At 44.5% G+C, this 60948-nt stretch overlaps 1 protein-coding gene across 3 annotated transcripts; it reads right to left on the reverse strand.

Annotated features, from left to right (window-relative positions):
* Positions 1–26212: 26212 nt before the first annotated feature.
* Anxa5 (annexin A5) lies at positions 26213–57015 on the reverse strand. Of its 3 annotated transcripts, none has more exons than XM_006232268.5 (13): positions 56740–57005; positions 56597–56627; positions 44346–44430; positions 42051–42145; positions 39605–39718; positions 38168–38258; positions 34432–34511; positions 33962–34018; positions 30408–30501; positions 29167–29262; positions 27475–27533; positions 27153–27275; positions 26213–26684 (listed from the first exon to the last, which is right to left on the reverse strand). In XM_006232268.5, the coding sequence occupies exons 2-13, from the start codon at positions 56597–56599 to the stop codon at positions 26622–26624; spliced, it is 960 nt and encodes a 319-aa protein (XP_006232330.1). In that variant the 5' UTR covers positions 56600–56627; positions 56740–57005; the 3' UTR covers positions 26213–26621. The 3 variants fall into 3 exon arrangements, with proteins under 3 accessions (XP_006232330.1, XP_063137445.1, NP_037264.2); NM_013132.2 differs by having other exon boundaries at positions 26231–26684; positions 56597–56630; positions 56740–56776; XM_063281375.1 differs by having other exon boundaries at positions 26213–27275; positions 56597–56630; positions 56740–57015.
* Between the last annotated feature and the right edge of the window lie 3933 nt (positions 57016–60948).

Below are 60948 nucleotides of genomic sequence, written 5' to 3' on the forward strand. Positions count from 1 at the left end.
CCCGGAAGGGGCGCCACAGGTCTTCCTGGTTGCTGCCGCTGCAGAGAGCCCGTGGGCAGCACCCCACGAGCAAACTTGAGCCTCGGGACCACAGGTAAGACCAACTTTTCTGCTGCAAGAAAGCTGCCTGGTGAACTCAAGACACAGGCCCACAGGAACAGCTGAAGACCTGTAGAGAGGAAAAACTACACGCCCGAAAGCAGAACACTCTGTCCCCATAACTGACTGAAAGAGAGGAAAACAGGTCTACAGCGCTCCTGACACACAGGCTTATAGGACAGTCTAGCCACTGTCAGAAATAGCAGAACAAAGTAACACTAGAAATAATCTGATGGCGAGAGGCAAGCGCAGGAACCCAAGCAACAGAAACCAAGACTACTTGGCATCATCGGAGCCCAATTCTCCCACCAAAACAGACATGGAATATGCAAACACACCAGAAAAGCAAGATCTAGTTTCAAAATCATATTTGATCATGATGCTGGAGGACTTCAAGAAAGACGTGAAGAACTCCCTTAGGGAAACACGGGAAAACATTAATAAACAAGTAGAAGCCTACAGAGAGGAATCGAAAAAATCCCTGAAAGAATTCCAGGAAAACACAATCAAACAGTTGAAGGAATTAAAAATGGAAATAGAAGCAATCAAGAAAGAACACATGGAAACAACCCTGGATATAGAAAACCAAAAGAAGAGACAAGGAGCTGTAAATACAAGCTTCACCAACAGAATACAAGAGATGGAAGAGAGAATCTCAGGAGCAGAAGATTCCATAGAAATCATTGACTCAACTGTCAAAGATAATGTAAAGCGGAAAAAGCTACTGGTCCAAAACATACAGGAAATCCAGGACTCAATGAGAAGATCAAACCTAAGGATAATAGGTATAGAAGAGAGTGAAGACTCCCAGCTCAAAGGACCAGTAAATATCTTCAACAAAATCATAGAAGAAAACTTCCCTAATCTAAAAAAAGAGATACCCATAGGCATTCAAGAAGCCTACAGAACTCCAAATAGATTGGACCAGAAAAGAAACACCTCCCGTCACATAATAGTCAAAACACCAAATGCACAAAATAAAGAAAGAATATTAAAAGCAGTAAGGGAAAAAGGTCAAGTAACATATAAAGGGAGACCTATCAGAATCACACCAGACTTCTCGCCAGAAACTATGAAGGCCAGAAGATCCTGGACTGATGTCATACAGACCCTAAGAGAACACAAATGCCAGCCCAGGTTACTGTATCCTGCAAAACTCTCAATTAACATAGATGGAGAAACCAAGATATTCCATGACAAAACCAAATTTACACAATATCTTTCTACAAATCCAGCACTACAAAAGATAATAAATGGTAAAGCCCAACATAAGGAGGCAAGCTATACCCTAGAAGAAGCAAGAAACTAATCGTCTTGGCAACAAAACAAAGAGAAGAAAAGCACACAAACATAACCTCACATCCAAATATGAATATAACAGGAAGCAATAATCACTATTCCTTAATATCTCTCAACATCAATGGCCTCAACTCCCCAATAAAAAGACATAGATTAACAAACTGGATACGCAATGAGGACCCTACATTCTGCTGCCTACAGGAAACACACCTCAGAGACAAAGACACACACTACCTCAGAGTGAAAGACTGGAAAACAACTTTCCAAGCAAACGGTCGGAAGAAACAAGCTGGAGTAGCCATTCTAATATCAAATAAAATCAATTTTCAACTAAAATTCATCAAAAAAGATAAGGAAGGACACTTCATATTCATCAAAGGAAAAATCCACCAAGATGAACTCTCAATCCTAAATATCTATGCCCCAAATACAAGGGCACCTACATACGTAAAAGAAACCTTACTAAAGCACAAAACACACATTGCACCTCACACAATAATAGTAGGAGATTTCAACCCCCCACTCTCATCAATGGACAGATCATGGAAACAGAAATTAAACAAAGACGTAGACAGACTAAGAGAAGTCATGAGCCAAATGGACTTAACAGATATTTATAGAACATTCTATCCTAAAGCGAAAGGATATACCGTCTTCTCAGCTCCTCAAGGTACTTTCTCCAAAATTGACCATATAATTGGTCAAAAAACGGGCCTCAACAGGTACAGAAAGATAGAAATAATCCCATGCGTGCTATCAGACCACCACGGCCTAAAACTGGTCTTCAATAATAATAAGGGAAGAATGCCCACATATATTGAAACAATGCTCTACTCAATGATAACCTGGTCAAGGAAGAAATAAGGAAAGAAATTAAAAACTTTTTAGAATTTAATGAAAATGAAGGTACAACATACCCAAACTTATGGGACACAATGAAAGCTGTGGTAAGAGGAAAACTCATAGCACTGAGTGCCTGCAGAAAGAAACAGGAAAGAGCATATATCAGCAGCTTGACAGCACACCTAAAAGCTCTAGAACAAAAAGAAGCAAATACACCCAGGAGGAGTAGGGGCAGGAAATAATCAAACTCAGAGCTGAAATCAACCAAGTAGAAACAAAAAGGACCATAGAAAGAATCAACAGAACCAAAAGTTGGCTCTTTGAGAAAATCAACAAGATAGATAAACCCTTAGCCAGACTAACGAGAGGACACAGAGAGTGTGTCCAAATTAACAAAATCAGAAATGAAAAGGGAGACATAACTACAGATTCAGAGGAAATTCAAAAAATCATCAGATCTTACTATAAAAACCTATATTCAACAAAACTTGAAAATCTTCAGTAAATGGACAATTTCCTAGACAGATACCAGGTATCGAAGTTAAATCAGGAACAGATAAACCAGTTAAACAACCCCATAACTCCTAAGGAAATAGAAGCAGTCATTAAAGGTCTCCCAACCAAAAAGAGCCCAGGTCCAGACGGGTTTAGTGCAGAATTCTATCAGACCTTCATAGAAGACCTCATACCAATATTATCCAAACTATTCCACAAAATTGAAACAGATGGATCACTACCGAATTCCTTCTATGAAGCCACAATTACTCTTATACCTAAACCACACAAAGACCCAACAAAGAAAGAGAACTTCAGACCAATTTCCCTTATGAATATCGACGCAAAAATACTCAATAAAATTCTGGCAAACCGAATCCAAGAGCACATCAAAACAATCATCCACCATGATCAAGTAGGCTTCATCCCAGGCATGCAGGGATGGTTTAATATACGGAAAACCATCAACGTGATCCATTATATAAACAAACTGAAAGAACAAAACCACATGATCATTTCATTAGATGCTGAGAAAGCATTTGACAAAATTCAACACCCCTTCATGATAAAAGTCCTGGAAAGAATTGGAATTCAAGGCCCATACCTAAACATAGTAAAAGCCATATACAGCAAACCAGTTGCTAACATTAAACTAAATGGAGAGAAACTTGAAGCAATCCTTCTAAAATCAGGGACTAGACAAGGCTGCCCACTCTCTCCCTACTTATTCAATATAGTTCTTGAAGTTCTAGCCAGAGCAGACAACAAAAGGAGGTCAAGGGGATACAGATCGGAAAAGAAGAAGTCAAAATATCACTATTTGCAGATGATATGATAGTATATTTAAGTGATCCCAAGAGTTCCCCCAGAGAACTACTAAAGCTGATAAACAACATCAGCAAAGTGGCTGGGTATAAAATTAACTCAAATAAATCAGTAGCCTTCCTCTACACAAAAGAGAAACAAGCTGAGAAAGAAATTAGGGAAACGACACCCTTCATAATAGACCCAAATAATATAAAGTACCTCGGTGTGACTTTAACCAAGCAAGTAAAAGATTTGTACAATAAGAACTTCAAGACTCTGAAGAAAGAAATTGAAGAAGTCCTCAGAAGATGGAAAGATCTCCCATGCTCATGGATTGGCAGGATTAATATAGTAAAAATGGCCATTTTACCAAAAGCGATCTACAGATTCAGTGCAATCCCCATCAAAATACTAATCCAATTCTTCAAAGAGCTAGACAGAACAATTTGCAAATTCATCTGGAATAACAAAAAACCCAGGATAGCTAAAACTATCCTCAACAATAAAAGGACTTCAGGGGGAATCACTATCCCTGAACTCAAGCAATATTACAGAGCAATAGTGATAAAAACTGCGTGGTATTGGTACAGAGACAGACAGATAGACCAATGGAACAGAATTGAAGACCCAGAAATGAACCCACACACCTATGGGCACTTGATTTTTGACAAAGGAGCCAAAACCATCCAATGGAAAAAAGATAGCATTTTCAGCAAATGGTGCTGGTTCAACTGGAGGTCAACATGTAGAAGAATGCAGATCGATCCATGCTTATCACCCTGTACAAAGCTTAAGTCCAAGTGGATCAAGGACCTCCACATCAAACCAGATACACTCAAACTAATAGAAGAAAAACTAGGGAAGCATCTGGAACACATGGGCATGGAAAAAATTTCCTGAGCAAAACACCAATGGCTTATGCTCTAAGATCAAGAATCGACAAATGGGATCTCATAAAACTGCAAAGCTTCTGTAAGGCAAAGGACTGTGGTTAGGACAAAACGGCAACCAACAGATTGGGAAAAGATCTTTACCAATCCTACAACAGATAGAGGCCTTATATCCAAAATACACAAAGAACTCAAGAAGTTAGACCGCAGGGAGACAAATAACCCTATTAAAAATGGGGTTCAGAGCTAAACAAAGAACTCACAGCTGAGGAATCCCAAATGGCTGAGAAACACCTAAAGAAATGTTCAACATCTTTAGTCATAAGGGAAATGCAAATCAAAACTACCCTGAGATTTCACCTCACACCAGTGAGAATGGCTAAGATCAAAAACTCAGGTGACAGCAGATGCTGGCGAGGATGTGGAGAAAGAGGAACACTCCTCCATTGTTGGTGGGGTTGCAGACTGGTACAACCATTCTGGAAATCAGTCTGTAGGTTCCTCAGAAAATTGGACATTGAACTGCCTGAGGATCCAGCTATACCTCTCTTGGGCATATACCCACAAGATGCCCCAACATATAAAAAAGACACGTGCTCCACTATGTTCATCGCAGCCTTATTTATAATAGCCAGAAGCTGGAAAGAACCCAGATGCCCTTCAACAGAGGAATGGATACAGAAAATGTGGTACATCTACACAATGGAATATTACTCAGCTATCAAAAACAATGACTTTATGAAATTCGTAGGCAAATGGTTGGAACTGGAAAATATCATCCTAAGTGAGGTAACCCAATCACAGAAAAACACACATGGTATGCACTCATTGATAAGTGGCTATTAGCCCAAATGTTTGAATTACCCTAGATGCCTAGAACAAACGAAACTCAAGACGGATGATCAAAATGTGAATGCTTCACTCCTTCTTTAAAAGGGGAATAAGAATACCTGTGGCAGGGAATAGAGAGGCAAAGATTAAAACAGACCCAGAAGGAACACCCATTCAGAGCCTGCCCCACATGTGGCCCACACATATACAGCCATCCAATTAGACAAGATAGATGAAGCAAAGAAGTGCAGGCAGACAGGAGCCGGATGTAGATCGCTCCTGAGAGACACAGCCAGAGTACAGCAAATACAGAGGCGAATGCCAGCAGCAAACCACTGAACTGAGAATAGGACCCCCGTTGAAGGAATCAGAGAAAGAACTGGAAGAGTTTGAAGGGGCTCGAGACCCCATATGTACAATGCCAAGCAACCAGAGTTTCCAGGGACTAAGCCACTACCTAAGGACTATAGATGGACTGACCCTGGACTGTGACCTCATAGGTAGCACTGAATAGCCTAGTAAGAGCACCAGTGGAAGGGGAAGCCCTGGGTCCTGCTAAGACTGAATCCCCAGTGAACTAGATTGTTGCGGGGAGGGCGGCAATGGGGGAAGGATGGGGAGGGGAACACCCATAAAGGAGGGGAGGGGGAGGGATTAGGGAGATGTTTGCCCGGAAACCGAGAAAGGGAATAACACTCGAAATGTATATAAGAAATACTCAAGTTAATAAAAAAAAAGGAAAAAAAAAACAAAAAACAAGTGTTATATTCATATGTGTTCTTGTCTTAGCTAAATTTCTATTGCTGTGAAGAGACATCATGAACATGGCAACTCTTCTTATAAAGAAAACCATTTCCCTGGAGGTGGCTTACAGTTCAGAGGTTTAGTCTGTTATTATCATGGCAGGTAGTATGACTGCATACAGACAGACATGTGCTGGAGAAGGAGCAGAGAGCACTTCTTCTAGATCAGCAAGCAGCAGGAAGAGTGAGCCACTGGGCTTGGCTTCAGCATTTGAAACTTCAAACCCCGCCCCCAGTGGCATGTTTCCTCCAATAAGGCCACAGCTACCTCAATAAGGCCACGCCTCCTTAATGCCAGTCCCTAAGCATTCAAATACGTCTATGGGGGCATTCTTATTCAAACCATCCCATGGATCTTCCTGTCTATCACCCAGCAATGATACTAGGCTCAGATTTTTTTACAGATTCTGAGGATCAAACTCAAGTCCTTGTGCTTCCAGGATGCGTGTATTGTTGTTGCTGCTGCTGCTGCTGCTGCTGCTGCTGCTGCTGCTGCTGCTGCTGCTGCTGCTGCTGCTGCTGTAATACAACATCATGATCTCACAGAAGGAAGGGTTTATTTCGGCCTATTTTTCCCAAGGGGAAGTCCATCATGGCAAGGATGGCACGACAGTGGGAATGGAGCAGAACGCTAGGAGCTCCCACCTTCAACCGCTCACAGAAGGCAGAGAGAGTAAGCTGGAAGTGGGGGAAAGATATGAGCCCTCAAAGCCCACCCTCCAGCAAGGCTCCATAATCTCCCAGAACAGCTCCAGCAACTGGGGGCCAGGAACCAACACGAATAGCAAACACTCTATCAACTTTTAAGGGTCCGTGACTTAATGAAGAATAACCTGGACTCACATAGTATGCAAAAGCGAAGAGCGTTTTATTCTGCAGAAGTCCAGCATGCTGGGCTCTCCCATCTACCAAGACGGAGGCGCCCAGTGAGCTCACAGGCCCAATTTAAGGCACATTAGGGGAATTCTCGGAAAGGGTATGACCTTTTTCTTAATCTGTTGACTCTATCTCTAGGGATATCCCAGAACCATTGCTGGGACATGGGGGACTAGAAACTGTTGCTGGGGAAGTCTGGAAACTGTTGCTGACCCCTTGTTCTTTCCTCTGACCAGGTGACAGGGCAGCTTCTGACTGGCTGCCTGAAGCCTGGGGGCGGGGGCGGTGGTGGTGGTGGTGGTGGTGGTGGTGGTGGTGGTGGTTTTGCTTTTTTTCAGTAACTGGCTTGCATGGACTTGCCTGGATTTTTCCAGTCCTTGGAAACAGATTTAGGCCTAGTTTCCTGAACTACCAACTTGAAACTTGTCATGGAGTCAGCCTGTCTCAAACTGAACTATTTCCCCAGCTTCAGAACTATCATTTTATACCTTTAGAATATTAAGACTGAAAGGAAAATTATACAGATTTAAGGTTTAAAATTATGAAGTTAAAAGAGTAAGTTTCAAAATTCAGACTCAGGGCTAAACACTGTGAAAAGCAAGTCCAGGCAGCCCTGCCCTGCCGCTAGAACTAACAGACCATAAAAGGAAAGGAATGCAGAACAGACCAGGAGTACCGGATCTGACTCACAGGCCACCTGGCAGGAAGAGATAAGCCCCCAGCCCCCGACATCCAGGACGCCCCAAACCTGCCAATGTGTGTAGCTATACCTTATTACCTCATCATGTGAAATAGCCAATCATATGTGAACATGTCTATGTGCCTCGTTTGAATCCACCAATCCCCGTAACTATGCATCTGCTTCTGTATGCCCGCTTCTGCTTCCCCAAAACCCTATAAAAGCCCCATGCTGGAGCTGCTGGGCACACAAGTCCTCCGAAGAGACTGTGTGCCCGCAGGTACCTGTGCTTTCCAATAAACCCTCTTGCTGATTGCATCCGAGTGGACTCGGCTCGGTCATTGGGCGCTTGGGTCTCCTCCTGAGGGAAAGGTCCTCTCCGGGGGTCTTTCAAGACTGGGTGTGGTGGCACACACTGTTGGAAGACCCTGCTTTAAGGTCACAGCCCACTGTGTCCGGATAAGTTCTCTGAGGTTGGCAAAAAATATGGAGACCTTCCTTTCCCAGCCTAGCTGTCTCGTCTCCGCCCGACCTTATCTGGGGAGTCTCTGAGCACAGCTGCCTGACCTTATCTGGAAGACGACCCTGCACAAAGCTTTCTTCAAGCTCTGCATGACTGAGCACATCACCATGTGTTAAGTAGGTGCTGTGTTATGACCAACCAACCCTTCCCACCTGTAACCCCCACCTACCACCCCCCAAAAATCCCTCTGAGACTAGTCTCATAGTCTCCCAATAAGAACCTGCCAGGCAGGTTTTTGGACTTCCTCTTCATGTAAATGAAGCATTCGCAGCTGTCAGCCCTAGCCAATTGAATGTCCACCTTGGAATTCCCCACTCAGTCCCCAAGATCTATCTATATAGCCCTTGTTCACCGTGAACAAAGTTGAGCTGTCTTGCTGAAGCCAAACCCAGAAGTCAATCCATGGGTGTTCAAACCATCCAAAACCTGCACCCCTTTCTGCTACCTTTGTCCTTGGGTGGCTAACAGCCCCACCTCCCAGAGAAGGAAGAGCTACAAATGCCTTTAAGCCTTTAAGCCCAGCACTTAGAAGCCAAGGCAAGTGGAGCTTTGTGAGTTCAAGGCCAGTCTGGTCTATATAGTGAACCAGGGCTACATAGAGAAATGCTTGTCTCAATAGAAAAAAAAAAGGAACATAATTTCTATAATAATTAAATGATTTTTTTTCTCAAAAGTCCTTGGTGTCTTCAAAGACAGGAAAAAAAAAAAGATTAAACAATCACCATGCACTGAAAACCTTGGAAGAACTATCTTGTACATAATCTATAAAATCTGTTCAGGCTAATTTCAAAATAGGAAAAAAAATAGAGCAAAATATTGTGATTTCTGTGAATCACATTGGAAATCCGACAAAATCTATGAAATAATTATGTCCCTATTATAAAGGCTATAGTTGCTCCAGATGGATAAATATAAATTATAAAGTATCATGTACAAATGCCCAGTAATATGGTAACAGCAAATCCATTTTTAAAATAATCATGCAAAACATAATTTTACCCCTTTTCCAGTAGCCTATGCATCTTTGAAAATGAGGCAGATTTTAAAGTCTGCTTGCCAGTCTCAGGCTTTGACTCCCATTTAACCTATCTTCGGGGGAAACCATTTGCTGAAATGTATTCTTGACAATTGGTTGACCTCTACGATTTAATTTTCCAACACAAACACTTGACTAAGTTGTTTACTTAGCATTTGTTGGAGCTCTGATGTCAAGGCTAATAAAATTCTCTCTTTAAAGTAACTTTTTTGAACTTTTAAGCAAATTGTAACCTTTGTAGGAGACCATGTTTTATGGTAAGAATGTATCATTAGAAAATTGAGTCATGGGGTTGGGGATTTAGCTCAGTGGTAGAGCGATTGCTTAGGAAGCCAAGGCCCTGGGTTCGGTCCCCAGCTCCAAAAAAAAGAACCAAAAAAAAAAAAAAAGAAAAGAAAATTGAGTCATTATGGTATCAGAGGGAACAATGTCCCCAACATCCCCTGAGCCCCAGCCCTAGACTTCTCTCTTATTCATAGGTGAGATAGATGACTGACAGGTAGATGACAGAAGGTAGATTATAGATAGATGATTGATAGAACAGAGGATGGAAGATAGATAATAGATGATAGATGATAGATAGATAGATAGATAGATAGATAGATAGATAGATAGATAGAAAGATAGATAGATAGATGATAGATAGGTAGGTAGGTAGGTAGATAGATAGATGATAGATGATATGTAGATGATAGACAGATGATAGGTAGATGATAGGTAGAAGATAGATAAGTAGATACATGTTAGATAGATGATAGAGGATAGATAGATAGATAGATAGATAGATAGATAGATAGATAGATAGATAGATTATTAGGGTTTATAGTGCTGCAATGAAACACTATGATCAATAAGCAGGTTGGGGAGGAAAGGGTTTATTCAACTTCCATTTCCATGACCAAAAGAAGTCAGAACAGGAACTCGAGTAGGTCAGGAACCTGGAGGCAGGAGTTGATGCAGAGGCCATGGAGGGGTGCTGCTTGCTGGTCTATTCATTATAGCTTGGCAACCTACTTTCTTATAGAACCCAGGACCACCAGTCCAGGAATGGCACCACCCACAATGGCCCCTCCTCATAGATATTAGCTGAGAAAATGTCTTAGAGCTAAATCTCATGGAGACATTTCCTCAACTGAAGCTCTTTCCTCTCTGATGATTCCAGCATGTGTTAGGTTGACACACAGCACCAGCCAGTATAGACAAATGATAGATGATAGGTAGATAGATGGATGATGGATAGATAGATAGATAGATAGATAGATAGATAGATAGATAGATAGATAGATAGATAGATAACAGACCCAAAAGCCATAATGGCAATTTTAATAGCCTTTATTTATCTTTGACTGGTTATCTGATAATTAAAAGAAGATGTGTTAAAGAAATTTGGGAAATAGATCAAACAGAGAAAAGAATGAAAGTCAACTATAATTTTACTGTCATCATTTCTTTTACAAGATATTTTATTTCTTTCTGCTGTTTCCAGTATTTTTGCTGTAGCGCCATTTATAACCGCATATAACATATGCACAGAATTTGATAGCTATGCCAGCAAGTCCCTGTGTAAGTGTTCTCCAGGTCAAGACATCTGAGGCTGCCCAGCACCCACCATCGGTCTCCCCCAGTTGTTGTTTTCCTCTTCACTGTGTCATTACCTACCTTACCTTCCTCTCAGCTATCTTCCGGGCTCCTCATCACCTACGTCTGTGTTATTAAAAATATTATTTCAATTTGAAAGATTCATTCTGAGCTCAGAATACCTTGTGGAAGAGGAGGAGGAAGGGTTGTAGGAACCAGAGGGGTCAAGGACACCACAAGAAGAGAGTCCCCAGAATCAGCTAACCAGGGCTCCTAGGAGCCCACCATCAGGAAGCCTGTGTGCATGTGACTCTGATTATATGTTATGGATATGTAGCTTGGTGTTCTTACAGGACCAGGGCTGGGGTGGGGCTGTCTCTGACTCTGCTTTTGGGACACTTTCCTCCTACTGGTTTGCCTCACCGAGCCCTGATATGGTGGTTTGTGTCTAATCTTATTGTATCTTGTTATACCATGTTTGGCTGAGATCCTTGGGAGGCTTGCTCTTTTCTGAAGGGTTACAGGAAAAGTGGGTCTGGGTGTGGGGAAGTGTTGAGAGATGGAAAACTGATCGGAAGTATTGTATAAGAGAAAAATAATTTTTTTAAAAAAAGAAAAGGAAGAAAGATTACTTCACATTATTTGATGGGACAAGAGTTTGTTTTCTTTGTGTAATATTCTACTGTGAAACAGACACATGCTAACCTAGTGTTAGTCTAGGTAGGCGTGTGAACTGGGTCTACTATTTTTATCATTTGCTTTCTGTATGGAGTTACAGTCTCTCTAAAATAGTACATCTGCTTTACCACTTAATATTTTAGCATATTTTTCATGGTACAAAAACTAACTTCGGAATATTTCATCTTTTTACTACATGGCATTTTATTATATATACATGGCATCATTTATCAAACCACTCCCCAAATAATTTTGTTCAGCTTCTTTCCAACTATTATAAATAAAATTATAATGAACATTTTATTGATTAGAAGTTTTATCTGTATTTCAGAGTATTTCCTTAGGTTACTTCTAAGAAAATAGAATTATCATCATGTCAAATAGCATAAATATTTTCAATCAAATTATGCACAAAAAATGGTACTAATGTGATGTATTCTTCTCTTATGGATAGATAAGATTATTTTTGCTTCAGTCTAGCCAGAATTAAGTTAGTCTCTCTCTCTCTCTCTCTCTCTCTCTCTCTCTCTCTCTCTCTCTCTCTCTCCTGTCTCTTCAATGATTTTGATGTGAAATCTGATCTTTACTTGATCAGAAAGTATTAAAAGAAAAAATGGATTTGTTGTATACAAGAAATACTTAGGTAAACCACACCTTCATAAAGAGGCAGCACATCCAGCTACCCTGAGGTCCCTGAAATGTGGCAAGGCCTTTGCTTCAGCAGGGGCACAAGGTCCGGGCTGCTGGGGCATGATCTGGAACAACCCCTTCAAGTGAATCACCCTCAAGTTCCCTACAGCAGGTGCCCAAACCAGGGATCCCCGCTTCCTGTGTCTTCCTGTTCCACAAATGAATCCATGTCCTTCAGGAGTGAACATCTACTGTGTCCAACAGCCACAGACCAGGAGTGCTCTGATCACCATCAAAAGCGGATGTTTTATAATCCTTTAGGTATTTTTTTAGTTGTGTTTTCCTCTGTTTTTGAGACAGTCTTGTCATTTATATGATATTATGTTTATATGATATGATATATTCAATTAATCTATGATGGGCCTACAACTCACTGACTAGCTCTGGCCTCTAATGTCAGGATTATAGATACTCACTACCATTCCAGGACAGATGTGTCCTTTGAAGGGGCAGTTTCAGGACATTCTCCTGCCTCATATCAACTGCTCATCAAAGGCTCTGCCACCTTTCAGGACCACCAGGAAATGACTGAAATTAAAGGCAATGCTTCAAGGAAGGTGTCTCTGTCCTCTCCCTGCTAGGACCTCCTCTTCTCTATCCCCAGCTTGTCTTCCCACAGGGTGGATCCCATGCAGTCCTCCCCTGCCCCACCAGCCTCTGCTGCCCCAAACTCATAGGTGCTTTGCTCAACTTGTCCTCAGAGGAACACAAAGCCAGCCTCTCCTTTCTGGATGGAAATGGGGGAGATGATGTCTTTGTTCCTACAGCAATGGCAAGAAAGAAGGAACAATTATAGACATGGAAATGGAATCCAGCAATAGACTAGTAAACTAAAACAGACAGTTTCCCTAACTGCATTTTATTAAAAAGAGACAGTAAGATCGGTGACCTCTCAGGAGCATCAAAGGCTGGTCATGTTCTCCACGGATCAGTTACAGCGGAGGCAGGCGACATTGCAACCCCGTGCATTTCAGGAATATCTTCTTGATAATTAGCTTGGGATCCTGGCAAGAAGTTCATGCTCACATTTGGCAACTGAAGAAACGGAGAAATGGAGTGAGTGACTCCATTTCATAATTAGCAACTGATGCAGGAGAATATCATGGACAGTCTGACTCCAGACACATGCTTCCACTCAACCCCACTGATGAGTTTTGTGTGCCTGTCTTCATGGTTTGGACCCATATCACAGCCTCTCATGCTGCTAGGGTTTTCCTTTTCCCTGAGGCTCATCTAAAGCAGATACATCCCTGAGTCCAACCAAGATTCTCACCTTCACTACAGATGAGATGGAGACTGTTACGATGACACCCATTTATTGGATAAGTTTTATCCTTGACCTGATAGGTTAGGCAAATACATCGAGAACAATGAGGAACTACGTAGACCCTTTTTGGTTCACTTTACTGTGTCTGCCATGCTTGCTGTGATTTGGCAAGTTGATGGTGATGAATTTAGGGCCACCTGCATGCCAAGTCAGGCACTCTACTCGATCTGAGATCACCCAAGTCAATCACCCCACACAGTGCAAACATTTGATGAGTATCCATACCCAATATGTGTTGAAAATTCAATGTATCTTTTAATGATACAAAACCATCCTGATGAAAAGTCACCAGGAAAGTTTGTTGACATTGTATCCATTTGTCCTCTCTCCTCTCTGCCAGCTTGCTTCCTCTTCGTGAGCAATCCAAGCAAAGATGGAGCTTGGTAAGGTCTTGAGAAGAAGTGGGCAGTAGACAGAAGGACCCTCCTAAACCAAGATTCCTTCTCTCACTGAGGTAAGTCTCACTGCTATTATTATTTGAAACGTTGATGTTCTTGTGATCTCTAAAATCTCTAGATCTTCCCAACAACTTTCAGGTCACTCTCAGAACATGCACATTAGTATATGTAGGTACACACACACACACACACACACACACACACACACTTATACAGAGCTGCATGTCATTGCTTCTTAGCCTTTTGGCTGAGATCAAGTGTAGAGTTGCATGTCAATGTATTTGTACATGCATGTGGAAGGCAAGAAACCATCACAGAATCTGTTCCTCCATGGGCAATCTACCTTGGTTTTTAAGACATGGAGTGAGGCTCACCTAGTATATGCTGACTGGGCAGGGAGCCTTAGGAATCTCTCTATCTCTACCCCCAGCACTGGGATTGCAAGTGTGTGTCTCTACACCAGGCCTTTTCTATTTTAACATGGGTCCCGGGACTCAAACACAGGTCTTCATACTCCCAAGGCAAGCACTTTGGTGATTAAATAATCCTCTCCAGACTTGGATGACTATTTTTGTGATTATTTTTTTCAACAACAACAAAAAAATTAATGAGGCTATCACGACCCATTTTGGTTTTCAAAGTCTTCAAAGTACTAAGTCTGCTCAATGACAAATGTACTCATTATCATAATCAGAATGACAATCTCTCTCTCTCACATATATGGTTTTATCCTCAGTGTTCATTAGAATTGAAAATAATTAAATCAGGGCTGGAGAGATGGCTCAGTGGTTAAGAGCACCGACTGCTCTTCCAGAGATCCTGAGTTCAAATCCCAGCAACCACATGGTGGCTCACAACCATCTGTAATAGGATCCGATGCCCTCTTCTAGTGTGTCTGAAGACAGCTACTCATATACAAAATAAATAAATAAATCTTTCAAAAAAAAGAAAGAAAATAAATCAATCATCAAAATGTTCGGGTTCTACAATTGCACAGACTGTTCTGGGAAGAGACGGATGTGAGGCTCAGTAATAGCTTTGAGGACTTGCCTTCTGCCAGAGGAAAGCTCCAAAAGACTGTGAATCATAAACTCCTGTTGCCTGCAGGGTACAGGTAGGGCGCTCGGAAGCACGGGGCCCTCTTTCAACTGGTGGGAATGGGAACTCTTTAGACACAGAACTGGGGCTGAAATAGACCTTGAAAACTGAGTGAATTTTCATGGGAGAAAGGATGAGGAGGTGCCGACTCATGTCTGCTTCTCCTTCTGGGTAGCTGTGCCCATTGCACACCTAGCCCGACTGGAGGGAGGGACGCTTAGCCAGGCGCGAGCAGTGCGGGATCTCAGTGGGCAGTGTGAAGGCAATGACCCACCTAGGGACAGCTTCAGAAAACGGATTCATTTATTAGGGGCAGAAAGAAGTGTTTGTGCCCCTGGGCCAGGGTCTCTGCGGCAAGGTTTGTGTGTCCGTGTACCATTGGCTAGAGCAGGGGTGTTGGAAGATGCTACATCTGCATACTCAGAGCCTGTAGGGTGTGTGCACAGAGGTGGTGGGGTGGGGGCTTATAAGTGAAGTATTGGCATAATGTCGTTGTTGCACGGTGTAAAGAATATCTTTGTATTATGCAAATGCTGGTTCTGTGCCCTTACATCGGATTGCAGTCTGGACGGGGCATTGCAATGCTTATTCTAAGAATTTCCTGTCTCAATGTTGTGTAAGCATTGCTCCCCATTTATTGTCTGACTTGTCAATAAAGAACTGATCAGCCAATGACTGGGCAAAGGTGAGAATAGGGCGGGGCTTCTGATCCCAGCTAGGGGAGAAGGTGGGGGAAGGAGGAGGGAGGCCGGGCAGGACTCACTAGGAGGTCAAGGTGCCACCCTGAGAACACACCTAGGGCAAAAAAAGCCAGATCAATACTAAAATGCAAGTATCTTAGGGATTTTGACTGTGAGGTAGCCAGATTATTTTAGACGATTAGAATAGACTAGTAGCTGCTCAATTGTTGTGCCATGAAGCTTGTTTAAATAAACCTAATAGTTTCTGTCATCTTTATTAGGGACCCAGCCTGGATAAAGAAAAAAACTATCACTTTTAAAATTGCTACAACTGATAACTGACATGATAATAAATTCTTACTAGTGTTGGTGGTGCGAGCGGCAGCTTTATAGCGCCACGTTGGGAGTGGGGAGGAAGCCAATCACCACGGTCTAGAGCTGAAGCTTCCTCAACCCTTCCTCTGTAACCCTGAGCCATTACAGCCCCACAGGGAGGAGGTTCTTAGTAGCAAGCTGGTGAGAGTGAAAGTAGGGACCAGGTAAAAAGGCTGTTGTGGCTGGACACGGAATGATAGTGCTCCTGGACACAAAGAAGTGGGAGCCCGGGATGGAGGATTCCGTGCGCGAAAAAGGACCACAGCCGCAGACAGGGAACCACGGGACTGGACAGGAGCAATGACTCACCGCCCAGAATAAGATTCACTGACTTTTTCTTGGCAAATGTAAGCATATGGGATGGTGCTGGGACAGCAAACCAGAAAATGAGGACACAGATCCTCTTTTATCGCCCTCGTCGTCGTCATCATCATCTCCCCAAATTTTCACAGAAATTCTCCTGAATTTTGCAACCTTATTTAATTTTAACACCACACTATCTTTTTATGGACTCTGTGTGTGTGTAGTGTGTTGTGTGCTTTAGATACTGTTGTGTGTATGTGAACATGTGCGTGAGTGTAAGATTATTTTCAGCTGCCAAGCACTGCCTTACCTTCTTGGGGGGGCATCTATTCCTGAGGTTGCATGCATGGCTGGCTGTGTACAGTTGGAGGGTACCTTAGTGTATTCCACCGTGGCTCATTTACTTCCCCACAGCTCCAGGGGCTGGAGTGTTCACCAACCAAAGTGCCAGTGGATTTGAGATCTAGTGCAAATTTGTTTTCTGGCCCGTAGATGGCGCCTCCTCTCTGCATCCTCCCACCAAAAAGAAAAGAAAAGGAAAAGAAAAGAAAAAGTAAAAATAAAACAGGGAGCCTGGGTTCCCCGCACATATTTTATGAGGGCTCAGCTTCCAACTTCCTCACTTTGGGGGTTAGGATTTTAACATAAGCATTTTGAGGAATGCAAATGTTCAGAGCACGGGGGCGGGGGGGGGGGGGCGGGACGGGACATATTGACGCCTGGGACCATAAACTACTTCTAAATTCTAAATTCCTATGAGCAGCCTTATCTGGGAAGGAAGGAGCAGAAGCTGGAGCCAAAGCAGGAAAGGTATTTAGAACACAGCTTGGAATAAAAAGGGCCCGGGCCACAAGTAAATGACCTAAAGTGGAGACCACGTCAGGGGAGATGGGTAGCCATCTGATTCATGAAGTCCCAGGGAGGCACATTATGCAATCACAGGAACTCAGGGTGGTGACTTCTAGTTGGCAGAGAGCAAGTTGATGCTGATTAAGCAGGTGACACGGGAACAAGCAGGATCAAATGCTGTGGCCAGAGAAACATGGGAGGAGAGTTCCATGACACTAGAACTGAGCTGGGGTAGAAGATTAGCATAAGGACCCCCGGCTGTCAGGATACCCGCTGGTCATCTCAGTGAAGAGACTCTGATTTAACACTGCCCTCTTTGTATCAGGATGAAGTGATTCAGTAACAGGTGGAGCGGTGAGCATTACGGAAGGCCTGGCAAACACTGGGAACTGGGAGAGGCTGGCAAAGGAGCTCAGGAGGGGTCAGGTACCTCATCACTCCTGCAGTGCTCTATTCAGGACAGTGGTTAAGGTGGCTTGAATAGGAACAGCCCCCATAGACTCCTGTGGGTGAATGCTCAGCCCATAGGGAGCTGCACTATTAGGAGGCGTGGCCTTGTAGGAGGAAGGGTGTCATTGCGGGGACAGCCTTTGAGGTCTCCTGTGCTCAAGCTACACCTAGTGTGGAACACAGTCTCCTCCTTCTACTTTCGGATCAAGATGTAGAGCTCTCTTCTATTTCTCCAGCAGCATGTCTGCCACCACGATGATAATGGACTGAACCTCTAAACGGTAAGCCAGCCCCAATGAGATGTTTTCCTTTATAAGAACTGTGGTCATGGGGTTGGGGATCTAGCTCAGTGGTAGAGCGCTTGCCTAGCAAGCGCAAGGCCCTGGGTTCGGTCCCCAGCTCCAGAAAAAAAAAAGGGGGGAAAGAAAAGAAAAAAAAAAAGAACTGTGGTCATGGTGTCTCTTCACAGCAATAAAACCATAACTAAGACAGCAGTTTAAGCAGCAAACCCCACAGCCCACTAAAATGAGAGTCCAGACAGATCCTTACATCAAAAATGGTGGTGGAAAAACCACCAGCAGGGAGACAGACCATCGCATTTCTGAGAGAGCAGAGGTAAAGGAGAGAGTTGTTGCAGTGGTCATCAAAGGCCAAAGCACACAGAGAAGAGGTGCAGGGGACAGACAGCTGTCACACACAGACTCCCAACAGCATAATGGTGAGAACAAGTGAGGCCCGAGACAGAAGAACCAACTTAAAACGCAGACATCACACAGCACCGAGCACACAGCACTGAGCACACAGCACCGAGCACACAGCACCGAGCACACAGCACTGAGCACACAACACTAAGCACACAGCACTGAGCATGCAGCACTGAGCACACAGCACTGAGCACACAGCACCAAGCACACAGCACTGAGCACACAGCACTGAGCACACAGCACCAAGCACACAGCACTGAGCACACAGCACCGAGCACACAGCACCAAGCAGGAGCTCAGAGTACACCTTCTGCTACTTCTACCCTGACCCAGAGGAAAAGAGAGGGAAGAGGGATGGCAGGGTAAGAGGGGAAAACCAAGTGAGAAAAGGTGCTGTTTCTAAAAGGTTAATCCTGTGGAGAACCAGAACACACAGTAGGACTGCAGCCACCAAATGGCATCCTGAGGTCCCAGCATGACAGGTGTACAGCAGGCCACAAGATAAATCAATCTGATCAGAGGATAAAAGCCCCAGGGGAAAAGAAAAAAACAAAACTCTAGAACAAAAAGGAGCCACAGACTTCCCATGGGCATGTCTATTGCAAACACTCAAGAAACAATCAAGATGGCCGTCTGGGGGGTTGGGAGGAATGAGTATGCACAGAGGAAAAGGAAATCACACTCTAGGCTTAGTTACACAGATTGCTAAAATTCCACCGTAAGCACCCCCTCCCTCTGGGCTGATGGCTGGCTAGCCTGGCCTACTTGATAAGTTCCAGGGCAGTGAGACCCTGCCTCAAACAACAGGAAAACTTCAAAGTAGATGACCCTTGAGGACTGACAGATAGCTGAGGTTGTTCTGTGTCCTCTACATGAGCATGAGTGCACACACACAGACACACAGACACACAGACACACACACACACACACACACACACACAGACACACTGTCACACAGTCAAACACACACAGAGACAGACACACAGAAAGACAGATAGACACAGACACACAGACACACACATACACACAGACACACACTGACATACAGACACACATACAGAAAGACAGACAGACACACAGAAAGACAGAACAGACAGACACACAGAAAGACAGAACAGACAGACACACACACAGAGAGAGACAGACAGACACACACAGAGAGACAGACAGACACACAGACACAGAGACAGACAGACAGAGACAGACACACACACATTGACAAACAGACATACTCATGGGGCGAAGGCAGTTATAAGCTTGGTATAGATACACATGCCTCTAATTCCACCACTCAAAAGGTGGAAGCAGAAGGATCAAGAGTTCAAAGTCAGCCTAGAACACAAAGAGGATGTTTTCAAACAAACAAACAAACAAACAAGCAAAAACAAAAACAAAACAACAACAACAACAACATCAAAAATCCAAAACCCAAATAACTACAAAACAAAAAACAAGCAGTTCCTATGATCTAAATACAGCAGCTCTTTTGAAAAGTAGTGGGAGAAACAGGCCGCCAGCACTGTCCAGGACAAAACTAAATATCCCAGCTGACAAAATAGCATACTTCCAAACAACTTCAATGAATGAGTATGGCATTAAAGTTTAGATTAGGGTATATCTGCTGCCAATGAAGGTTTTAGAAGACTAGCCTTCAACAGTGGTCAAGTTTCCGAAAGTTCCAGTCCTAAGAGCAGTTTGAAGGTGGTAGAAGTAAATACAAGCCAACAGCACCACCTACTGGGCACAAAATATACTGCACAGGAACAGAGTCTTGACCCCAGGTAGGGAGCTCTTGGCAGTTAATGGCTGACTGTGGAGACTGTGCTTGAGGGACAGGGAAGGGGTGAGGACACAGGGGGTGGGGGGTTTGAACAGACATGGGTGTCGTGATTCTTCAGTTGTGTGCTCACTGCTAAGTTTTTCACATTCCAATAAACGACTCTTATGCTCATTCAAGCAGCTCTAATCAAACTCACTTCAGAGCAGTGGCTCTAATTAATCCAATTATTTCAAAAAACCACGAAGTAGGAGTAGTACTTGTTGAAAGGGGGGTTCAGTGTGGGCATTATGAGGTTTGATGAGGGTGAATATAACAAAAATACAATGTGTATGGAATTGTCAAAGAATACATATATAATTAGTAAAAGCAAACTCATGAAAAGCAGGTCACTGTGACCGGGGCACCTGCTGACCTCTGTGTGGTCTGCTTATTTTAAAGAATTTTTAAAAGAACGTTTTCTCCTGGAGACACAAATTGTACTCAACTGTATACACACACACACACACACACACACACACACACACACACACACATTCACACACACTAATACAATTAGTACCATACTATAGGTAGGTTTCTTATCCTTCTTTCTTTCTAATGAGCAAATATTCTTTTACAAATCTATGCCAGACTAAGTAAACTGTTTCACACTTTGGTAGGTGTGGGAACTCTCTTGCTTTCTATAGTTGGGTCTGAAACACTCCCTAAAGACTCATAATGCTAGTTAGTGTACAGAGACTCTCTTATGTACTGTGTGTAAGTTTCACCGGTCAACAGAAATGCTGTTGGTCTATTAGTTTAGGCAGGAGATAGAAGGTAGGACATAAGGCAGAGAGTGAGAGAGAGCGAGCAAGAAAGCAAGAGAGAGACAGAGACAGAGACAGAGAGGATTCTGGGATAGTGGCCTAAGCATTTATTCAGAAATGATTAGTCTCAGAGTCATTGCTTTGTGAATTTGGGCAGGGGCAGGAGATTACATGCTAGAGACTTGGACACCACAGTGTGGTCCTATTTGTAGAAGAGAGAACCTCTATGAAGCGGAACCTAACGGAGACTAGGTCACTGGAGGTGCGCTCTTAAGGAGGCTATGGAACTCTGGCCCCTCCCTCTTCCTTTCTTCCTTCCTGGTGGCAATAAGGTGACCAGCTCTCTCTGCCACTCATACGCACTGTAAAGTACTGGGTTCCATGGGTCTAAGAGCAACTGCCAATTGACCGTGGAGTTACAGCTCTGAATAAACACAAAGGCTTTAGAAACTGGTTGTCTTGGGTACCCGTCACCGTTAACAAAGCCTTCCTCTGACATGTGTGTGTGGGTGTCGACAGTGTGTGCAGAAAATGTCCACCAAGCTTTTCCCTGTGGGATGTTATGGCCTGAAGACTAGTCCCCTGCAGGGATGGAGATCAGCCACACATATCTTTTTGATATAGCTGTATGTCACAAACCCTGCCTCCTAGTTTGTCTGTGATTACCCACCTGTCTGTTCAACTCTGTGTAATAAGCACTCTGTCATCGATGCCAGTTTTCTGTGTCAGTGTGCCTGTCTTCTCTTTGTTCCCTTACCACCTGTCAGGCCCCGGAGCTGTGCAGGGCACGGCAAGTGAGGCCTCCTTCATTTTTGCATAGTAAGTGAAGAACTCCACCTCACCATGATTTCATTTTACACTGCTGTTGTGAGTGATTTTATCGACCATTCCCCATGTTTCTAAATAACTTACTTCACCTGCTCTGTTCATTATTTTTTCAAGCGCTGGCCTCCCTTTCTAAGGAGTCAAGGTCATTTTGCTTTCAACATGAAAGGGTTATAGACAGGCAGTAAATGGTCACGGGGTGGGGGAGGGGTGTCAATGATTGCCCAATTGTCTTTACACAAGTTATTTTTTAAAAGGAACTGCCTTTGTAATATATATGTGTATGTAATATATGTCTTAATATTATATATGTATGTGTGTACATATGAAGGAAATCATGTCTTTGAGTTACAATGATTTTATAGGTGGTTTCCTTTTAAGTTTGCAAGCTGTATTCACACATCAGTTTAGTAATTGAACATATTAAGATTTATGTCGCCATTGCTACTGATACCACTTCCCCCAGATCCACTCCACACAGCGTTCATCAAAACCTGGATGAGCATTAGCTGGCACTGCTTACAACTACTTAGGACCATGGGCATGAACGAGTCCGTCAAGGGCAAATTAGATTGATGCTCTCCTTGTCATAGCCAAACAAGCAAGAGAGCTTGCCTTCAGTATCTTTTCAGCATCTCTTCATATAGATAGAAGCTAATTTATATTTTTAGTCTTGCCCTTACCTCCTACTGTTCAAACTTGAGTTAGGAAAAGTTACTGACACTTCTCAACCCTGATTCCCCAGTAAGGGTATTAGAGACTCCGCCATACCATGCACAGAAAACTATTGTAAGTTCCTTGCACTACTTTATTTGAGGAGTCCGCCATATGGATGGGTACAGAGGTTACCCCAATCTCGTTAAGATAGACTCTCATGGTAAGAGCCTTGTGTGTGCATCATGTGTAATTGCATAATGGACAGGTGCCCAGAGTGCTGTTGGAGTGTAGACGGTAAATGCTCTTACGGCTTCGATAAGTACTGCCAGTGCGCGCTGGCTCACATCCCGTCCCATCACCTGAGAGTTCCTCCCTCACCAGTCTGCTGATGACATTGCCGTCGAGGTTTTGAATCCCTGACAACCCTCACCACTCCTGGCAGAGAGAATCTTGATGTAACTTGGATCTGTGTCCTGTTAGGAGTTTTCGGCACCCAATTAAAGGCCCCGTTAAAGGCCCATTCATAGTTCCTATGCTGGAAACCATTTCTTTTTAGTTTTTCGTTATAGTGGTGACTTTTTCTGAGGCAGGGTCCTGCTCTTCAGCCCAGTGTGGCCTCCGAATTCACATCCGTTCTTCCTCCTCAGTGCCCCAAGAGCCGAGCTTACAGTGTTCACCACTGTCCTTGGCTTTGCCAGTTGGCTTCTGAGGCACCATTTGTACAGTAAATTCTATGTTGTATAAACTAAGCATTTCTCATTTTTCTCAGCTTTTACATATTTTTGTACTCATGATGGTGTTTACCGTTCCTCCATCTTCTGCGCCCTCCTTCCCTCCTCATACTTTGTCTTTTTTTCCTATTGCTGCGAAGAGACACCATGACCAAGGCAATCAGGGTCTTGCTTACAATGTCAGAGGGTGTATCCACGACCACTGTGGCTGAGAGCATGGCAGTGGGCAGGCGGGCACAGCACTGGAGTAGTGGCAGAGAGCTTACATCTCCCCCACATGCCTGAGGCAGACGTGGGCCCAGCATGGGCTTTTGAAACCTCAAAGCCCACCCCTAGTGACAAACCTTCTCCAACAAGGCCACACCTCCGCATCCTTCCTGAACAGTTTAGCAGCTGGAAATAAGCATTCAAATGTGTCAAATCACCACACCCTTTTCTCTTGGATCTTACAGAAATGTTTGGTTTTAGGTAACTAAAAGTAACCATCTTTCTTTTACAGGGTCTGGATTTGGGGTGATCGACAGACTGGCCTTCCACTTCAGGGTTATTGCCGCAGAAACAGGAATGACCTAACAGGGGCTGTTTGTTTGGGAAAGTTCCAGGCCTACAACTCTGAGGAAGCTGCTAATTCCAGTGTCTCCATCAGCATCCTCAGCTTCCGGGTAGAGCCATTTCTCAGCAGCAGACCCCTGGCCAGTACCTGGGCAGGAAGGTACAGATCAGCCAGCCACTTCTACCACAGACCTCTCTCACGAGGAATGTGCCCCTAGCTGAACACCCCCCTCAGCAGACACTTGTGAGGTCTAAAAAGTGGTCTGACAGCTGATCAGCTCTGCTTCCTGCCTTCTTCCCTTAAGCCCTCTGCATCCCTAACCCCATCCTGGCACCTACCTCCAGAGACTCTTAACAGGTAACATGAGGAAATGTCTTCATTATGATTCAGTGACTAAGTTTATGGTTTTGAGATTCAACTGGAGAGAGGAAGCTCAGAACTAATCTTATCTTTCTCCTCAATGATGGGCTGGTTATCTTCACGTAAGTTAATTGTAAAAGGAACTGAATTTCATACAGCCAATTTATGAAAAACAAAGGCTCTTAATCACGAGACCATTTTAATCGAAGGTTGGAAAGAACATAAGTGTCCGTCCATCTGTGTTGGTTTCAATATCCCAGCTTGCTTTCTACTCACCAGTCTAGAAAGGCACGAGTCCTGCGGAGTTTTAACAACTCGGGCTTGGGTGTAGCTCCATGGTAGAACACTTGCTCACGATCTGCTAGGGCCAGCTTCCAGAACAACCACCCCCTCCCCAAATAGGAAGGAAGAATGAATGAGGGAGGGAGGGAGGGAGAGAGGGAGGGAGGGAAGGAAGGAAGGAAGGAAGGAAGGAAGGAAGGAAGGAAGGAAGGAAGGAAGGAAGGGAAGGAGAAAGAGACATACAGACAGAGAATGGTGTCTGGAGATGAATGTTAGATTAGGCTATGTGGTATAAGCCTGTCCCTCCAAGAACTCTATACCTTACTGTTCTCATTTAGATTAACTAATGAGTCTCTTTAAACGTGAGTTCTGAAAAGAACTAGTGTTTTCACAACAGTTTCACAGCAAGATCCGGCAGGGGTACAAACCGGAAAAGTGCAGCGCATGGTAAAGCCCTTTTCTCTTTCTGATATAGTTTCCTATTGTAGCCCAGGCTGGCCTGGAACTCCCAGCAGTCCTCTTGCCTCGGCCTCCTCCGTGTTGGGATCACAGGTGTGAGCCACCACAGCAAGCTCAGAGCTCTCGAACCAGCAAGCTTTTGGTGCACAGTTTACATGATAGACTGAGGCTCCGCGCCTGCGGAGCGTGGGCGGGAGTGTGTGTGTGTGTGTGGGGGGGTCCAACTTCACATTATCACACACTTGACTTTTACACTTTCCTTGGTTATTTTGTAGAGCAGTGAGGGCTGTGAGAAGGTCGCTGTTAGTATTTAAAAGGGAAATTAACATTTTAGTTAGGGAAAAAGTAACCATAAGTATATAGCGTACGTACAATAGCAAAGTAACTCCACTCTGAGGCGCTCAAAGGCAGGAAACAGGAAGGCAAGGCTGAAGAAATGGCTTTCTAAAAAATACTGTGTTATCTGTGGCGAGACAGACACATGGTGCCTGAGCACAGGGCCACGTGGCAGGACATAGGTTAGAATACATTAGCTATTTGAAGTTGTGAGCTAGTCAGACAAGAGCCTAGCTATCTGGCCAAGGTATTTATAAATATATTTTGAGTCTGGGTCTTATTTCTGGGAATATGGGGCTGAGAGGAAGAACCAGAACAAACTTCTGCGATTGTCTCAAACGGGAGAAGGCAAAGAGATGTGATGGTTTGCATATGCTTGGCTCAGGGAGGGGCACTGTTGGGAGGTGTGGCCTTGTTGGAGTAGATGTGTCACTGTGGGTGTGGGCTTTATTACTCTTGTCCTAACTGTCTGGGAGTGTCCTACTAGCAGCCTTCAGATGAAGATGTAGAGCTCTCAGCTCCTCCCGCACCATCCCTGCCTGGATGCTGCCATGCTCCTCCTTCATGATAATGGACTGAACCTCTGAGCCTGTAAGCCAGCCCCAAGTAAATGTTGTCTTTTATAATACTTGCCTTGGTCATGGTGTCTGTTCACAGCAGTAAAACCCTAAGAAGTGTTACAAGCCAAAGCGAACACTCTGAAATTTTATGTTGTGCAAAATTACTTTTTCTGCTAGAAGCTCCACAGTATTGCCTTATCTGATGAGGAAATAAACCTCTCTCCCAGGAGACCCTCCCCCTTTCATCCCGCCAGGAAACGTACACACACACACACACACACACACACACACACACACACACACACTCACATGCACACACGCGCGTGCGCACACACACACACACACACACACACACACGCACACACACCCCACTCCCTCACCCTTTCACCGTCCTTCATCTCTCTGTGTTAGGAAATTTGGTCCCTGGCGCTGCATTTTTTAGTACTCCAAGACCAACTATACTTTTAGCTTTTACTAATACTACGGTCAAGTGCCTGCTTTCAAAGGGGGACCATTGTTAAATAAGCGTTCTAAACACGAGCCTACACAGGATTTGGAGGGACGAGAATGTTTATTTGTCGGCAACGTTTCTGATATTACGACCATCTTAATTTTTCAGGTCAGCTAGAGCACTAAGCTTGATTGACAGCACTTCCAAGAGTTCACAATTTCATGGCTAAGGTTCCGTTCAAGGTAATATGGTTATTAACTTAATATAAATGAAGCTTTAGAAGAGGATAGAAAACGCAACTTAGAGATACTAGACTGAGAGACGTGGGAAGGTCTATGTCAGACAGAACAGCAGAACACTGCTTTCATTCGAGACAGCTTTGGTCATTAGCACACACTCGTGTGAGTAAGGCAGCGTGGCAGGCAGGCAGGCATTGAACGTAAGTAGGCGTGGTGCTGAAGGAAGCTGATGGTGGGCAGCAGGCGGGCCCAGGGCACTCCAGGCAGCTCCTCAGTCATCCTCGCCTCCACAGAGGAGCAGCAGGGCCTTCTTATAGTCTCCAGATGTGTCGCCCTGGAACCCAAACATGCTCTGTCAACTCCATGACTCACAAAAGCCACAGCTCAGGAAAGAGCTGAGCGTGACTAGTGTTCCTGTGACTTTCCTCCCGACTGGGCAACTTCTCTGCATGACTCTCACGACAGGAATGTCACATGGGGAAATTCCAATGCCGCCCAGTTGAACTTTCTAATTTTACCCCTCAAGGGCTGTTCTCTTAATGGAGTGGAGTATGTTCTTCCTTCGAGAAGTGGGGAGGGCAAGGAAACCTTTCCAAGTATGTTAAATCATCACGCTTTCCAAACAGATGCCCAGTTTCTCTCGGGCTAACAAGGGCATGCCTCCCATGCCGTGGCTTTGCTTCAGAGGCAGGCCTAGCACATGCTTTCTTTCCTCAGACTTCCCTCATAACGCTTGTGTGTGAAACTGTCTTAAGTGCACGGACTGATGTAAGTGCGTTTCTAACGTAAGCCAGAGTTCTACCTTGATCATAGAGTACAGGGACGTGGCGAAGTTCTTCCTAAACTCCTTCCTGATGTTAAACAGATCAATCTCACTCCTCGACACTATGACTCTGATGAGGGTGTGATCGTCCGTCCCAGCACCCTTTAAAGGAGAAAAGAGCACAGGTGTTAAGTCTTCACGCACAGCATTAAATGCCCCTGGTTTGAGGTAAACCATTAAAGTCTCGTAGTATAGGAGAAACAGGCTACATGTCTGAAGGAGACGTGCATCCCCAGGCTTATCTGAAGCATAATCAGAACTAGAGAAGGCTGCATTTACTAGATGCAGGCTACCTACTCACCTTCATAGCATAGTAGAGGGTCTCTGCAAGGTAGGCAGGTATGCTCCGAATAGACTTCACTACAAAAACACAGAATACAACTGTCAAAAGCTATTCAGACATGAAGAGCGACGTGATCAAAGTGCAAACACGGTCCCCTGTTCTTAGCTCTGTTTCTAAGTGTAAAAGTGAGGTGCCCTGCAGAGGGGCATCTGCAAGCTGCTCTAGTTCCTCCTCTGCTGCCTTCCGACTCCTCAGAGCCTTCTGACTCCTCAGGGCCTTCCAACTCCTCAGGGCCTTCTGACTCCTTGGCTGTCTTCTGACTCTCTAGCTTGGCTCTCCTCTGTGCAGGTCCAGAAAGGCACCGGAAAAGAGGCTCTTCTCTGTGCCCCTTTGTTCTCTGCGGTCTTTGTTGGCACCTGGGTGGTTATAATGCCACGTCCCTCATCACTGATAAGTTATATAAGTAGCTTAGAAGTTTCTGTTCCGAGACATCCGATCAAATGATACAAGAATACTACTCTAATCTCTGCAAACGCCCGGACTGACTTTCTGAATTCTCTCTGAATTCTCCGAACTAAAACTCACAATTCACAAAAGCAGCCTGGATGTATCCATTGCAGTTCAGACACTGGGCCAGGCCGCTCACCCTCTCCACGCCACAGCTGACATGGGTTAAGGGCGTGCAGATAGGAGTCCCTCAGCAAAGGACACAAAAACTCTGCAGGCCACGAAAATGAGAATCCTTCAGCTCTGATACCTCTCAAGTCTTCCTTTTCAAAGATTAAGAAAAGCAGCTTCTCAGGCAGACTGAGAAACTATCCTCTGGCTAGAGAAAAAACAAACAAGCATGTGTTTGACATGATAGAAGGTGGCTGTTTTCAGGTTAAATGATCTGGAGTTTTAATTAAGTGCGCATAATAACTGTGACCTTCTTGTGTGTCTTCCTCATGAAAGAGCCAAGTTTCTACCTCACTGGACGTGTCTTCGGATGAAAGGCTACTAAACTAAGTTGGCTCCAGCACAAATGCTCAGAGGAGACAGAGGCTGCCTTCAGACCGTGTGAGCCCAGGCTGGGCCTGCGGGATCTGGAAAGCACACAAAATCCACACCACTTGCAAATCCACTTCTCCAGTCATGCTGAGCGCTTATTTGACCTGAAAAGAAAAACCACCTTCCCATACTCTGCATATCCTGTCACATCAGAGACCTGGGTTTATCTCTTGTGCCATGATAACGTCTCAGTCTGCATGAAGAGCTGTGAGGAGAGTATTCAAAAGCTTTCTTGCTTTTTTTTTTTTTTTTTCCGGAGCTGGGGACCGAACCCAGGGCCTTGCGCTTGCTAGGCAAGCGCTTTACCACTGAGCTAAATCCCCAACCCTCAAAAGCTTTCTAAAACCCTGCGGGCATCGAAGACAAGCCATGCTTGCAGGCCTATGTGTCCAAGGCATCAGAGGGCCACAGTACTATTTTTAATGTGGCTCTCAGATGGTCTCTACTAATGTTCTTGGTGCTCCCATATAATCGGGTAAATAACCAAGTATTCAGAACACCAACTTGGACTTCCCAAGGGAAACTCAAGAGTTTGCGTCATCCAATGCTATGTCATTCCCCTACTTTCCATGAAGAAACATGATTACTTTCAGATTTAGCCTCAAGGGGATGAAAGCAATTCGTATAAGAATAAATACTACACGTCGTGAATTCACCTACCGACAGCCAGGAGTAAGTTCTCCAAGTTCCCTGAGGTCTCTCGGTCAATGGTTTCCTCAATCTGAAATCCTGATATTGTCATGTACTTGTCAAACACTAGAGAAAATAGAACAGAATGTGTTTTCATACTCGCTGAAGAGATACTCCCTCCAAAGAGACGCTGTAACTTTCACCCAGTGTCATCTGTCCAAGCACAGCCCCCACCCCGTCCTCCTTGCTGTCAGAGCCCTGTGCCTTAAGCATGATTTACTTATGTTGCAACAATGTCGTTAACTAGGAATTTTTAAATTTTGGTTTAGCTTTGAATGTTTGTGACAAGACTTTGTGATGTCCCACAGATGGGCCTCAACTTTGAGCCTCCTGTCTCTGCTTCCCAAAAGCTCACCAGAGATGTGGGCAGCCTTTATGATGTCATTCGGTTATACCTGTTTGGTTTTTGTCTTGAGTTAACAGACAGATCCCCATTAGGCCAAGGGAAATACAATTTGCCTGGAGATGGCCTTCGGCCCACAAGGACACTCCAAATAAGGAGAACACATGACAACGGCTTGCCTGTAGCTCTTGACAGGCACACGCGTGGTGATAATACTCAGGCGTAATTAATCATACATGGCTTCTAAATGGTATTTCATAAATACTGATTTTCCAGCCCCTGGCAATCAATGAGACCAACAGGTGAATCTGAAAAGCCTTCTTCCTCCTAGTAAGTGACCTACAAACGTGACTAATTTAACTCCTCCTCTTGCTGTGAATCATTTTGTGAAGATGAGGTAATGAGCGAAGAAGGAACCCAAGGGAGGGCACAGAGCAGTGTGGCAGGGAAACAGAAAGATGCCTGGTTCTGCCACACCAGCCACATCACAGCCACAGAAACGAAGCACAACTGTCAAAGCCATGATGTGGGCTGTCACTTGCTACCGGACTTACTCCAATGACGCAGGCCTATGAACTGGACGGCATATGAAGTCTTAGGAGACGTCTCAGTCTCCTGAGGGTAATTCTTAGAGTGAGACCCTCCTTGGTGTCTGACGGAGCCTAATGCCCCCCACCACCTCTGGCAGTGAAGGGATTGCTAAGGACATCTGGTTTTGCAAAAACTACAGTAGCCATGTCAAGAGCGTCTGAGATTTCGCAAGATGGAACTGTGGGAACTGATTTTGCTCTGGGGCAGGCATCTGGTCAGACTCGCCCAGGTACTTCCCAGACTCCCCAAAGCGTTTGTCTCAAACTATTATACTGACCTCTTCTTAAATGAGACACACTGCGTGTCCCAAGGATGGTGATGAACTTTTCTTCATCCGTCCCCCACTTCAGCTCTCCAGCCTGGAACAATGCCTGCAACAAACCACCCTGGTGAGCACCCTGCCCCTTCCTGAACACCAGGTTAATGGGCTACATGCAAAGCACAGAAATGACACAGGAGTTCGTCTTTCCAATGCTGGCTGGAGTCTCCCTCTTCTGGGAGAGATGCTGTGTGCTGGGAAACTTGCTCTCACCTCACTGCCGAACACTGATTTACAGACTGGAAAGTAACTCAATGAGAAGCTGTCTTGTGTTCTGCTTCACTCATCCTACAGCTGCTGACATGTTTATAGCACATGGTATAAAAGTAAACTCCATATTCCCTCTTTACATCTGTGCTTTAAGCAAAGTCAGTTACAGAGCACCTTGTACCCAGCCACACACACACGCCATAGTACGCTGAAACGTTGTGGGCTCGGCAGCTGCAGAGGACTTAATAGATACTCTAGACACAACTTGAGTACCATACCCACTTTTGGCATGAAAACATATAAATGCTCACCTAAGTTCACGCACACAAGCTTACAAAACTTATACGTGAGCATTATGGGATCTGAGATCACTTGAGATGGGGCCAATCTTCACAATGTCATAGAGTTACACCCTCTGAGTTACTGGTTTCATTAGCAGACAGATCCTTGTTGGGCCAAGAGGGATATAATCCACCTGGAGATGGCCTTCTGCCCATAAGGACACCCCAAATATGGATAAGACATGACAGTGGCTTGCCTGTGAATATATGATTATTTTTTATCTTGGTAGACACGTGCAAGTGCATTATAGTGCTCTGGAACTATTTCTAATTTTATCTCCAGAGACTTAAAGGCCCTTTCTTATATCCTTGTGCCAAATAAACAGATTCCATTTTCCTTCTCCCTCCTTTCTCTAAGAGTTCATTCCTCTCTCTAGAGAAAGCATTTGGCAAGAAAGGTGATAAATATTAGTTTTTACCACTCTTAAAATATTAAGTCAGTTAATACATTTTAAAAAGTACAAATTGATTTAATGGATTTAAAATTATTTTTTTTAAAAAAAAGTAAAGTATACTGTGCATATGTTCAGTTCCCAAGTGAATGATCTACTATGGCTTATCAGATTCCTGGTACGACAGACCTTCCTCAGTGCCAGGTGTTAGTAGAGAAAACCTCAGAGGTCTATCCACCATCTCAGCTTACTTTACACCAAATCACAGACCCTTCCTGGTGAAGAGAACCTTGGGGCCTTGCTACAAGGTACAAAGGGCTTGCTCCCTCCCAGACCTGAGAGAAGCACCCTGCAAAAGACTGAGCTGCTGATGAGAACAGTCCTGAGCACATGACCAGTGTGGCTTGCTCTCCAGTGCTCCTGGTCAGGGCAAAGGGCAGAGAGCCCGGGTTCCATCAGGAGACTTTAAAGAAGTCCCCCCGTAACAGCATTCACACATACGACGTTTCACTTTGTGTTCTAAATGGTTGTATTTTCTGCATGACAGGTCCATACCCACAGCCTAGGTAATCAAAACAGTCCCCAGATAATGACATCAGTGGGTGGGACGGTATGAGAACCAGGGTCTCACTCAGACCTATAGGATTCGAGCCTAGAATCTGCAGGTGACCCACAGGCCCATGAATGTGAGAGGCAACAAATGGTAAGGAGAAAAATCAATGGAAAGGCTCAGTTAGACTGCTTTCCAGAAGCTTCTCACACAGCACAGTCCCGATTACATCAACCGTGCTGGGAAGTCTGCCCACTGGACCTTGATGTAGGTCTCAGCACTGTCATCTGAGACTACAGTTGGCTTCCCACGGTGTAAGCACTGAAAAGCTTCCAGAGCTCATTGTCCTGAGAACAGGAACATGAGAACTGTATCATCTCACACGAAAGCTCAGAGGAATCAAAACCTGGAAAGCAATGTTGTCTTCTGCAACTGAGCAGAGTCCCTCCCTGGGGAGGGTGACTTGAGAGGTCTGTTCTTATCCTTTGTCTACAAGAGGGCAGAGTTATGTTGGATCTGACGAGAGTTTAACCTATATTTAGTAAGCGCTCCATATGCTATAGGAAATCAGAATGGGGAGCTAACACTGAACATGAGGCTGGTGTAGTGGAAGAGAAAGGGTGCTGGAGTGACGGAGCCAGGCTGGGGACTGGAGTTCCACAAGTACTCAGAGCTCTGGGCTGCCTTATTCACAGTTGGGAGAGGCCTCCTGGAGCCGAGTGCAGCAGCACCTCATGCATTACTTACTGACCAACTGCCAGCACTATTGTAGCTGAGAGGCTGGAACTAACCTGACACTGCCCTGGAAAGACAGGCAGGCGGGCAGGCAGGCAGGCAGCTTCAGTGTGAGGCAGGAAGATAGGAGCAGGAAGCCTGGGAAGCTACAGTTTTGCATAAGGGCTACCTGACTCATGCCCTGAAGGTCAGAAAGGGCCAAGTAGAGAGCATCTAAAGTGGAACTGACTTTTTCTTTTTAAAAAATGAATTATGAGGAGGTTTAAGAACCATATTCAGGGGCTTGGACTTTAACCTGGGAACAGTGAAATGCTAAGTTTAAAGGGCTTAGGCAGGAAGGGGACACAGTAAGCTGACATTCATAAGGCAGAACACAAGTGAAATACTATACAGTGAGCCCCCAGTAAATGTTTCCTTTTTTTCCTCCAGCGAGGCAGGGGCCACAATGATTGAAGCTGTTAAGAAATCAACCACCCAAAATAAGATAACTTTCTCCTTCTTAGCAACATCAGATGACATATTGCTGGCAATTGCATAGAGTGGTCGACCAGATCTCCCATTCTCAGTGGCACAGTAACTAAAACATGGCCAGAATGGGGCTACTGCAGGTGATTCTAGGAATCCAAATACTCCAGGCCAATTCCCAGGTCAACCAGGCTGAAACTGCACTGGGATTGAGAAGTCCCTGAGGTAAAAATGTTCATTTGCGAGTTGACAAAACAACAACCATCCTGTTTTAAATACTGTCACAGGAAACACAAAGAATTATCTAAAACAAACCAGCTTGTCATTTCTTTTGTAATGAAATGTCACTTAAACCATAAACACTTTATTTTTCCTTATTCTATCCTACTAAGAACACCTACTCCATCATGGCCCTGAGGCGATAGCATGAGGCTTTTTCTTTTACTAATTCTCCATTTTGTGAATGATAAAAAAGAACATGTCTAGGTGTGGCCTGCAATATAATTTGCATATTTTTACCTCAGCTTTGGGATGACAGTATTTTGTTGGCCAGATCAGAATAAGGAAAGTGTTCCTACCTAATGGGTCCTATGCTTTGTAGGGAGCTGTTAAATACATTCTTTAAAGGTTCTTAAAGTACACATTGTAGTTTTTCACTACTACAAATTCCTTTTGGGTTGGGGATTTAGCTCAGTGGTAGAGCGCTTGCCTAGCAAGCGCAAGGCCCTGGGTTCGGTCCCCAGCTCCGAAAAAGAAAAAAGAAAAAAATTCCTTTTAATTTCTACGTCATAACAAAGCTGTCACAGAATATTTACCCACCTGAGCATCCAGTTCAACTTGAGCATCATCAATTGCAGTGTCAGGGTCTCTATTGGCCTGTAAGAAACGACATCACACACTGGACTTCAGAGCCTCTGCACTCAGTGCACCTGATGTCTATCCATAAGGCACTTTCTCTCCCCGAGAGACTACGCTTGTGCTAAAGTCATAGCAACCCTACAGCATGCTATACCACCACAACACAGCAGTGTCCAAACCAGACCAGCCCTGCTGGTTCTAAGTACTGTGGATGAACGGGATGCATACATCTGCCTGAAATGAATGAATGGGCTGTCTATTTACTGTCTGAATCAGATAGTCTGAGACACAAACACAAGCAGCAGGTAGCCTTTACAGTGGGAGTCTGCACAAACCAGAAACCACTGAAAGACTTTTAAGTGGCCTTAACTTAATACAAGCAGGTCATTCCAACAACTTCTTAGTAAATTATGTTAAGTTTCTACCAGTACCTGAAGGAGGACCACCAACATCCTCTGGTAGTACCCTGAGGTATCCCCCACCACATCATCTTCCAGGTTGGAACCATATTCTGAAAAACAATGATTTCAGACTTGTTCATAACATCTCTGAATTAGAATACTCTGCCCCATTAGTCAGGTGAATAAGGCATAAAGGAAGACATATTTGGTTAACAAAATCCTTTCTCCGCCATCTCTGAGTGTTCCAAAGACAGATGGTAAATTCAGTAAGTGAGTGCCAGATGAAAATAGGCTGGTTCTATTAACATCCACCAAAAGCATTCACTCAAGCCTGAATTATGTCAGCCACTCCACAATGCTCTCCCCATGTAGTTAGTAATATGAAGACACAGGGTGATGGTGTAAAGCTTCAAAAGTATGATAATCCTAAGGTGAAACTCTGCTTCTTGCAAATGTTTTATGTGATTTTTTTTTGCTAGATGTTTTTCATCCTATAAATTCTTGCCTTTGCATGGTGGTATCTCCCCCCTGACAAGACAGTGTTCCTTTGCACCAGTTAAGTCATCTCTGACAAAAAGAATAACGTTTTGAAGTATAACCCCTCAACCTTGGGTTCCAACTCCTCAGCCCAAGGTCACAGGAAAGCAGAGAACTGAGAGCTACTGAGGCCTACACCCCTTCACTAACTCTCAAACGGCATCTTAAGGTGCTCTTGCTATATAAGGTGCTACAATGTTTAATCACTATTTGAAAGCAGGAATATTTTTTAAAGCCTGAAGCTTTTATTTTATGTGCATTTGAACCAGTCACCCAAATACAAAATGTTGTAAGCACCTCTGACTCCTTCCTCTGCTCCAATACTTGTAACTGGTTATTAACTCACCCCCACCCCAAAGCATTTGCTCCTCTGATTAGTACTCTTCATGCTCCCCACCTCCCGGTGACCCGGTGTAGTGGTGCCATAATCACTATACGGCTTCCTCATTACCTCCCTACTGAGCTATCTGTCTAATGCACCACTAGACTCAAATTTCCTTCCTTCTTTCAACTGTCCATTCAACATTCCACCAACCAAGGTCATCCCTAAACTGTCTACCTACTGCTGTGTATCTTCATACAGACACACACCTGCCCCTCGCTAGAGTGAGGCTCCGTCAGATCGCTCTGCCTACTCTCCTCAGCCCAGAGTCCACGCCACTGATGATCTCAGTCGCCTTTACCTACTGAAACCCATCTTGTCTTTTCTTCCCCCTTTGGCTAAGTTACAAGGAGTAAATATTTCATTTTTTTAATAACGGTTTTAGCTGACATTCATGGAGAGAATGAATCCTTAGAACTGTGCCACTAGTGAAAGGAAATCCTGTCTAGAGTATGTTTCTTTACAAAGCTATGTCACACCATCCTTTGGGCCCTCTGCTGGAAAAGTAGAATCAAGTCTCAAATAATGCCTTTTAAATTGTATCCTCTAGTATTATAGATGTAGGACAGTACTGTATCATACCTCTGTGGATGTAAAATAGCTTGTACCTGCTTTATGATACGTAGTAGTGACCGTGCTTTATCAGAGCTGTTTTTAATGATGTTGCTCAGAATGTTTTCTTTCCAGATGATGATTGAGAAGCTAATTTAAAAAAAAATGGTGCCAGGTACCACAAGAGTAACAGAACTGTGCTGTTTTCTCGGGTTTTGTTTTTTTACTTTTTTTTTTTTAATGAAGTGTGCTGGATGTCTCTACAGTTTTGTTCAGATGACTGCAGAACCTGGAAAAGCTGTTGCTGCTGTTGATGCATAACACACTGCTATTATTGGTCTTTTTATATAAATATAAATATATATATATATACAGATATATAATTTGAATTTTTTGAAACTTTAGCTGTGCTGTCAACTTTGGAAAAAAGTATCCCCGTTTACTGTGTTGAGTTGGCACTGTACAGAAATTAACAGCCATATTGGTCTAGAAATGTTGAACTTAAGTTTTTTCCATTTGTACAGGGGTAACACACTGTATTAAATATGTAAGGTCTTATCTACGTGGGTTTGATTACAAAAACTAATAAAGTATTCTCTAAATTAAAAAAAAAAAGAAAACATGTATTATTTAAGGCATACATCATGCATGATACACTGTGAAATGGTTACCACAAGCTAACTGGTTCCACCATGTAGCTTTCTGTGAATGGTAAAACATTTAACATCTAGTTTCTAAGAAAATTTCAGGCCCACAATAGAGTACTATGAAAGTCATCATACTACACCCAGATCTCCACACCTTTCCGACTCCATCTCACTGTCCCCTGGGCACCATCTCCCTGTCATTTCCTCCCTTCACCGTCCCTCCTGTCCAGCCTTGGCAAACACCACGTTACTCTCAACAGTTATAGTTGTTTTATCATTCATTTGGATTCTACCCATGTGGTGTCACGCCGTGTTTGTCTTTCTGTACCCACCTCACTCCACAGAATCTAAGACCTGCCCTGTTGACCTGTGCAATTGCAAATGTCACGTTTCATGTTTAACGCTAAGTAATGTGGCACTGCGTGAGCATATGCATAAACCCCATGCATTTTCCAGTGGATACTTAGCAAGCCGCCAGCTCTTGAAATTCCACTATCCAATTTGTATCACGAAGCCTCCCCTAAGACCCGAAGCCATGATGCCCTCTCTCTCCTTGTCTGCACTCTGAATTAATACTTTTCATACACAACTTTTAAATGTTTACCATCCTTTAACTATTGAACATGAAGTCATTGGGGACAAGGGTTGTGGTATGCATGTCTTCTATGTGCCTCATGACCGCCAGAGCAGCAACGAACACAGAGCCATGCCCAGGTACACACTGAGCAGGATGCAGCATGCACAGTTACATGCACAGTGCTCCGTCCTCAGCATCAGCATCCGAAGACAGAGAGCTCCGAAGACCACATCAAATATACGGCTTCCATGAGATACGTGTCCCACCGCTGCCACAGCGGCAGCAGCTGTATTGACTACAGAAAGAAGCTGGAAAGAGACCTGGGAAATTATTTAGTTGCCCTAGATTCCATACTGTTCTGAGCCAGTGGGCTAAAAGTATCACATCTAAATCCTGTACGTGATTCCTACAATCTCTGGCTAACACCCCAGGCTGAGTCTGATGACAGAAAAACCTGACAGCAGATCAGAACAACCTTCCTGCACTTTCATTTCATGGACTTGCATACATTCAAACCACAGAAATACAGAATAGACTGAAACGCAGACTTCGTTTACACACACACACACACACACACACACACACACACACACACGCACGGATTACACTAAAAATAACAACCAGAATACGGATCACTTTAGCCAAGCTGATCAGCAAACAATACACTTTACCAATATTTTATCAACTCCAGTGCAGAAAGGGTTTCAGATTCTCTTCCCGTTCCCCAAAATGTCTTCTTCGTAGCTCTTAACATCTTCCACAAAACTGGATTTATTTAAAGAAACTTAAATTCATGGAGAGGAAAACGCCTCTCTATTCTTAGAGTGTCTGCAAATCCTGTGTAAAACTACCCTGCATCTCCCTTCAGGTGTTGTCAGTTACTGTAACCGCTAGGAGTAAAGCCGTGGGAGTTTGTTCTTTTATTATTTTGTTGTTGTTTGGTTTTTATTGAAGACGAATAACCTGACATCCAGCTCTTCCACTCAACGGTCATGGGCTGCCTGGTACCACAGCCACACAAGACCACATCCACACGACAGAAAGGGCAGATGATAAACTCCAACTGTTTACCTTCTTCATAAACTTGTTTTATGGCCCTGAGCTCTTCAGGTGTCCTTGAGGCAATGATTTCAGTCAACACTTTCTCATCTGTCCCAGCTCCCTGTTGAAAGATTTGTTTTTTTAACAGCGATAACATGTCAGTAAGATTAAAAAAAAGAAAAAGAAAAGAAAGCTATTCCTCTGGATGTTATCCAAATTATATAATTACAAAAATATCCAAGACAACATGGATCTCCTCATACACATGTTCTATTATTAGAGTTTAAAAATTCGGCAATCTAAGTCTATCTTACTTTTTATTTTGCCTACTGAAAAAACAGAGTTGACTTTTCTATGTCCACCAAACATACCATTGTAGTTGAGGTCTTTAATTCTGTCCCCTAAAAGCCAAACATTAACAGTTTGGTGTCCAGAGTGGCACTAGGGGGCGCTAACCAAACCCTTCAGATGTGGCCTAGTGAGAGGCTTTTAGGTCATTGGGGGATGTCTTTTAAAAGGGCGGTGGACCACAGTCCTTCTCTGTTCCTGGCTTCCTGCCTGCTGGCTACAGGCCTAAAGCCTCAGGGCCAGTTATTTATGAGCATGAGCCAAATAAACCTTTATGGTTAAAGAGTTCATCGAAAGTACCAGAACAGAAACATGGTTACAAAACAGAAACATGGCTAACAAACAGAGACCACCTGCTGGCACATATTTTCCGTGTCTCTGAAAAATAACTTTAGCTGGTGTCCTTTCTGTACTTATAAAAGTCATGTCTACACTGCTACATCACAACATACAAGTAGAAACATGGCTACTACTGTCGTCTGTTTAAGACAGCATAGGTTCTGTTTCGGCTTCTTTGCAAAAACTCAAGCCCTGAAATACCTAAGTCCATCCCTGTGGGAAGATCTTTGCTGCTAATAACGCTTGAGGTGCAGTCTGTTAAAAAGCCCTTCTCTTAGGGTCCTAAGATCCCATTTACTACGAACTGCACAGAACAGCACAGAGACTCAGCCAATGCAGACTCTGGGCTGGGCGACTCCCATGTTCCCACTGTGTGAGCACAATCTCTGAGCTGATTATCTCGTCTGCCCACTCGGAACCAACCTACTAAGGGCACACCATTCCCTGCCACTGTCCGAGCAAATGTTTCAACACAGGCAACTTCCACCTTTCCTATCTCAGAAACTAAAATATTTCCTCTGTAACACTTTCAAGGCCTAAGATATAAAATGAAGGTATAAGAATCCAGCGCACTAAAAGTCTAGACAACAATTTTGACTACACAAGAAGATTAAGCTGCACACTTGTTAGGCTTGACCCCTCCCTCCCCTCCCCCTTATTGACTCCCACCATTTTGTCTGTGCATCCTTCGCTGAAATGAGTAAAATAAGACCCAGGATAATTACCAAAATAATGTGGCACTAGGCTGGACAGAAATGGCCCTTGTCTGCACCCTTTTACCTTAAGAGCGTGTTTCAGCTCGTAGGCGTCGTAGAGCCGGGAGGGCTTCATCAAAGCCACAATTAACTTCTCAAACTTTCCTGTCAGTTCAGACTTCATGTCATTCACAAGGTCCTACCTCAGAAAACAAAAACCTGGTGACCACAATCTTCCCAAACAGAAATGAAAACCCTTTGCTTTAGTCAATTCTGTATGCTTCTTCTCCGAGGATTAGAGAAGATCACTGTGCTAAAGAAAGTCCTAAGGAGCGTGCCTTTAACATCTGCCCTAAACCTCAAGCACCAATATTTATCTAGCAAGGTATTAACTTCTCGCTCCAAAATAAAATGGAATACATCTGCAAAGCACGGTATTAGGTGTGGTAACAGATGCCCGTAATTCCAGTATATGAAAGGGTGAGGCAGGAGGCCAGCCTGGTAACACGTGATAGGATCAAGGCCTCCTCGTGCCAGGAAAGAACCTACATTCTTGAGGCCACTGTCCAGACTAATCTTAAACTCACTCTGTACCCCAGGTAGGATTTATTTCTTCTTCTTCTTCTTCCTCTTCTTCCTCTTCCTCTTCCTCCTCCTCCTCTTCTTCTTCTTCCTCTTCCTCTTCTTCTTCCTCTTCCTCTTCCTCTTCTTCTTCCTCTTCCTCTTCTTCCTCTTCTTCCTCTTCTTCTTCCTCTTCTTCCTCTTCTTCTTCCTCTTCTTCCTCTTCTTCTTCCTCTTCTTCCTCTTCTTCCTCTTCTTCTTCCTCTTCTTCCTCTTCTTCCTCTTCTTCCTCTTCTTCTTCCTCTTCTTCTTCTTCTTCTTCCTCTTCTTCTTCTTCCTCTTTCTCCTCCTCCTCCTCCTTTTTCTCCTTTACCTCCTTCTCCCCTTCCCCTCCTCCTCCTCCTCCTACATCTCCTCCTCCTTTTTCTTCTCCCTTCTCCTCCTCTTATTCTTTTTTTTTTTTTTTTGAGACTGTGTCTCTGTATTATGTACTCTGGCTGTCCTGGAACTCACTATGAGAATCAAGCTGTCCTCAAACTCACAGAGACCCAAGTGCCTCTTAAATACTGGGATTAAAAGCACAGGTCACCAACCTCACTCCAGGTAGGACTTGAACATGTGGTCTCATCTCAACCTCTGAAATATCTAAAATTACAGGCCTGTAACACTATGTTCAGTTTATACAGTAAGATTCTACCTCAAAATCCCAAGCCTCACTCATCCGCCCACCTACCCAAAAGGCTTAACTAGAAATGTCCTGTGGCCGAGCACTCGGGCCATGGAAAGCATATATTCCACATACATATTTTTTCAGCATCCTTGAGAAGTATCCTCATAAAAGCTCTCCCAAAATGCTTGGTTGTACCTCAATGGCAGACCACTGTATCACAGTTTACCCGGCTTTGGGTCAAACCCCCACCACCAGAATAAAAGAGTAAAAAAGAGAGAAATTTTCTCAAAACTCACAAATAGGGGGCTGGGGATTTAGCTCAGTGGTAGAGCGCTTACCTAGGAAGCACAAGGCCCTGGGTTCGGTCCCCAGCTCCGAAAAAAAGAACCAAAAAAAAAAAAAAAAACTCACAAATATATTTTTAAGAGTAAGATTTAGCCTATAATATTTAAACCATCGCCTCTCTTTTACTCTCCAATTCTAATATATAATATTAACATTCCAGTATAGAGTTGCTGATCACTGTTATGCTTCTGACTGGTGAAAAGGCACCGTTCATGTGGTAATGTGCACCATTATTTATGGAAAGGAACAGTGATCTCCAGCAGCAGGCAGCAGGACTGGGTTAGACATCTTCTCTCAATGGGCTGCACTGCAGCTCTGTGGAGAGCACCTGCTCCTGGGGTTTGTCCCCGGCAACACTAGAGGACACTCTCTGGTCTTGAGCTCCATTTGTTTCTCAGTAAAATAACAATGTAAACTGTCAGAATAACAAGACTACACTACGGTGTGTCACACATGCTGTCAGTAAGATTTCTCTCTTTACTATGAACTATTAATCACGGAAGAAATAAAATCACCTAGACAGCAATACAGGCATAGACCTAAAAGATAGGTAACGAAAACAGAGAGGAAAGACAGGGGCAGTTACCAACATGGGACCACGGACACATTGACACACACACTCCCAAAAGCATCAAGCAAGGAAAAGCAATCGTGTGAGGCTGAGCTTTTGGTTATCTTCTCAATGACATTTTTGGTACACTGCCTGTACTCTACTGCCATCACTGACTGTCAATCAATCGTCCAGGGGTGGTTTACAGTGGCCGGAGGGAGCTGAGCAAGTCGAATGAGGGCACTGTGTTATTCTGGAGGACATGTGAGGAGTACAGTGTCCTCGAGGCAGAGTGGAAGGATCCTGAAATCTTCCCTACACATACCAGGGGGCTGCTTTATTTCTCAAACTCTTTCAGAACTCACAGCTGGACTCGCTCCCGCCTCAGACGAGCTGATGCCTTACCCTGCCAAACAGAGTCTTAAACTCCTCAGCAATCTGCTGGCGCTGAGCGTTGCTCCGGGCTGTCAACAGGTTCAGGATGCTGTCCTCGTCGGTGCCTGAAATTGATGGCTAACAGTGAAAGCTTGCCTCCCACCCACACATTTTCTAAACAACCTTACTAATTATCCCAGACGTTTACTCTGTGCTCTAAATACCCTCTATGAAAACATATAGCACAGCTTACACAAAATGAAATGTAAAGGTAAGAATATATAAACTAGACACACGCTCCACTATGTTCATAGCAGCCTTATTTATAATAACCAGAAGCTGGAAAGAACTCAGATGCCCTTCAACAGAGGAATGGATACAGAAAATGTGGTACATCTACACAATGGAATATTACTCAGCTATCAAAAACAATGACTTTATGAAATTCATAGGCAAATGGATGGAACTGGAAAATATCATCCTGAGTGATGTAACCCAATCACAGAAAAATACACATGGTATGCACTGATTGATAAGTGGATATTAGCCCAAATGCTTGAATTACCCTAGATGCACAGAACACATGAAACTCAAGAAGGATGACCAAAATGTGAATGCTTCACTCCTTCTTTAAAAGGGGAACAAGAATACTCTTGGGAGGGGATAGGGAGGCAAAGTTTAGAACAGAGGCAGAAGGAACACCCATTCAGAGCCTGCCCCACATGTGGCCCATACATATACAGCCACCAAACTAGATAAGATGGATGAAGCAAAGAAGTGCAGGCTGACAGGAACTGGATGTAGATCTCTCCTGAGAGACACAGCCAGAATACAGCAAATACAGAGGCGAATGCCAGCAGCAAACCACTGAACTGAGAATGGGACCCCAGTTGGGGGAATTAGAGGAAGGACTGAAAGAGCTTGAAGGGACTCGAGACCCCATATGAACAACAATGCCAAGCAACCAGAGCTTCCAGGGACTAAGCCACTACCTAAAGACTATACATGGACTGACCCTGGACTCTGACCTCATAGGTAGCAATGAATATCCTAGTAAGAGCACCAGTGGAAGGGGAAGCCCTGGGTCCTGCTAAGACTGAACCCCCAGTGAACAGGACTATTGAGGGGAGGGCAGAAATGAGGGGAGGATGGGGGGGAACACCCAGATAGAAGGGAAGGGGGAGAGGTTAGGGGGATGTTGGTCTGGAAACCAGGAAAGGGAATAACAATTGAAATGTAAATAAGAAATACCCAATTTAATAAAGATGGAGAAAAAAAAGAATATATAAACTATCATATTTCATACATATATGAAAATACACATGTGAAAACATAATTACCTGTAAAACATATATAGCCTATATATGTAAAACATATATATGTAATACTTTGTACAATATATATTACAAAGTTATATGTTATATATATATATATATATCTTCTATTCTCAATTGGACTTAAAGTAAGTAGACAAACATGCCTGTAGTTTTAAAACCTTGGCATGCCTGCCTTTCATGTCACATAGTGACCCCAATAATGGCTATTCACAAAGCATAGCATGCTGGGTATTACAGGAGATTAAGAAAAGAAAAACATCGTCCCTGGCTTCAAGTTATGGATGATTTAGCATGGAAAACAAAAATCTACAATTAACTCTGAGTTAGAACAGACTAGCAAGTGCCTTAGGGAAGGTCCAAGTGTTACGTGGTCAAAGGAAGATCTCCTGGCTAACTAGAGTAGAAAGGAGTTTGGGGGAAGGAGACACCCAACAGTGTCTTGAAAGATAGCCATATAGAGAGGACGGGCTTAGAATAAGAACAGAAAAAATACAGGGCGTGCATGCATAGCAGACACCCAGGCCTGACTGGATCAGGGATATCAAATAGTAATGTGAGATCAGGCTGTTAAAAGGGGGCCTGGGGATGCCACAGGCAATCCCCCTTCAAGGCTCAGGTGTAGGGGTCGGAGAGTAGACAAGTCAGTTGCACAGGAGAACCCTTAAGAGGCTGGCAACTGGTTAGAAAGATGTGTGTGTGTATGTGTGTGTGTGTGTGTGTGTGTGTGTGTGTGTGTGTGCATGGGGGGTCTGTAAGAGCTTCCTATGCAGACGCAGACATTGGATGGGCTGGGCTACTGAGCTAGCAGCTTGCCTCGCACTGTATGCAGGCCGGACCGGTGACCCCCATAGCACAGGGCTGGTGATACTTGCAAACCCAATTCTAGAGAATAAATCTTCAGGGTGGTCTAGGATATTACTTTGTTATCTAAATGTATTTGTCCCTGCCGCTCATCCCACTATTTGTAGAATTAAAAGGTTTAAGTTACCCAAGCCTTTCATGGCCTTCCGAAGAACTTCGGCATCAGCCCTGCCGTCGAATCCAGAGAAGTCAGTCACGGTGCCTCTGAGAGCCTGGGAAAGGAAGGACAGTGTTATTCACACTGTGACCGATATCAAAAGGCTGGTAACTCGACAATCCAATCTGACCCTGCTCAATGCTGTGCTTGGTCTCTAAGTAAACTTGCCAACTGATAAGGCACTGGGACACACTGATCAGGGAAGCAAGGCCAGCCACGGAGAGAAGACACCAAGACCTCCTGACAGTAACGTCATCGGGGGCAGCTCCCTCCTCTTCCTCACCGCAAACCCACCCAACCAAACCTGACATGCCTGAGGTTGTTGGCTAAGTCTCTCCCAGTCAATCTTGAAGCACATGGAGCTTGTAGTAAAATGTGAAGCCCCACCCAAGCACCCAGTTGAAAACTCAGCTCATGTGGCCTCCATACTGAGTCCAGCTCCTGTAGACCTAGTAGTCTTGATTCAGCAATTTCTGAAAATATTTGGCAATGTGTGTGCCAGACAGGGACCATGAAAGATTCTCTTTGCTTTATAAGGCTCCCTGTTTCATATTAGCATAGGAAGTCCTACTAAGCTCCCGTGATTCCTACAGCAGTAAAGAGGCAGGCACATAAGTAACCGAGGGCAGCAGAGCAGGCAGGTGCACACATTGATCAGGACCACACATATGAACACACACACACACACACACACACACACACACACACACACACATACACACATACACAGCCACACACAGGCACACACGCACACGCACACATACACACAGGCACACACACAAACAATCCATCTTATGGAGGCATTTTCTGAACTGGGTTCCCTCCTCTCAGATGACTTTAGCTTGTAGCAAGTTGACATAAAACTATCCTGCACCCGGGAGAGAGGAGGGGAGGGGACAGAACAAAGGGCTGCCCAGAGATGGGAACAGGCGGGTGTGGCAGATATATCCCTGTGGTAGACAAAGTATTCCGCAAGGCAGTGAGATAGTTCACCTCGAGGAAGTCCCATCTCACAAACAACGGTTTGCAAATGCACTTTTTTTTTTTGGTTCTTTTTTTCGGAGCTGGGGACCGAACCCAGGGCCTTGCGCTTCCTAGGCAAGCGCTCTACCACTGAGCTAAATCCCCAACCCCTGCAAATGCACTTTTAAAGGAAATATTGACCTGATCTGTAAGTTATGAAGAAACTGCAGACAGAGCTAATCATGGGCAAGATTGAACATAAAGTAGAAGTCATTGTCTCAAAACATCTGATCCTAGGGACTGAAGGATACTGCTTGACAGGTGTGAGGAAGGAAGACAGCCTTAAAGATTTCACTACTAGCTAGAAGAAATAACTTCCAGCCACACACCTAACAACTTTCTAGAGAGCATGACACAGTTTTGCTATATTCCGTACAGGGCTAGCAAGCCCACGTGGCAGCATTAGCAAATCAGACGTGAGTCATACGTATGAGTAATGTGGAGGGAACCCTAGTTAGGGCTCTGCCTGGTCCTTGCTACTCACACAAAATGCAATCTGATTCTGAATGACTCATTGGGAGGCCCCATTTCCTGAAATCCCCACAGTCTACCAAAATAGAGAAGCTTCATCCACAGCAGGCTCTGGTCCCTCATGCAGCCTCAGCTTAGCCTCATGTAACTTCATCTCTCACCAACAATGCCCCACAGCAAAAAGTTATGATACTCACATACACAACACCTATTCACAACATATCATTCACTTCTGAACTCTCATCCAGTCTTTATCATAATAATTATGTTGCCTGGAAAGGTAGGGAGACAGGAAAACAGAGTTCTACACCCCTCACACCCTAGTAAAATAGGAAGGTCTGATTGGATAAAGAAACTAAAGACCCACTTTGTTCCTTGTGATAAAGCAACCAACTGATGAGGAACAAGACATCCTCGTCACTGAATTAAGGTGAGGCAAAGGCAGGCAGATCTCTGCGAGTCCGAGGCCAGCCTGGTTTACAGAGTGAGTTGTTCTAGGACAGCCAGAGAAACCCTGTCTTGAAAACAAAACAATAACAAAAGAAAAAGAAGGAAACAAGCAAAGAAAGAAAGAGAAGCAAAGAAATAAAGATGGATGGATGGATGGATGGATGGATGGATGGATGGATGGATGGATGGACGGACAGACAGACAGACAGAGGACAGATGGATGGATGGAAGAAAAGGAAAAGAAATTGGATGATCAAAATTAGCAAAGTGAACCTGATGCCATTGTGAATTACAAAATAAAATAAACACAGGGTTACAACACATCTGGTTAAACATGTGATCTCCGCCCTGACCCTAATCCTTCTCTGACCCTGTCCAAACTAGAGTAATCAGAGAGGAAAGAGCCTCCGTTGAGAAAATGCCCCTGAAAGATCCAGGGGTAAAGTATTTTCTCAATTAATGATCAATAGGGGAGCGCCTAGCTTATGCCACGTGGTACCATCCCTGGGCTGGTGTCCAGAGTTCTACAAGAAAGCAGGCTGAGCAAGCCATCAGAAGCAGGCCAGTGAGCAGCACTCCTCCATGGCCTCTGCATCAGCTCCTGCCTCCAGGATGCTGACCAGCTTGTGTCCCTGTCCTGACTTTCTTCAATAATGAACATCAATATGAAAGTATAAGCTAAATAAACCCTTTTCTCCCCAACTTGCTTTTTGGTCACGGTCTTTCATCACAGCAATAGAAACCCTAAGACAGTGACTAAAATTCTGTTGGTCGGGCTTTTGGGGCCTGCCTATAATGGCAGCTACTCAGGAATCTGAGACCCGAGGAGCGAAAGTTCAAGGCAACAGAGTGACCTCAAGGACAGCCAGTGAGACCAGGTCTCAAAACCAATGGAGAAAGAGGCTCAGCAGCAGAGCATTTGCCTAGTGTGCAGGAGGCCCTGAGTTCTGTCCCCCAGTGCCAGGCTTTGGTGTGTATGTCTTTGCTGTTGTGTGTTTTGATTTTAACCTTCCCTGACAGCGTGGAATGTCTTCTACTGGCAAACATCAGTAAAATGAAACAAACACGTGTGCCCTCAGAAGCTGCTGGCAGTAAGGGAAGTGTCTCCTTGTTGCTGAGGTGTGCAAGAGCTTCAGCCCCCTATGAGTTCTCAAGGTAGCAGGAAGCCTGCTGCTGCCTCACCTAACTGTCCTGAGGGACATTCTGTGAACACCACTTGGAAAGCAGCAACAGCCAACCAATTCATGTGCAAGATGATCAGAAACAACCGGGTGTGTGTGTGTGTGTGTGTGTGTGTGTGTGTGTGTGTGTGTGTGTGTGTGTGTGCCTATGTGCACCAGAGTATGGGAACCCAGAGGCCACAGTTAGACATTTGGTCCCCTGGAACTGGAGTCACAAGGAGCTCACAATGCTAAAATGTAGGCGCTAAAAACCTTAAAATTTGATAGGAACTCAAATTCATTAAATCCAGTTCTGTCTTCTCTGTCCAAACCTAAACTCAGTAAGCCAGCCAGCCATCCTGACCTGCACCTAGCCCTCACCAGCCACCTCCTTGGTCACATATCGAAGTGGTCTCCTTCTCCCATAGGTCCCTCCAATCTAGGACCAACTGTGACCTGCTTGGTGACTAATCCCTGTATTCTTAGGACTCTGTAGGCTGAAACAGGAGGATTGTTGTGAGCTCAGGGCAAGCCTGTGCCTGAGTGAGGTCTTGTCTAAAAAATATAAAATAATACAAATAAAGTCCTCACCACTGCCTGTCTTAATTCTTCAGTGGTGGGTGAGGGCGGCAAGTTTTACTGGAACATGGTCCCAAGTGATCCAGTTTCCCTTCCAACTCCAATAAGGGTATCTGTCTTCTACAAACACCAGGAATGCAGTCACCATGCTAGCGACAGAACACTCTGCCTTAAACACAAATCTGGTCCAGGCTTACTCACCTTTAATGGCCCAAGAAGGGCTCTCCACCACCAAGAGAACAATTCCTGTTACTGGGGTCTGACTCCTTTCACCTCTCTTACCATGGGCACTCTGGCAGTGCTACCTACAGTTCGGTTGTGCCAAATTCTTAGCCATGCCCTAAGCATTTGCATCTGTTCCCACTATGGCTACTTACGTAAGATGCCTCCCCTCCTTTATCCTGAGAAATGGTGCCAACAAAGCCACCTCAGATAAGAGAAACACATAGCTCCAAAATGTATCACAAGTACTAGATAATGATTTGAAGGGTTTGGCAAAGTATCCATTCTAGCAACAACTCCTAGTCACAGCATCCATTATACTTTCCAGTCTCACAAGACCCAGGGTGGAGCAGGAAAGCAAATATCCAAACGGCCAGCATGCACACACAAATGGGAAGTAAAGACAACAGAAACCAGGGTCCGGAGAAATGAAGCCGACTACAGTATGCATTCCTTCCAACCAATGGCTTACGTGCTTACATACTGTGTGTTCGCTACTAACAAAGGAAGGATGGATCCACAACATATTTAAAGCAAAGCCTTAGGAGCACTAACTCTAATTAAACTAATACGTTTGTGCAATTGTAGAATTGTAGACAGTTATGCAACTAGGGTGTATTTCAGAAATGGATCTATGATTAGAAATGTGTTTACGGTTTTGAACTCTGAAGTCACTATAAGAAGAAAGTCACAATCCGCACATCTCTAGGTCACTTAAGCACCAGAAGAGGTCTTCCAAGGAGCTCGGGTGAGCGACACGGAAACCAGGCCTTGCAGATGCCAATGAGGGGTTCAGTGTCTTGCAAAGCAGCCAAAGGAAGCCAGAGTCAGAGGGATGGGGAATCTGTACCACACTGAGCCAGGGCAGCAGAGGCCATGGGTAACCTTGACCCAGGAACCCGCAGTGAGCAACAGAGATAACCAACCTGAGGTGGAAGTCAGCGTCCACAGATTCCTCTGTAATGAACTCAGAGAAAATGTACTTGTTTACTCTGAGCCTGCCAGCTCTGCAAGGGGCCTTGGTAAATTATTGTTATGAGCCCACAATTCTAAACCAACCCCCACATTTTCCAACCAACTCTTAAACAGTTTAAATATGTATCACAGAGGTAACTGATACTCTCGAAGTTTCTCCTGGACATTTAAACAGCCCAATTTTTGTCTCCACGACATTCCTACTGTAGTGGATATATTAACTCTTTAAGAACAGCCAAAAACAGCTGGGTGGTAGTAATATGTGTCTTTATCCCAGAACTTGGAAGGCAGAAGCAAGTGGATCTTTGTGATGTTGAAGCCAGCCTGGTCTACAGAGTGAGTTTCAGGACAGCCAAGGCTACACAGAGAAGCAGTCTAGGAAAGCACCCCCCCCAGAAAAAAAAAAAAAAAGAGCAGCAAAAGTAATGAAATTAAATTCTGATTGCCCAAAATTAAATTCTTAAAATTTGATTACCTGAAAAAAAGAAATCTTTAAACCGAATTAAAATTGATGAAATGGTTCATTTGTCTATGAAATACAGACAACTTTTTTTCCAAACCAAAGAGCCCATGAACTTTTAAGTATTAAGGTAATTGGAATACCTATTAATTTGGCTGTGGCTAGACAGTGAAATGAAAAACCGGGGCTGGGGATTTAGCTCAGTGGTAGAGCGCTTACCTAGGAAGCGCAAGGCCCTGGGTTTGGTCCCCAGCTCCGAAAAAAAAAAAAAAAAAAAAAAGAAAAAAAAAAGAAAAACCAACAGTGCTGCTCTGTGGAGCTGTGAGTGGGATAAACCCTTTCCTTCCAACCTCCTTTTGGCAATGGTGTTTCATCACAGCCACAGTGACCCTGACTAGGACAGGGTGGTACCAGGATGGTGGGGTATTGCTGTGACAGACTCCACCATGTTGTTTTGAGGGGAGGATTATCGAAGAACTTTGGGCTACGAAAAAAAAAGATATTGAGGCTGGAGAGATGATCAGCAGTTAAGAGCATTGGCTGCTTTTGCAGAGGTCCTGAGTTCAAGTCTCAGCAACCACATGGTGGCTCACAACCGTCTGTAATGGGATCCGATGCCCTCTTCTGGTGTGTCTGAAGACAGTGTTGTCATATACATTTTATATATATATATATATATATATATATATATATATATATATATATATATATATATCATAACATATGTGTGCAAAGCTTGATGAACTCTTCTGAGGGAGCCTGAGAGAAAAGGCTGTTGAATGCCATGCAGACAATGAAGGCCAGAGGGAAGCAAAAACTCTACCAGGCCATTTGAATTAAGAATCTGTGGTTCTGATCAACTGAAGCTAAAGACTCACTCAGCTATGATTAAGAAGAGACCAGCATCACTACGGTCAGGTCTTCTGGGAAGTGTGTTTTCAGGGTTAGAACACAGAGGCTGTGCTCCAGAAGTGGCCGAAGTTGTATCTCATGCTGACAGCCAAACTTGGTCACGGAAATCACCCAAGTGGTACTGAAGTTAAAAGCAAGAAGAGGTCATGAAGGGCTCAAGAAGGGTCAAGAAGAGAACACTGTGCCAGGGCTGGAGTCCTAAGGGGGCTCAGGAAAGGCCACTGGTGAAGTATAGCCCAGTAGCATCAGAAGACCCCAACATTTTTGGAGATGGCACTACCGTGGGAAGACCGTCAAGAACAGCAGCAGCAGGAGAGTGGAGGCAGCGAGAGCCTGGAAGACAAGGTGTTCGTGCTGCAGAAGGCAGAGCTGGAGAAGCGACCCAAGCCCTATGGAAGAGCCTAGACCATCCTGAGTGGATCCCAAACATTGGACACTGAGTTATTTATACTTCTGGAGTTTGGTTTTGCTTTGATTTTGGTTATGCCCTGGTTCTTCTTCTTTCTTGAAGTAACAAAGTACTTAACTTGGTTTTTTTATTTTTACAGGGTCCCACAATTGAAAGAATTTGAACTTTTAGAGATTTTACAGTTTTACAGACTTTGGCTTTTTGTAGAGCCTGAGTATTTTTAAAAAGAATGAATTTTATTCGTATTTTTAAAGACCATGCAACCCTTAAAATCTGGAATTCTTATAATGTTGATAATTATGTGTGAGCTTGGGGAGGAACAAGAAATAAAATGTGACTTAACAGAGATGTGTTTGTGTGTCAGGTTGACAAGGGGTCAGTCGTGTTGGCTAGTCGCATGTCAACTTGACACATGCTAGAGTTATCTGAAAGGAGGGAACCTCAATTGAGAAACTGCCTCCATAATCTGTCTCTAAGGCATTTTCTTAGAGATTGATGGATAGGGTCCAGACCATTGTGGGTGAGGTCATCCTTGAGAAGGTGGTCGTGAGTGGTCAAAGAGATTTCACATGGTGAGTGTCCTCTTAGTCAGGGTTTCTATTCCTGCACAAAACATCATGACCAAAAAGCAAGTTGGGGAGGAAAGGGTTTATTCAGCTTACACTTCCACATTGCTGTTAATCACCAAAGGAAGTCAGGTCTGGAATTCACACAGAGCAGGAACTTGGAGGCAGGAGCTAAGGCAGAGGTCATGGAGGGCTGCTACTTACTGGCTTGCTTCCCCTGGCTTGCTCAGCTCGCTTTCTTATAGAACCCATGACTATCAGCCCGGGGATGGCACCACCCACAATTGGTTGGGCTCTCCCCTATTGATCACTAATTGAGAAAATGCCTTACAGCTTGGTCTCATGAGGGCATTTCCTCAACTGAGGCTCCTTTCTCTGTGATAGCTCCAGCTTGTGTCAAGTTGACACACAAAGCCAGCCAGTACAGTGAGTAAGCCATGGGGAACGAGGAAGTCAGTACTCAGTAGTCCTCTATGACCTATATATCAGCTCCTGCCTTCAGGTTCCTGCCCTGCGGGAGTTCCTGCCCTCACTGCTTCGGATGATCAACTATGAAATGGAAATGTTGGTGAAATACCCCACCCCAGGATGCTTTTGGTCGTGGTGTTTCATCACAGCAATAGGAACCCTACGGTAATAGCATAACACCTAAGGAATTTTTTAAAAAAAGCTTAAGAACCCAATTTTAAAATCTAACCCAAAATAGAGTAAGTCTAACTGAAGAAACATTACTAAGATGTAAAGAAAAAATTACATTTATGTAAGAAGTTGGATATAGAAAGAAAAATATAAAATGACTCATGCATATTTCACTATATAGAGATAATATAGGCATCTTTAACAGCTATGTTAATACTTAATAAGTAAGTTGAATTAGTTTGCATTCAAATTTACCATGATAGAAAATGTACTAACCCAATAATCATAGTAATCTGATACTCACATAGCAGCATTCTTATGCTACAATAGCAGGGGCATTATGGTTTAAAATCATATAATTCATTCAAATTAATATTTTCAAGCATACATTGAAAAATAGCTACTGCCCACTGTTTATAGGTATGTATACGTTTAAATTATAATTTAAACTTTTCTTAGACATCATAGAAAATAAAATTAACCTCTGTGTTTCCTTTGACAAAGACTGAGAAAGCTATCATTAAAATAATTTCAAACACCCAATCCGTTGATGCTAAGGGACCAGGATTAGGACTGAAAATAAGATCGGATCTCACAGTGTGGATCTATAGAATCTTACGGTTCTGCGTATTTGGCGAACATGGTAATATGAAGTCACAGGGCTCTCAGTATGATCCTTTGCCATGGTGTTTTCCCTACTCTGACTGGATCCAGGTCAGGTCAGTAAATACACTGGTGAACCAACCAGGCCCAGTGGGCTTCGGAAACACACACACACACACACACACACACACACACACACACACACGAGAATCCAAGGTATCTACTTTTTTTTTTGCTTTTGTCGTATATTTTTCTTTTCTTGTTATTTATTTATTTAACATCCTAACCACAGATTCCCTTCCCTCTTCTTCCCCCTGCTCACCTGCTCCTCCTCCCTTTCCCTTCAGAAAAGGACAGCCTCCCATGGTTACCAACCAGCCTCAGCATATCAAGTTGCTGTAAGATGAGGTACCTTGCCCTACTGCTAGGCCAGTAAGGGAAAAGGGCCCCAAAGGCAGGCTATACGAATCAGAGACAGCCCCTGATCCTATTGTTAGGAGTCCCACATGAAGACCAAACCACACAGCTCTTATATATGTGCAGATGGCTTAGTGGTGGGGTTAGGGAATCTCTGAGACAAGCTAGAAACTTAGGACAGACAAAACTTCCAGAAATCTATGAGGGTGACCCTAGCTAAGACTCCTAGCAATGGGGGATATGGAGCCCGAACCAGCCATCTCCTGTAACCAGGCAAGACTTCCAATGGGGGGACTGGAACACCCAGCCAGCCACAAAACCTTCAATGTACCATTTGCCCTGCCCACAAGGTGTGCAGGGGTAAAAGACAGAGCAGAAAATTTGAGGAAATGGCCAACCAATAACTGGCCTAGCTTGAAACCTATGCCATGAGAGGGAGGCCACCCCGACACTATTAATGATATTCTGCTATACTTGCAGACAGGAGACTAGCATAACTGTCCTCTGAGAGACTTCACCCAGCAACTAATACAGAGACCCACTACCAAACATTAGGTAGAACTTGGGGAATTCTGTAGAAGAAGGGGAGGAAAGATTGTAGGTACAGGAGGGGTCAGGGACACTACAAGAAAGCCCACAGAATCAGCTCACGTGGGCCCATGTGGGTGCACAGAGACTGAAACACCCAAAGAGCATAGAGCGTGCATGAGACTGACCTAGGTCTTTTGTTTTTTCAAGACATGGTTTCTCTGTGGTGTGGCCCTGGCTATCCTGGAGCTTGCTCTGTAGACCAGGCAGGCCTCACATTCACAGAGATCCACCTGCCTCTGCCTCCTGAGGCTGGGATTAGAGGAGTGTGCCACTGCCTGGCTCAACCAATTCTTTCTAGTTAAATTCTTAGCAAGATGGTCATACTCATGTTCTGCCTAAACCCCTGCCTCTGTAGTTTCGTGCTTGTTCAAATGGTGCAGTCCCAGCATAAGTAAGAGTAGATTATTACTATAGATACATAATCAAACTTCTTAAATGTGAAGAGTTGCTGTAGTGGAAACTATTTCAATAAACAAGAGACATTAATATTTAAACAATACTTTCTTAATTGCTGAAGCACACGCCTCTGAGACAGAAATCTGATACCATTAATCTCCAGATGTCATGGGATGTAAGTCTCTGGTTCCCATCCCCTTGGGTCAACAAAAGTCCAACAAAAGAGCCTCTGTGAGGCTGACATGAAGCTCCAGTTTTCCTAGATGACACCAGAAGGCAAAGGAGGCGTTAGACAGCAAAATGCACTTATAGCCAGGCTTGGGGGTGCACACCTGTAATCCCAGCACTTGGAAGGTCGAGGCAGGAGGATCAACATTCAAAGTCATCCTCAGCTACATATTGAGTTCAAGGCCAGGCTGAGCTCTTTGAGACCAGGTCCCCAAAACCACTAGGGAGAGGGAGGGATGGCACTTATAAAATGTGGATGGGCATTCTGCATCACCAAATGCAAGAAACAAAACGCTATCCTAGTCTGAGGTGTTTAAAGGAAATGGTTTGCTTTTGTGCTTTCCACAGACAACGGTGCAGAAAAGCCCAGCATGCTAGTGTTTCCAATAGGATCATGAATAAAGAGCAGGGATAATGGAAAACAATTGATCGAGACGGCAAGGTTTGTCATCTCCGCACTTGGGAGGCTGAGGCAAGGGCACCTCAGAGAAAGAGGAAGCCCGCTCTTCCAAACCAGCCTGGGCTGCACATCGGGACCTTGTCAAAACCGAAACACTGGAGACATCCCTGGGACATTTACAAGATATCTGAGAGTAAGCCAAATGGGCAGAGATGGAGGGGACTGTTCTGTGAGGCTTACTAATCGCCATGTCTATCACCACACCAACGCATGAAGAGGAACTCCTCAGAGGAATCAAGCTAACCCTACAAAACATGCACTTTATTGTGGAAGAACCTAAATCCGAGGTCCTCTTGAGGTAATATAACTTCTTATGTGCAAATGCAGAAGAATGGCAACACTGTGCACTGTATAAACTTGATAGTGTCGTTACCAAATCATCTTAATCCCTCCACTGACTTTTGGGAAGAGCCATGAAATCTTATCCAACCGTACTAAAGCAACCTGACTAGTGAACTGGTGAGAAAGGGAAGGAGTGGGGGGAGGCGAAGGAGTGGGGGGAGGCGAAGGAGAGGGAGGGGAGGGAGGGAGGGAGAGGGAGAGGGAGAGAGGGGGAGAGAGGGAGAGGAAAGAGGAAGAGGGAGAGAGAGAAAGGAAGAGGGAGAGGAGGAGGGGGAAGGGAGAGGAAGAGGGAGATTAAGTGTGTGAGTGTGTGTGTGTGTCTGTCTGTCTGTCTTCAGGCACACTGAGTAGGCTGAAACACTTATTTAAAAGATTGTCAAGGCCAGTTAGATTGGCAAGATGGGTGAAGTTAGTTTCACCCCGGGTGAAAAGTTTTGTTGTTTTGTTTGTTGAAACGGTCTGTTAAAGCCAAGGCCCTGGATGACCAAAGACAACCATTAACTCCTGATCCTCCTGCCCCTACCTCCCAAGACGAAGGATTCCAGGTATAACCACCCTGCCTCAGGGTGGAATATTTTAGGTATGATAATTTATTCACATGACCAACTTTGAAAAATTACTGCATAAGGTGGGCGGTGATGGCGAAAGCCTTTAGTTCCAGCACTCATCAGAGGCAGTCTGTGAGTTCGAGACCAGCCAAGGCAACACAGAGGAACCCTGTCTTGGAAAGCAAAGTAAAATAAAAACTTTTCTTTGCTACACTCTTGACAAATATTAGGAGATCTTTCAAAACAATAACAACAACAAAAACTTCAAAGAGTCCCGAAGCAAATTCAATTCAGAACTCCTTTTTCGAGTTCATTACTTTGGAAACCCAGATTTTTGGTTCAGTGCCTTTAGCAGAAAAAAGAAAGAAAGAAAAGGCGCAGTCAGTTCCTTTTAAACAAATTGAGCCTTGAGCTGGAAAAAGCTCCCCTGAAGCACCATGGAAATAACCCACGCACACCCAGTATTCAAACACAGGAAACTGCGGGAAAATAAAAAAACCAAGGGAAGCCAAAAGGGCGTTCTCACATGACCAAGAGAACTGATCCTGCTCCGGATCTAATTTTGGCAACTCTGGATTTGGGGTGGCCAGATTCACATGCATCGGGGTTCTTCTGGACACTCCAGGGCGAGGGAGGAAACAGGAGAGCGCACACGGAGGACACCAAAAAGGTCACGGAGAGGACACAGAGCAGGACCCAGAAGGGAAAAACGGAGACTAAGAGACTCTGCTGCCTTTGGAGAGGGCCCTGGTGGCGGGCGCACGGCTTACCATGATGCTGTCGGTCAGGAGTAGGCTGGAGCTGCTGGAAGAGGGGAAAAGAGAGAGATGGTCACTGGAGCTCTGGTCTCCCGCCCCCAAAAGGGTCCTGCGCCCTTGGTGGAGGAGTCGCTCCCGGTACTATGGTCACTCACCAGAAGGTAGGGCGCAGGCTGCGGTTGAGAGCAGGACAGATGCACACGCCGAGAGACAGGCAGTACTCTCCGTGCAACGGAAACGCCCTGGCCAGCCCAGCGGAGCCCCACCTGGCCCCGCTACGCCACGCCCCTGCCAAGATCACACACCCATCAGGGCCCCGCCCCCAGCGACGCTACACTATAAGCCCCGCCTTGTCCCCGGCACCCGCCACACCCTTAGCTACCAAACTTTCGCTGAGTGACTAGGTCCTCAAACAGGCCACGCCCCACCATGAACACGTCCCTAACTTAAGTCCCAGCCCCCCGCCACTCCCCCTATTAGGACACATCCTGCCACGTCCTAGTCTCCAGGCTCTTGCGCCTGCGTGGGGCGCGGCTGTTCCACGCTCAATCTCCGCTGTGCTGGAGGCGCGGCAAGCCTAGGGTGGGCCTGGGGAGTTGGGGACTGTCACAGCTGCAGTCCACAGCAGCTTCTTGCACATGGGGCAGTGAGGATCTTTTCCAGATTGTTTTCCAAGTGTTCTGTGCTAGTGTTCGTTTCTGGATGTCCGTGTAGCGGACGGGCAGCCCTTTATCTGAGCTCATTTCCAAACGGGTTTCATTTCCCAACCCAACCAGTAACTTGGAAGACTCGAGGTGCAGGGTGATTAAAGTGGAGGCCACCGCGGATGTTCTAGAAAGCAGCATCAGGGTCAGGTCTTTGAGCAAGAAGAAGCTAACCGGTGGTGGGGGCTGAAGGGGGCCCCTGACAAGGTAGATTGATGGTTTTCTGGAAGAGTAGACAAAACCACCGCCGAAGAGGGGAAGCCTGCCACCTTTCCCAGAGTGTACTTGTCCTATTTCCCTCCTCATATGTTCTGTGGAATCCCTTCTCCAAGGACCTAGCCACTCTGCATAGCCTCAGACATTCCAGCACCTCTCCCAGGGAACTGTTTTTCCTAGACTACTTTGGTTTTTGCTTTGTTTTGTTTCTTACACTAAGGGATCCTCCCACTTGACCCTTCAAGTACTTCTATGCACCACCCACCCCACCCCACCCCCACCGCGTTCCTTTAAGACCCATGTATCTCTCGGTTGCTCAGACTTGTCTACTTTCTTTCTAGCATCTCCTTCAATCTGTCCTGAGCATTTTTTTTTCTCACTCATATTTTTTCTCATCCACATCTACTCAACTCCTTTCTCTGGAGTAAAGACTGCAGAAGTGTCAGTGCTGTAGAAAACTACGCCTTGAGGCGGACAGTGAGTAGTGATCCGCCCTGCAGCCAAGTAGTGAACATAAATTATTAGACCCAGACCCTTGATCTTCCCCAGCAAGTGTTTCTATTACATCCTATCTCAATTAGCTTATTCACCTGGACCCCAGCCCTCATTCCGGAGGAGCAAGCTGACTTCCCGTACCAACCTGAGGTCTATGTAGAAGGGCAGAGCTCACGATGACAGGGCAGAGGGACACTATTTCCCAAAGAAAGCTTTTCAGATTTTCCAACTAGAAGAAAGCCTGACCTAATGAGAATGAATGTGCTGAGCACCTAGGGAAACATGCATAAGATGACCTACCTTCCCAATCTAAATACAGCACACACACACGCTGAGGAGAGGGCACGCTGAGGAGAGGGCACGCTGCGAAACAACACATGAGACGCTGTAATGTCGTTTCTTACAAGCAATAGAGGTGTATTTCTCGGCTGTCTGGAAGCTGGAAAATTCCAGATCAAGGCTCGGCACGTTCAGGGTCTGGTGAAGGTCTGCTTCCTCAGAGAACCTCATCTCACTGAAGCATCCCATGCAAGATGCTCCCTGGCCCTCTGGAGCCTCCTTTATCAGAGCATTAATCTCAACCACAACTCGAAATGTGCATAATTTGATGCTTCTTAAAGGCAATCCTTTGACCTCAGAAGCTGGGTTTTCAACATATCAATCTGGGAGTGACTCATCAGATAACACCTTCAGAAGGTTGCCTGGAGCCACCACGCTAACAGCCTGTGAATGTGTTGTCCAAGCCGAGACTGGAGATTCATAACATTAGATGCCCTTCCACTATTTTTATTAAAAACATTTGTATTTATCAAACAAAAAATAAGCTAACCAACTTCCCAACAGGAGACTAGACTGTGGATCTTGGATAAATAATTACAAGATGTCATAGGACTCTTTCAGAAAGAATGTTTTGGTCTTTAAAGGGCTAGCCAGGCCCAAGGGTGTAGGCCAATTGATGTAGCTACTTAGGAATCTAAGGCAGGGAAATGAAAACTTCAAAGTCAGTCTGGTCTACAGAGGGAGTTCAAAGCCACCCTGGGGAATTTAGTGGGGTTCTGTCTTAAAATCCAAAGTAAAGTTAGGAATGGGACTGTAGCTCTGTGGTACAGAGCTTTCCCAGTATGCATACAACCCTGGATTTGATCCATGGTGCTGCAATAAACAAAGAAGCAATGAAAATGTGTAAGAGCAGCTCCAAAAAAAACTTAGGAAGGGAGAGATATCCTGTGTCTTACTTGCTGCTGGGCCTTGAGCCCCTCCCACAGCCCAGTCATTTATAGAGATCACACTGAATGACTGTGACCATCTGACAGAAGTGACTTAACAAAAGGACGACTTCTCTTGGCTCACAGGTTTAGGAGGTCTGCTCCATGGTCGCTTGGCCCACAGTCCTGGACAGACTCATGTCAGCAGGTGTGTGTGGTTAAGGAACTTCCTCACCTCATGATGGACAGGGCAGAGTGGAGAAGCAGACCAAATGTAATCTTCAAGGCTGTGCCCAGTGAGTCCCCACCCCTCAAGTTTCAGTAATCTCCCCCAAAATGGCACCACTAGCTAAGAACTATTAAACACAAAAACCTATGGGAGACATTTCATATTTAAAGCACACAAATATGTCAGTGCATAAATGCAGTGTAAAATGGGCTTGGGGTTTATTGCTTTTCAACAATGGCTACTGCTTGCCACAAATTCCTAGTGTTCAGGATTATTAAGAGATATTGAAATGAGTTCAAAATAAACTTTGAATTTTCCTAGACGAATAAATGTGTTCTCAGACAGAGTCTGAATTCTGGAGAAGACCCATTCCTGATTCAATTAAAATTTCGTCTCATGATCCTATTAGCACACGCCCTTGGACAGTGGTTTGACTTCCTCATTTGGGGTGCTGACTGGAATTACAGGAGCTGCCTGTTCCAGCCCTGAAATAACAGAATGATTGATTTCAATCCCTCATGCCTCTTCTCCTTCCAAAAACTGTTACCACCAAACCCAACCCTCACTTCTCATGTTGATGATTCAGTCCCTACCCATCCCACTCACACATGAAAAGTACATCTCTCTAAATCCATTCACAGCTCTGCAGCTGGGAGCCTAGCTCTCAGCTACCACATGCCATGGCACCACACGCCCCACCTCATTTCAGACTCCAGCCCCAACATTAGCATCTTTCACTCACTGTTCATTCATTCATCAATGTATTTGATGCCTGCTGTAGACACTGAGAGCACGGGGTGGGAGGAAAGGTACTCAGAATCTGTCTAGCTAGCACTCAACCTGACAGGTAAATGAGCGGCTGGGGAGTGAGGGAGTCAGTCCGGGAATGCTCCTCAAGGTAATAGGAAGGTTTACGTGTCAGCTTAGCTGGGCTCCAGGGCACCCAGACGTCTGGTTAGATGTTGCCTCTCATTATATCTACGAGAGCATTTCTGAGATAGATTAGCATTGGATTGGTACACTCAGTAAAGCACATTCCTCCCCGGTAAGCCTAACCCACTTTGTTAAGGGCTTGAGTAGAACGAAAGGCCAGAGGACCCTCCCTTTCTACCCTACCACTGGGATGGTCGTCTTCCTCCCTTTGTGCTTCTGGTTCAGACCTTCAGACTGGAATAAGGACCTACCCATAATTCTTGTTTGTACTCACCCACCAGCCTCTCTTGGTCTTCTGCATACAAATGGCAGATTGCACAACCCTTTGCTTCTCATTTTTCAAAGTAATACAAAAGGGAGAAACAACTTCTGGTACTAATTAATATGGGGGAGGGGGTTCCATTCTCAATAAGCAATTTATTCTCCAACTCTTCATCTACCAACTATATAAACTCCAATTGAATTTGGACTCTGCCTGGGGAAAAGGAAGGTCTGCCTGATATTAGACCATCTTCATTTCAGACACCAGTTGTGAGTCCTGGGTTGAAAAAGAAAAAAAAGTTGATTTAAAAAGTAAAAAAA

The sequence above is a fragment of the Rattus norvegicus genome, chromosome 2 (assembly GCF_036323735.1).
Source record: "Rattus norvegicus strain BN/NHsdMcwi chromosome 2, GRCr8, whole genome shotgun sequence".
In the NCBI taxonomy this organism is placed as follows: Eukaryota; Metazoa; Chordata; class Mammalia; order Rodentia; family Muridae; genus Rattus; species Rattus norvegicus.

Coding starts and splice junctions, on each gene's coding strand:
- Anxa5 (XM_063281375.1), bottom strand. Junction 42,146..44,345: donor GAAGGCCATGAAAGGCTTGG/GTAACTTAAACC, acceptor CATCAATTTCAG/GCACCGACGAGGACAGCATC. Junction 38,259..39,604: donor AGCTGAAACACGCTCTTAAG/GTAAAAGGGTGC, acceptor ATCTTTCAACAG/GGAGCTGGGACAGATGAGAA.